This window comes from Coffea arabica, chromosome 10c, assembly GCF_036785885.1.
Source record: "Coffea arabica cultivar ET-39 chromosome 10c, Coffea Arabica ET-39 HiFi, whole genome shotgun sequence".
Taxonomy (NCBI): domain Eukaryota; kingdom Viridiplantae; phylum Streptophyta; class Magnoliopsida; order Gentianales; family Rubiaceae; genus Coffea; species Coffea arabica.
Window position 1 is genome coordinate 19,725,005 of NC_092329.1, and position 72,089 is coordinate 19,797,093.

The following is a 72,089-nucleotide window of genomic DNA, read 5'->3' on the forward strand; positions in this document are numbered from 1 at the left end:
TTTGGCTCGGAAATAAGATTTTCACCTCCTAGTTGTATGCCTTAGATTTCTGAAATGGACCATAAATTGAGCGTTTTGGTTAGAGTAATTCTCGAGAAATTTCACTAGCTTCACATTTGAAACTTAGAGCTTTTAACTTCAATATTACTACGAAATACGTGATATTTTTGGTGGATTTTGACTTTATTAGTTTAAAAAACGTGAACGTTCACTTATATTCTAAAACTTAGGTATAGGATTAGAAGTTTTAAAATATGAAAACATTTTAATTCCTTTTCTCGATTTTTGTGCAAAAAAATTAAGTGTAGTACTTCTTTTTTGAAATCAAAAGTTCTTACCATGACTTGACTCGAAAATGGCTTTTGACTTCTCCTTGAATATTATTTTAGTGGTTAAGTGAGAAAGTTTCTCTTTTAAGTTGACCTGAGCTTGAGACTCTTGAGTGAGGGTAGCAAGGGGATTTTGTTTTCTCTTATTGGCCTTGGTCAAATACCTAGATAACTGTGATTGTGCATGTCTCAGGTGATCACGTGGACAACAGGGAGCTCGTTTGACCTCTTACTTTTTGCTCTCATTTTGCTTTTGACTTTTGGTGAGTGTCAAGTGCATGTTTCATGTTACCTTGATTGAAATGATATTTGTATAAGTGCTATGTGATTCTTGTGATTTGTGAACTTGTCGACAAGGGTGTACTTTATCGCTTTCGTCCTCTTCCTCTTAAATAATTGCTACTTGTTATAAAAATGTGTGTGACTTGCACTTGTACTCGAATATACTTTTAACTCGTGAGCACTAAGCAGCAACATGTACCACACCCATTCGGGTGGGAGGTGCCTCTCATCCCGATTCAGTGTTATGATCGATTCTAAGTCTATTGGAGGGTTGTCTCATTGACCAATTGTACTTGTGGGGACACCCCAACCCATTTGCTAATCTTGTAACTCGAGTTGGCAAGGGTTTGGTCGAGAAGTTTGGTGAATTTTGAAAAATTTTATAGTTTGATCTTTTGAAATCTTACTTAGCATACTCGAATAGTATTGCTACCTCGTGCTTATTTGGTTCCAGATCCAAGTTAGTGATATGGTGGATGGAGAAAGTAAGTGGAGCTCTACGGATATGTTGCTACTTGAGTTGACGGAGGGTCAACCAAAAATGGCTAGAACCGGCCGAGACGTGGGAATAACTCTTGAGAGTTTCTGTATCCTTTTTACTTGTGTTTTACTTCATACTTGCTCATTTATATGAAATTCATGTTAAGTCGCTTTTAAGTGTGTTAATTGATGTAGTTCGTGCTACTTGCTTGTTTGATTGATTTTCTTGGTCTCAATGAGCGTTAGCTTACCCTAATTTGTTTTCCTTAACAGGTTTTGGAAGTGGAAGTTGGAAACTCTAGACTAGTGATTTTTGGTTGAAGTTAGTAATCCTTTTGTATGACATTTGAGACAATTGAAGTGCAAACTTTGTTATATTTGGGGTTATGGATTGTCATTGTAAATGGTAGCCTTAGAAGAATTTGACTTGTATATTTGAAGTAATCCTTTAATCCTAAATCCTTGGTTGACTTGTGGATCTCTATTAATCTTGAATGAGTGCATGAGTTCTGACGAGAATTGGGTAGGCATCCCATTGATACCCTAGGGCTCGCCATAGGGAGAGGTGGGGACGTTACAGTAGTGGGCCTAGATTGTTGACTAGTTTGCATAAATCATTTAAATAACTTCACCACACCACTTTAGGCAAAGTTTGGGCAGCTTGGCAGGGACAATTTAGGAAGTGCAGACGGTTATCTCTTCTTTTTGTGTACTATTGAAAAATACTCAAGTTCTCAAAAAGTGACAAACTTTTCGGGACGGAGGGAGTATTAATTAATAATGGTTACTATCTAGAAGATTGTTTAGATTCATTGTATGTTATCTTGTTGTAAACTTATATATAAACTCATACCATTATAATATTGTGTGTAAAATATAGAGAAAATATTTCCTCAAACTCTTTCTTCTTAATATCTACAACCACTACAAGATGCCAGATTGATCGTTCTTTCCAAAAGTTACACCATTTAGTTCAAGGTCTCGTGTAAATTAAAATTATGTCTCAAAGACCTATAAATCTTAATGTAGATGGGGCAAAACAACAATTCAATTGTCGTAGGGGTACAAATGAGTCGAGTCGGGTAGAAATTTAGGCTAATCGAGTTGAGTCTTAATTTGGTTTTATCAAATTCGAACTTGAATTTGAACTCAACAAGCTCTCAATATAAAGTTTAAACTTGAACCTGACTCAAATTCGAGTCGAGCTCGAGCTTAAATTAATGAATAAAATAATAATTTTTCTTAACAAATAATAAAATATTAGGAATATATGTAATTTTACTATCAAAATAAAAAATAAAGAATATATATAATTGAGCCGGCTTGTGAGCTAATGAATTGAGTATTTTTGAGCTCAAGTTCAACTTGGTTAGCTTGAACTCGACTCGAGTTTGAGTCAAACTCGAACTCGAATTGCTTAGTTTGCAACCTTATTTTAGTAGTTTCCAATAATTTCTCACAAATAAAATACAAATTGTTCAAATATCTAATCAAGATTAGCAATGTCATACATAGAATGTCATTGATAAAGAAAGGTTCTCTGTGTTACAATCAAAGTTTATAAATCATAAGTCAAAGTGCAAGAAGCTATCACTTGTAACATTCGGACATGTATGACTTAGAAAATTCAATTCAAAAGCATCATATTCCTATTGAATGTTGACTTATGTAACACTGTAAAGTATCTCAATAGAACTTAATAATCTTGGGTTAGGCCTCCTCTCAGGAGGAAGAATAGCGATCAATTGTTTAGCTGGTATAATATTGATATAACAGTATTAAATATACTGGTTGACTGACATAATATAAATCAAAGACAAAAGATTTTTTTGCCTAAACAAATAAAAAAAAATCCCTAGGAAAGCATTTGAGACCATCCACTTTGAGTAGGTGGAACTCTTACCATTACAATATAAGGATACATTTGATTTCTACATACCTTATGCTATTCAAGTGGGTACAAGTTAGCAAGCAATTAATTCAATTTGCACCCAATTCCTCTATGTAGATTTGACCCTAAACCTTTAATTGCAACTATTGAGTACCAAATATTATTACTTTTCTACGTCACATTGCTCAAATCGTTCAAGTGTCAATAAAGTTTGATATTCACTTTTGAATGAATAGACTTCACGTCGTTAAAAATGGGTAGATTATTTTGTTAAAAAGATGCAAGCTATAGGGTACTTCCATAAAAATTTTATCTAATAAAATAAAATTTTAATTAATTTAAAAAATATGCCAAATATTAATAGTACAAAACAATATAGTGCTAAAACTATTAAATTAGCGAATAAATTCAAATAAATCATATGTTCTAATCAACCGTTATTAGATCACAATATTTCAGCTGTTAAAGAGATTCTATTCCTATTCTATTCCTAGCTGTTCACTGCAAAGTTGAATTCAATTCAAAGGCCCAAATCTGAATTCAGATCATGCGCCTATTAGAGACCCATGTTTGACAATAGACGGTGGCGTCAAAATAAAAAACCAAGATTCTGATTCCTTGCCACGTCCCCACCTTATTATATTCCTTCTTATTTTAATTGCCCCATTGTAGCACGTCACTTCTCTACACCCTCAAAAATATATTAAAAAAAAATCTTATTACATAAATCTCTCTCTCTCTCTCTCACAAAAACCGAATCGCCCTTGTCTTTCCTCCAGAAAACGCGACTCTTTCGAAAGCGAAGTAGTGTGAAAAAAAAAGGGATCCAAAAGAAACACCGAAATTGTATTTTACTCCCCAAAAAAACCCTAACCCTAGCCGCGACACCCTCAATCTGCACGGGCACGCTAAATTTCTGACTCTCTTTGGGCCGAAACTCGGACAGGGTATATAGGTAGGAGTGGGATTGAACGGTAATTTGATAATTGAGTCGGAATTTTGGAGTTTTTTTGGGAGAATTTTGGAGGAGGATTAGGATAGGGGTTAGGGTTAGGGTTTGCAAGGAGGTTAGGAGAAGGAGGAAGGGGAAGAGGAGGAGGACGAGGAGGGTGATGGAATGCTGCAAGCGTGGTGTTGGAAGTGGTTGGTGGAGGCAATGACTGGTGGAGGCGGCGGAGGTGGAGCAGGAGGAGGAGGAGGGGGAGGAGGGCAGCCGAGGAGGAAGTTGAATATGGGCAACGAAGGGAAACCTTGGCCTGTTTCAGTGAAGGCACCTATCTCGGTTGAAATTACGGATAAGCCCTTGAGCCCTGAGGAACTTGGGGCACCCTTGACACCGCCACTGAGGAACTCCTTTTCGTCAATGGATTTCTTCAGCCAAGCTCGCAAAGCGCTTTGCCTGCGGGGCCCTTTTGACGGGGACGATGTTGGTTCTACTCAGACTCCTTCTACCAGTGCTAGTGCTAGTGCTAGTGTGGCTTCCACTACTTTCCTGCCAAGTGCGTTGGCGCAGTTGTTGTCAAAGCATTCTGATAGTAGGAAGAGGCATAAGCGGTCGCATTCAGGCACGGAGCATAAAGCGCGGCCTGAAAAGGCTCGTGGTACAAATATTTGGGTGGAAACGGAGGAGTACTTTCGTGATTTGACCGTGGAGGATATAGATAAGCTCTGTGAGGTCTCGACTCTGGGTTTGTCAAATAGTGATAAGTGCTTTTCCATACCTGCATTGGACAATGAGGGGAATGTTTGCAATTTGTGCAGCATAGGTGATATGTACAATGTAGAGATTGCCAGCGTCCAAAGTAGTGGGGGTTCTGATGGACGGCTTCCTATAAGGGATGAAGATAGTGACATTAAAGAAACTGGAAGGGAGGAGGATGGTGGAATTAAGAACAAAAATGAGCTGCAGCTTATGGATGTGGACATTGTAGGAGAAGGAAATGAAGCAGGTAAGGCAGAGGAAGAAGATGAAGAAGTAGGAGGTGGAGGAGGAGGAGAAGAAGAAGAAGGAGGAGGAGAGAAAAGTAAGAAGGATAATGGTTTTAAGTTTGATACCGGTTCAAATGGTTTGGAATGGTTATTAGGTTCTAGAAGTAAGATCTATTTGACTTCAGAGCGGCCTTCGAAGAAACGGAAGCTCTTGGGTGGGGATGCAGGGTTGGAGAAAGTTCTTGTTTGTCATCCTGTGGAAGGTTTTTCTTCTTTGTGTCACTACTGTAGTAAAGGTGACATGGGTGACCAGCTGAACCGGTTGATCATTTGCAGCTCTTGTGGTGTTTCTGTTCATCAAAGATGCTATGGGATGCAGGATGATGTGGATGGGACTTGGTTGTGTTCTTGGTGTAAACAGAAGAAAGATGGTCAGAGTGGTGACAGACCATGCTTGCTTTGTCCCAAGCAGGGTGGTGCACTGAAGCTTGCTCAAAAGACAGAAAATCAGGGTCTGCAGGTGGAATATGCTCATTTGTTTTGTTGCCAGTGGATGCCTGAGGTTTATGTGGAGAATATTAGGACGATGGAGCCGATAATGAATATTGATGGTATAAATGATACTCAGAGAAAGCTAGTTTGTTATCTTTGCAAGGTGAAGTTTGGTGCCTGTGTACGTTGCAGCTATGGTATGTATTGTTGCTTGCTTATAGTACATTCTATTGATTATTGGATGGTACAACAAACTGAAGGTTATATATATATATATATATATGTGTATATATATATATTTTTTCTGAGTGGTAAGGGATGCCGTGTAAGTTGAACTAATACGAATGTACCAGATTGCGAGGACAGTTTGATTATAAGTGCTTGCTTATATGTACTTCCTACACTGTTGAGCTCTGGGTTATATGGTCTGATAAAATGGTGAAAACCCTTTTATATCTATATAGATATCTTGGCTAGTGCTCAATTTGTCTTTTTATTGCACGTTTGGCTTGAAATATATCATGCAAATGGAGTGTAGTTTTTTTCTTTTGGGTAGTTACAGTGACTCAAGTAGATTATTTTCTTGATGATTATTACCTGTAGATCATTTTCTTGATGATTACTCCCTGATGATTATTCCCTTGTTCATCTTGGATTGATGGATGTTAAATGGTTGATTAACTGCTTGTCTGGTGATGTTGCTCTTGTTTGTGGTTGTCACAAAGTATTTTTTAGCACCATGTTTGTTCTGTTTTTCTTTTTTTTTTTTGGGGGGGGGGTTGGAGAGGGTTATACATGCATGTATATTGGTCTGTATGCCATCTTCTTTATCACCAAGGATCTTTAAATGTTACATAACCTTTTGTCCCAAAAGTATAATTCTATTGAATTTGTACCTGCTAGCTCTTCTGAGAAAAAGGAAGAAGGGCGCTTTTCTCCCTGAAGATCCTGTAATTGCTCACCAAATTTAGTTGATAAAATCATATTTTCCTCTTTCAGCTAGAGTACTCTTTTGTCCCCAATTTTTTATTGAGCTTTTATAGACTGTTTTGAGAGCTATAAGGTTTATAGACAGCCATTCAGTTATCGACGACTTAGATGCTGTGTTGTCAAGAGTGTGAAATAGAGATTTCATAACTTTCTAGGAAATTGTTGCAATCAGTGTACCTGAGAATAGCATATTGTTGTTAGTTGGTTTATTATCCAAAAAGAAAGAGAAGCAATACAAGCGTGCATTTTAAGTTTGATAACAAGTTAGCTGAAGGTTGAGTTAGCTGTAATTAACACAGGAGGAAGATCTCTAGGAGCTTTTTTCCTTGATTAACTAAATTAAATTGATTCCTCTTGTGAATGTGGTATACAAAATTGATTATGGACAATTTTTGTGCTGTAGTCTTGCTATATGTCAAATGCTGAAATTTCTTGTGTGATTTTCTTTTTCTCATCATTCATGTGGAAGGAAGAGAACAAATGTTGATAAAGGGCTGGGTTTTCATTATAAATTGTTTCATGTATTCATATTGTCCCTTGTGAATTTCAGTTTTGCCTTTCCTTTCTTGGAGTCCATTGAGCTATTGATGTACAAGTGATGTACTGTATCTGGACCTTTGATATCTGTGAGGATCCTGGTCTTTTTCACTTGCTAGATTAATTAATGGTATGAGGAACTTACATGCAAAAGGTAGTCGAATTTGTCAAAAGCAAACTATTCAAAACAGTGTAGAGATTCAAAATTCAAAAATTTTTGTTTTCTATTATTGTGTTGTTCAGTGAGTGCATATTTTGATGTGTCATTTCTTGATTTTCTCTTCTTTTCTTCTTACATGCTTGTATAATTGTTGTTAACAACCATTATTTTTAACAGATTTTGATGTTCTTTTTTGTTTTGGACTTGAAAAGGAATTTGATGGTAGGGTAATTTAACTTTTGAGAACTTATTAGTAGATAACCACTACCAAATGGCATTCCTGATCAATGTTACTATATAAAGTATGATATTGAAGTTGTTATTAATTTCTGTCCAAATTAAAAAAAAATGCTTGGATCATTCTTGTTGGTGCATGAGCAACTTGTGTTGAAAACTGCCTTATGTTCAGTATGTTCCACGGAAGTGTCTGTTCCTTGCTTCCATAAGGCCCCAAAGATGCAAGCTTGGGCTATTTTAAGGTTTCCTATATACATATTTTTTAAATACGACTTCTGATATATTTGTTGATACGAAATAAGCGGGGTATATTTTCATAGGAGATCATTTTTGTACTGGATTGATGTTAGGCCAGAAGATAAATAAGTTGCACATGTTTAAGTTGCTATTACAGTGAAAGGTCCTAAAGATTCTTTTTTTCTTGACGATATGCTTGATATTTTTTTAAATTTTTGGCATAAAATAAGGGCTTCTTAGAAGGAAAAAAAGGATAAGGGCTTCTATAGCACACGCATGGTTGTAATTGCACAAGACAGGTGGTGGGTGGTTTTAACTTTTTCAACTATTATGATGTTCCAAACAAATATTCTTTGCAGAATTAGTATTTTGGCATGTGATTGCGGCAGTATCTCTCTGATATTTTTGAACTCTGCTATCTATTCAGTAAATTGCACTTTTTTGCCCCCTTTTGCATCACAAAATAACACATGTAATAGAAAGAATAATATCAAATCCCCAATGTCTCAATGTGCTCACAAAAATCATTTTGGCTGAAAAGAGCAAGTTATTATCATTTTGTTAAAGGTTAATTAAGACAGATGACAGCTTGAATTAGTTCAATATGGTGCAGCTGAAAAAATAGTCAGGTTGTATTCTGTGGATAAACTAATCCGGTAAGTTAGGTGAACGTGAGAATCTTATATTGAGCTATTGCCTTATAATGCATGTCCTGTATTAGAAGTTGTTTTAACCTTAAAAATGTTTTGCGAGCTTATGATCTCATGCTGTATGGAAGTGAGGTAAATAACACCCCCTGTGGTTTTTATTATCTGAAACTAGCGACCAATATGAAGCACAGCAAAGTGCACAAATCTAACCAATGCTCAGAAGTGCAAAAGAGAAACCTTTTAATTCTTTTCCTTCCCTTTTTCCCACTCCAATTTTCTTAAAGCCATTGTTTTTTTCTTTTCCTTATCATTTATTAGTAAATAGTGTAATTAGTTTGCGACTTTTAAGGGATTAGAAGTCTATATTACTTGATAATAACTATGGTAAATCCTTAATGTTTCTTGACTTAATTGATGAGGATGAGTAGGATTTTAATTTTGATGCATTTTTGAATGCTTTGGCTGCTTGGAACCTTCAAAGTTGGATATATTAGTTGTTCACTTTCTTGTAGATATGCATTTGTTTTTTGTTATGGAATTGTAGTTTGTACTTTTAATCTTTGATGCATTTGTTTGCGCTGTTTTTTTTGCTAGAAATGTTTATTATTGTGCTTCTTTTGTACTTTAAATGTTTAAATTTGCAAAAGTGTAAGCTGTGAGTGAATATACATACAATTGCACTTACACTCATACAGCATAGCTGCACTTGCAGGCCTACCTCAATCTGGTGCACTATGTGTCTTATTACCATGGCTGCTGTAATTTATCTAGTTAGGGAAGTTTACCTATGCCTCAAAGGCACTTTCTCTATATGCAGAGGAAATCAAACACCATAGTAGTTTTAAAGACGGTTTAGCAATCCCAAGGCTATAATCTGAAGACTTGAGATATTTGATCTGTGCAGTCTTTGAAGCAGATTGCCCCCCCCCAACCCAAACAAAAGAAAAGGTGCTATAGTTATCTGATTTTGTTATTGCATACTGGGGTAAATTTCATTCTTTAGGGGTAGTAGGTAAAGCAGTGAGAGCTGGTAGTCTTTTTGTTCTGTTCTGCACAGCTTGTCTCTCTATGATATGGGCCAAGTATTCTAATTGTAGTTTATGATTCACAGTTCTGAAAGAATTGTGATGATGCTGGATGACTTAGAGGTAGATAGTTTCTCAATAGAGGCAACAGAAAAGTAGCATATCAGGGTCTAGTAGGACTATGATGTGTAAAAGAGTTGTGAAATATTGTTGGTATCACGTGTGATGGTTGGTAGGAATTGTTTTTATCTGTAGGAAGAAAGAATGTTGACAGAGTGACATCAGGCTTTCCTGAGTATGTTGGCGGCTGGTAAGAATTGCTTTCTGCACTGTGATTTGAGCATTTAACATCTACAACTTGAGAATGCGAGTTAATGGTATATCAGCCAAGGTCTTCAAAACTATATGGTGTTGAATGGACTGATGAGAACAGAATTGAGAACAGTGGGAAATCTATATTAAGTATTAAGATGAGAAAAACATAGCTTTTTTTGGGGGCAGGGGGTTGCTAAATTTCTCAAAGGAATGAAAGGTCAAGCTCTAATGAACTCAAATATGGGCAAAGGAACCTCGTGAAATGAAATAAGAAGTGATAATTCGTATGATATACTAAATACTTATTCTTTGGCATTCACTGTTGTAGTTTATAAATGTAGTCGTTCATTCTTCTCTAACCTGACACATCAAAACTACATTTTGGGTACAATTATATAAGATATATTTAAAACTAAACCAAACTTTCGCAGTTTATAAACAGTCATTCATTCTTCTCTAACCTACACATCAAAATTAAGTTTTGAGCACAATTAGTCATGATATGTCTAGAATTAAATTAAAATTTCTGTGAGTTTTCTTCACTGCACGACCTCAAAAAAAAAAAAAGAGCCAGTAGGAATGGTTACTAAATGGAGTAGAATGTAATATAATACACAATGCCGACAAACTGGAGAAATGTACTTTCACACTGAAGTACATGAGGAGGCTTCTTACGACAATTAGAAAACTTGATCCAGATTATTTTACTCATGACCTTTTCTTTAATGTTCTGGAGGCCATAGTTTTTCCCTATTAATGCCCACTGCATCATTTGAATGTGGGATTATGGACTAGTTGACAACTTCTTGCCTCTAATGTAAACTTGCTACTGAATAGCTTTTAGTAGAGGCTGGTTTGACTTGGTTTTTCTTTGGTGGGGGACCCATTCTGCTGGGGTGAGTTGTTCCTTTAGGAGGCAAGATGTTGGCTTGAGGGCCATTGTATATTATAGAGTTATATCTTCATCGAGCTCTGTTCATGTATCATTTTGTTGACTCACTTCAGTTATAGGTGCGGCTTCCAACTGGAACTTTGTTTATTTAGTTTGGGTTTTCAACTTTCATGTTTGTTTACTTGGTGCTGTTGCAAGATTCTCTTGATTTGTACATCCTATTTGACTTACATTTGGGCATCGATCCTTTGACTTGGCTCTCCCCTTCTGTGTATGCGTGTGTTTGATTGTGCTTTGCTGTTGGAAGTTTCACCTCTGACATGTTTATTGAATTGCATCCAAATTTTATTGACTGTTCTCAATTGTGTTTAATAGGAGCTTGTAGAACTTCTTTCCATCCTTTATGTGCTAGAGAGGCAAAGCACAGAATGGAGATTTGGGGAAGACGTGGATGTGATGAAGTATGTTTATTCTTTCATCTATTTAAATTAAAAGGGGGGGGGGGTTATTTCCATATTTCTGTCAGGTCTGATCATGTTCATCTGTTGATGGTGTAAATTTGATTTGAAGTGATTTTTACCCTTTTTTTGTGCCATTGACTTTCTTTCAGGTTGAGTTGCGAGCATTTTGTTCAAAACATTCAGAAGTTGATAATGGCACCAGTGGTCAGTGCACAGGAGACATGTTGGTGCCTGTTGGTCCTGATTCAAAGAATCAGGCTGTGAAGCCATCAGCTGACAGAATTCACAAATTTGGCAGAAGGAATGGGGATAAGGTTGCTGTCAATATCGAAATAGATGATTTGAGTGTGAATGCGGATAAGATGAACAATGGTGTGTTACATGTGGATGGATTGTCAGATAACAGGTCAAATTCTGAAGTTCAGTCACAATTGGTTGATTTGCAGCAGCATTTTAATAATGGTACATCAGGAGTGGAAGCCACCAATGATGATGATGTATCTGAAACTATGAATCTCAACATGATGGTGAGGAAGGTACCGAGTATTGTTCATCATTTGAAGTCTTTATGTGGAGGTTTTTATTTTTTCTGCAGACATGTAATTATTATTTGCTTGTTTCTTTTTTCAGTTAATTGATCAAGGGAAAGTTGATATGAAAGATTTGGCTGAAGAATTTGGGGTATCTCCTGATTCATTGGCCCCAGTCCTCAAGGTAAACTTTAATTCTCTTGGGACTTGTTATCTTGCAAATTTTTTCCTGGGGTTAGTTCACTTTATGAGCTGGGTACTATCAGAGCTGAATAAAGCCTTGCTTTGTTGTCACCTTTGTGTGGTTTATCTCTTATTCTATGAGCAGAGTAAATTGGTACTGTTTTTGAGCAATCTCCTTATATTTCAACTAGTTTTCAGTTTTAGTTACTTTTTAACCTGATGGTTTGTTTGTACAGGAAAATCTGGCAGTCCCCGGCTTGAATGGTAAAATAGTTACGTGGCTTAAGCATCATGGTAATGTTGGCAGCTTACACAAAACAGTGAAAGTTAAGATCAAATCCAGTACATCATCAATGGATGAAGATCACATGAGTGTTCCTGTCGATTCAAATGCTGTAACAGTGTCTAGAACCAAAATACCGAATGTTGACCCAATCAAGTGCATACCACCTCGAAGGAGAACTAAAAGCGACATCAGGATTTTGAACAATGATAAAGTTATGTGCACATCGCGAGAAATGATTGGTGATGATATGGTCTTGGATGAGATGGGATGTGGTTTGCCCAATGGGGATGGCTGTCCAAGTAAGGGGTCTTCTGCTGGCTCTGAGAAGGTGATTACATCAATACTTGCTTGTCTTTGGATTGGACAATCAGTGAACTTTGTCTTTTGTTGAGTTCATTAGATGTATTTGGCTTGTTAGTGAGACTTTCTTTAGAGCTGTTAATGATAGAAAAGATCACTAAGAGTCATTCAGTTCCTATAAAATTTTAGCTATAAAGTTTCTGTAGTTCAGATAAATATTCGTTTTATCTGGGGTGCCAATACCCGATGACTGATGATAGCATTTTTTTTGTTTTGCTTTGGCCCTCAGTCAAATGATAACTTAAGCTACCAAAGGGCACGAGATGTTCATTATCCAGGGCACATTAGCCTGACTTACTACTACTAATCTAATCCAAGTCTTGTTACCTGATGTATTTGGGGTATGCATCCCATAATGTTCTATTATGCACTTGTATCGTGCTTCCTGCCTTTGCTAGTTTTATTTCAATTTGGAAATTTTGTTTGGAAGTTGTTTATATTGTTTGTTTTCATTCTTATATCTGTTTTTCACAATATTAGTTATTGCTTGTTAGTGTACGTCTGTGTTGTTAATTTTCCCACTTCTTGATAATGTTATAGTTCTGTTTAATGAGCATCCATGTTCTTGATGTTAAAGAATTGAGCACTTTGATATGGTTTGAGTTGATATCTGATGATAACAAGTGTCCTGTACTTCTTCTGGTCCTTTTCTGGAACTGAAGTTCTGCTACTGCTTTTGTACAATGTCTTTGAAGTTCTGCTATTGATTTCGTACAATGTTTAAATAATTTATATTTTCTTTTAGCAGAATATCAATGAGGGATTGGAATGTGAGGATATTTCTGCAACAATTCTCCCTGAAGACGAAGGTGTGATTGTAATCTATCATCTAGCTGCTGCATGTAGTTAATAGTTATAGTCTAATCCAAGTTGTGGGATGTAAATTTTGCATGAAGTCTTCTGGTTTGAAAGATTCTGTTGCTCTTGTTACTTCAAAATTGCTACACCTTGTCATTATCTATGTTCGTTGAACCTTGAAACTCTTCTTCTTGAGAAGCAAATATGCGATGCACGTCTCACTTAGGCCTGAGAAAAGCATATTCTGTTACAGTGCTCAGTCTAGAGTGAAACTCTGTAAAATCAGGTAGATTTTGATATTTTCCCAGCCTAATCTTGTGTCTGATACTTTATTCTTAGTTTGTCCATTCTTTCTTGAAAGGAATGGTTGTTTTCTTGGCAATCCAATTTCTGGGGCCCCTGAAGAAGGGGTGGGGATGAGGGTCGATTGAGGATTTAGCTGCTGTCACTGTAGGAGGTTTTCCTTTTTGTTCACCTGTTGAACCTAGTCTCTTCTTCTGATTTCTGGTTCCTCTGTAGTCATACCCCTTGTTTGAGATGTGCTTTCATTTAAATTCATAATGTGGAAAAACAATCTGGTTGAGCATGATTATATTGTTCACTGCAAATTACGAGGTTCTGCAATTATCATGAAGTGGATGTTTAGCAACCCTTTCTGTTTTAATGTGTTCTGTAGAATGTGCATAGAGATGCCTAACATGTCCCTTTTTATGTTCCTGTTGTCAAACACTTTTTTTTGGGGGGCAAAAGGGGGGGGGGGTTGGGGTGCTAGTGGAGGGAAATGGTGAGAGTAGTATAGCGAGACAGCCCTGAGAATTCTTAATTCACTTATCATTTTGTTTATCAAATCCAGATGTTTTGCTGTGTTTAAGTCATAGCACCAAAAGTCCCAACTAATTTTCAAATTTTCAAACCGTGTTTTCCTTGCTCATACTTTTTTATTCTGTTTGACAGGTGAGCCATCAGATGCTGTAGCCATTGGCATGTACCAGAATGGTCCATCAAAGGTGGATGCTGCATCTGAACATAATACTGCTGCAAAGTATGATAAAAAGAATGCAAAATCATTAGTTGCTTTAGATTGCGTTCCTAATCTAATGTAAGTTCTACTCCTATAATTGCATGTAGTTCCTATAATAGTGGCCAATTTTGCTTAAGAGGCCTTTATACTTTGGAGTTTTGTTGACGTTTCATTTGCCAAAAATGTCTTGCTGCATGGAGCCCTTCCAAACTTTTTCTTTGTTTTTGTGCTTTGGCAGAAATTCTGAATCTTACACTCACCCACTTATACAGCATAAGCTAATTGCGATGAATAATAGAGTTGATTATGGAGGTAATTTTGCTGCCTATTTTTAACTTTTACCTCAAAAAAAGGTGGGGATTTACTAGCATTCTTAAGCAGGTTCAAGAGAGAGAGAATTTTCGCAGTTTGGAGCATCTTCAAGTTCAGGCATTTGCTGCCATCGACATGGTCAACAAGCAGCTCCTACTGATTGGATGACTAAACTTAGCGTGGGAAATCGTGAACAATTGGTAAAGGCAAGGAAAATGGGTCTGCTGGAATTGTCTCCATCCGATGAAGTTGAAGGAGAACTCATCTTTTTTCAGCAGAGGCTATTGTCCTGTGCTATTAGTAGAAAGCATTTTATTGGTGAGTACGGCTTCTATTTTAGTTATTTGCTTTTCCTTCATTTGTCATTTTATTTTTAGGTTATCTTGGGCTGTAAAGTTTTCTTTTTTGGTTGGGTATTGATGAAGATCTTAGCTGGTGATTCTAATGTCAGTATTTGTTTTGCTTTCTTCTTGTTGATATCTAATTCCATTATTTGTTGGTTTTGTCTCTGCAGATGATTTAATTTCTAAGGTTGCAAAGAATCTTCAAGAAGAAATTGATGCTGCTAGGAAAAAGAAATGGGATGCCGTTTTGCTTAGCCAGTATCTTTATGATCTTAGAGAAGCAAAAAAGCAAGGAAGAAAGGAGCGACGGCACAAAGAAGCTCAGGCTGTCTTGGCTGCTGCAACAGCTGCAGCTGCGGCTTCGTCTAGGATTTCATCATTGAGGAAGGATGCCATTGAAGAATCGGCACATGCAGAGGTTTGTTCTGCACATAATAGGGTTAAGTAATGATTTTTATTAATTACTTTCTTGCCTCGCTTGTTTTTGTTCCTTGTCATTTCTCTATTTATATGTATTCCTAATCTGCTTCTTGGACAATTCTTTTCGTCTTTATTTTTTATTTTTTTCTTTGCTTTCATTTCTTCCTCCTTTGTGCAGGATCTGTCAAAGGGTAACTTTTCTAATGGACGGCCAGGGATCTACTCGCAGCAAAATCCTCGAGTCAAGGAAACAATTTCAAGATCAGCTGCTGCACGTCTCTCATCTGAAAAGAACTCTGATCCTTTCTCTTTGGCATCAGATTTTGCCGTTGAACACCCCAGAACTTGTGAAATTTGTGGAAGATGTGAGACAATTTTGAATCCAATCTTAGTCTGTTCAAGTTGCAAGGTGAATTTCTCTGAAAAATGTCTTATGGACCTTAGTATATGTGTGCAAGTTGTAAAGTTCCCACACATTCCTCATTTTCTTTGCTAACAGGTTGCAGTTCATTTGGATTGTTTTCGAGGTGTTAAAAGTTCAACTGGTCCGTGGTATTGTGAATTATGTGAAGATCTATTGTCCTCTAGAGGCTCTGGATTGCCAACTGCGAGTGCCTGGGAGAAACCCTATTTTGTGGCTGAATGCGGTTTATGTGGTGGAACTGCTGGTGCTTTTAGAAGGTCAACCAATGGTCAATGGATCCATGCTTTTTGTGCTGAAGTAAATTTTCTTATCTCTTATAACTGGACATTACGTTGGTTGTTAATATTCACTACTATGGATTTATGTTTTACTTCTCTTGATGTTTGTAGTGGGTATTAGAATCAACATTCAGAAGAGGACAAGTCAATCCAGTTGACGGCATGGTGTGTACATTTGTCTACTATTTTTATGGATCGAATTTGCATTTAGCTTATAATGTTTAAAAGTGCATGTTTATTAGCTGGTTAAGTACAAGACATTTGTAGTGTTATTGATTGATTTCCATGCTACCATTGCCAGGAGAGTCTCTCCAAGGGAGGTGAAGTATGTGTTATTTGCTCTAGGAAGCAAGGTGTCTGCATTAAGGTGGGCTGATATGTTTCATCATGATTTTCTGCTTATTCTTCGAATCTGTTTATTCTAACTATTCAGTGATTATCTGCAGTGTAATTATGGCAACTGTCAGAGCACATTTCATGCCTCTTGTGCTCGAAGCACTGGCTTCTATATGAATAGTAAAACTATTGGTGGAAAGCTACAGCACAAGGCTTATTGTGCAAAGCATAGCCAGGAACAAAAAGCAAAGGTTGAACAAATTTGCGTTAGAGAGCATCAATGCTCTATAATCTTTTTGTTTTGTTAGTTTTGAATTTGGCTTTATGTCTTCTTGCAGGCTGACACACAAAAACATGGTATGGAGGAGTTCAAGAGTCTTAAGCAAGTCAGGGTAATTGATAGACAAGTTTTTTGTGTGTATCATGAATGGTCATAATTGCAAGCTTCTTAGCATAACTAAATATATCCTTGGCTGAAGATCATTTATGGATGTATACGGTAATTATACCTCGTACACATAGGGAAAAAGATTAAGCTGTATGTAGTTGGTGAATTGAAATGTTAAGAGATCTTGAGCCTTTTTCTTTCAATTTACATATCATTTTCAAAGTTGCATATTGTTGCATATCATTTGGTGAGTATAATCTTCATTTTGAAGTACTTAATAATGTAGTATCATAGAGATGGTCTTACCAAGGACCAAAGGGCTTGTAAGTGTTCTTGCTCACAAGTGTATGCTTGTACTTTTAATGGGTTATTTAATCTTGATATTTAGATAAATTGATCTCAATTTATGTTTTCCATGAACTTTTCAAATGTTTCAATGAGTGGTGGCCTAAACTTTTACACTTTCTGATTCTTGTACAGGTGGAACTGGAGAGATTACGTCTTCTTTGTGAGCGAATCATAAAGCGAGAGAAACTGAAAGTAAGCACCTTGTAGTTTTCTCCTCCTAACATTGGAAGTGCACTTTCTTTATGCATCATGTACGTTTGAGATAAAAAAATTATAACAGCACTTCTTCTGTCTTGTAATCATGGTTCCATAAAAAATTAGCTCCTGCTCCTCATTCATCCTCCTTGGTCTTTTTGTTTTCATTTTTTAATTTTTGTTTTGCTTATATTTTGATGTTATAGTATCAATATGCAGTTCCTTGGATATGTTCTCCATTTTCCACTCAATGTTACATCTTTTTTTGTGTAAAACAAAGACACAAGATAGTAGTTTTGGTGAGTATTGGAAGTGGGAAATTTCCTCTGTTGTTAATCTTCTCCTAGATAAGTATGCTGTGTTGGAGAAGAATGTGCAGATTTTACTTGTGCGGGTTTTGATGGAGACTCTCTGTCCATGGGAACCAGCTGAGAGGACGTGGTTGGTGGAGGGAAATACGTGCCGAAGTTGTTTCTTTGCTTTTCCCTCTTTCCTTTCTTTGCTTAATATCATCGGTGAGGCTGGAGTAGTTTTTGCACGAGCTTCTCCCTAATTTGAGCCTTTTTAGTTTACTGTGTTTTATGCTATGCTATCTCGCCATCGTTCTCCATCTTTCTAGGTTTCCTGGAGCGTGGATGTGGTTGTTGGAAGTGCATCCTCATTCTACAGTACAAAATTGTTGGAAGGGTTTAGATATCTATACTATAATAAAAAGGACAGCACCTTTTTATATGGGATGATACTTTTGAATTGTAGTTTCAATTTGTTCTTACCTATTCTTATGGCGATTTGCTATAACTGCCTCTTTTGTGGGAAAAGCACGTACACATAAACCCTAAATTTACCTCTAAAATGTAATATTAGTATTAATGATTTAATTTGTACAAATAACTGAAATTTGATTCTATTGCACTCACACATAGTGTGCCTTTGGTGACTTATTTTTATAAGGAAGCTTTTTGTGGTCTCAGCCTTCCTATTTTCCCCCTTTTTTGTTTTTGTTTTTCTTTTATGTGGATTCCACAGTATGATGCTCACACTGTCTCTCAGACAGACGCACACACACACACACACACACACAGATGCTGGCCTGGTGGTTGTTCCCTTTAGTGGGGGGGTGGTTTGCTGCAGATGTTAACAATGCACATATTTGCCTTGCTCAAGATCCTAACATCCTAATGATCGTTATTTGTCTCATTCTTTAGATGATTTTTCTGTCTTTGCAGCGTGAATTGGTTGTTTGTTCTCAAGACATTATTGCTTCAAATAGAGAGAGTGCTGTTTTGTGTGCTCTCACTCGCCATCCTGCATACCATCCTGATGTTAGTTCAGAATCAGCTACAACCTCCACTCGAGGTTATACAGATGGCAACAGATCAGGCAGTGATACAATTCAGAGATCCGATGATGTAACAGTAGACAGTACCATTGCTGGTAAAAGGCATATCAAGTTTCCAGTTTCTATGGAAAACGATCAAAAGACTGATGATAGTTCTGTTTCCCAACACTTTGTCTCGCAAAAACCCGTTGATCGGGTGTCTTTTTCTGGGAAAAAAGTACCTCATAGACCTGGTGTTGCATTGAGGATTCTTTCTGAGGATGCTGAAAAGCGGTCTAGATACAGAAAGGTAAAACTTCTGTTCCATGTGGTTGACTTTCTTGTTGGCTTTAGTGTTGTAATTTCCAACATTAGCATTTAAAAGTTGTTTTGAGACTGAGATGTTGACTTGTAGTGAAAATTTACAGCATCCTGAAACTTTTGAAAAGGAGCTAGTGATGACGTCAGATCAAGCATCTATGAAGAATCAGCTGTTGCCTAAAGGATTTGTTTATGTTCCTATTCGATGTCTTTCAAAAGAGAAAGAGACACTTCCAGATGCATGTGCTCAAGAACCATTGGAACATGATGGTTAGGACAATATAATGAAAATTTTGAATACCCTGATTTAGCCACATCCATCTTGGATGTAGTCTTTTGCAAGCTGATTTTACCAGAAGGATGATGGCTTATTAGATGCCCTGATGAGGCCGAAGTGGGTACATTATTGCTGCCAGTCGGTCCTGCTACTGCCCAGACGGGGATGGTGGGTTCTTCCCATCCCTTGTGTCAAGTGCTTAAATTGGTTGGGTTGTTTGTGTGTTTCTTGGCAGAAGGGATTGAAGAAGCTGGAGCTTGTAATTGTTTGTAATGCCTACTCATGGGCTTTGTAAAGTTTGTGTACATATTCTTACCATGTAAACAGTCAAAGCAATGGTGCAACCTCAAGTTGATTAGTGGATTAATTTATTTGTCAAGATGATGGTGTCACACATTTTATTGTTTTTAACTGCAGGTCCACTATCCTTTTAAGAAGAGGCTTAGTCCTTGTGATTGTTCTTGATGGTTGACATCCTGCTTTACATTTATCTTGGATTTTAGGCTGTGGTAGCTTTAATGGCTGGCATTTAAGTGGGGCTCAGTTTATTTATTTATTTATTTATTTTTTAGATCTCTCTCTCTCTCTCTCTCGCAATAAGATGGGATCTTCATGGAATCTCATTTAAGTTGTTTGAATGCTGACCGTCAAGTGTAAGAGATTTCAGAGATTTCAAAGCTTTTCTCTTTTCGTAGTGAAAGTGACACGTGTGAGGACGGAACCATCAGTTGCACCTGATCCTGAAGGAGAAATACAAGGATGGGAAATGTAAGTTTTCTTTTTTATGTCAAGTTGTAATGGTCGTCAATTCTTATTTCATTGCTTTTGGATTTTATCTTTTAGTCAGATGGTGGATAAAATTCTAGAACTGTTAATTTTGGTTTGTAGAAATTAGAAGATGAAATTTGTTTTTATGTGCACTTTCAATTTGGTCACATTTTTAAGCGTAAATTGGACTCTGAAGGGAATCTCTCCAAGGCCTTTCAATTTGTTGTAATTTTTGAACCCTGGCCCTTCCAAGTGGAAAAGCCTGTCTCTCTATTTTTTATGGTCTTATTTCTGTGTTTCATGGTACTGGTTGATTTGTTTTTAACTCGTACCTGTGTTTGGAGCACATGGTCAAAATGATGTTATGGATGTGCTTAGCATGCAGTTGTGCTTTCATTTCGCTCCATCTTGCTATGCTGGTGTTTGCACAAGTAGCTTAATGTATGAAGCGATTGGTTTAATTGGCACCATCATGTGTAATCCTTCTTGATTTGGAGATTGTAGATTTTGGTAACACTTTGAAAATTGTTATTTCCATGGTCAAGTTAATTTCATATTCTCTACTGGTTCAGTGTTTGGTTGCTTAACTATCTTCTTAGTCACAGGGAAGTACTGAATGATGGGATATGTCTTCCAGCTATTTAAGAACTCGAATGGGAGGGGCCTGTTTAGAAAGGTCTACTTGTCAAATCTGCAAGAACTGGAACTCCTGAAATGTCCAGATGTACGAGGTTAACTCAAGTTGCAGCTGATGCAGGATTCTCCGTTCTTTGGTAGTTTAGTAGTAAAACATGCAATTTACGCTGCTTTTAAAGTTCCCATAGAATTAATTTTAAGGGTTGAGCAAGTGAACTTGGGTAGTGGTATGTTTTTCTCAATTCCCTAATATTGGATCCAGGTATGCATTACCATCGTTTAATGATGTAATTTCATTGGTTGCTCAAAACTTTATTCCTTCGAGCTTCCCTGTGCAACCAATGTGAGTATGATCTGCCCTCGAATGATTATTGTGATCCGTCCTATCTTTTCTTGGATATAGGGGTTAATGAATACCCAGATGACAAGGGGGGCGGAGTGCAGCTGGCACACAGCCCGTGGTATTTTATGGTTTAAGGGTAGACTTGGGGTTCTTGGCCTTGAAAAGCAAATAGAATCAGCATTAATAAAAACTCATGCAGATGATGATGTATATCATTTTTCTTAGACAAACAAAGTGGATGGCTTCTGTGGAAAGGAAAAATAACATCCTTGAAATTTGATTTCTATGCTTGCTTGAAAAAGAACATTCAGTGAAATTGTTACAATTATCATTAGCTGATAGAGGCATTAGGCAGTTAAATGTAAGATCCTTGGTTCGACTATTAATAAAAAAAAAAGACGACAGAAATTTAATTCAATTTTGGCCAGAAACCTTTTCCTCGTGTTTCCATGACGTGTATCTTTTTTTGGGTTAAAATTAAAATTTGAATTTTATGAAAGCAGTGTTTCACTTCTGGGATTGAACCTTCTCCTCAGCATTTAACTTCACTGAATGACACGGATATATTTGTTCTTAATCCCATATGCGCTTCTGGCCTCTCAAGACAAGCTTTATTAACCATCCCCCCCCCCCCCCCCCCCCCACTCCCTGCAAGACCCACCACCACCCACCCTTCCCCTATCCCCTTTTGTTCCTTGTACTTGACAAAAAGTTAATTGAAGCTAAAATTGCTCCTTTTATTCGAGCTTTTTATCTTATTGAATGGCGTGTAGTTTCTTGTAGTTATGATTGTTAAAATGAAATGAATATGGAAAATAGGGGAACCCTTTGTTCATGTGGATGTTTCTAAATTAATGTGGGATTCCTGAATTTGGAAAGAATCCTGAGTTCTCCAATAATGTAAATGAGCTAGAGGAGAACTTGTATTGTGCTCTCTTTTGTGCCGATTAACACTCGTGCTTTCACTTGTGAGGCCAATTAAGCATTTTTGGGTATGTAACTGGTGTTCAGGGAAAGTTAGTTTTGAGTGGGGGAAACAATTGAATGGTGCGTAGTTTCTTGTGGTTATGAATGTTAAAATGAAATGAATATGGAAATTAGGGAAACCATTTGTTCATGTAGATGTTTCTTAATTCATGTGGGATTTCTGAATCTGGAAAGGGTCCAAACTTCAACAATGTAAATGAGCTAGCGGAGAACTTGTATTGTGCTTCCTTTTGTGCCGATTGACACTCGTGCTTTCACTTTTGAGGCCGGTTAAGTATTCTTTTGGTATGTAACCGGTGTTCAAGGAAAGTTAATTTTGAGTAGGGGAAAAATATTGTTCTGTAATTGTATGCCGTTTAATTCGTGTACTATTAACTGAAGAGCAGTAAAGAGTGTTTTGCATATGGATCATTTAATAGCTACAAACAACATGCTAAGAGCTTAACGTCCATGTTTATTAGTCGCTTAGTAATTCTAATTAACAAAAGCAGATTTTAACAAGATAATTGGCTAGTGATATTGTCAGCGCATTTATTTTCCAACCATAGCAATTTTTATCAAAATGTCAAAATTACCATTAAGAAGTCAAACACTAAAATTCGACCGAAACCTATCCTGAAATTATGATTTTTCTAATCTCTTTTTAATAACTTAGGAGAGCATTCAAACTTTAAAAGTTCAGCGGTGAACAAAATTTTATTACTCAAAACCAAATATGTATGAACTCTTTCTACTTTTTCCTATAATATTTTATTGTAGAAAGGATTATCAAGCATTGAATCAGATTAAAATCATAGACAAATTAAGGCCAAGAACCATGTGCTGTGTCCCTCTCAATATTTCCTCAATCTCCACAGATCCAAATTCACCATCATAAAATACCCAGAAAGATAAAACATCACTATCTTCACACACACACACACATATATATTCAATGTCGTTTTTCTCCAGCCACCAACAATCAGGATCTTCCAATGCCAAATGATGCACCAGTCCTTTGATCTAGCGTGCTGCCATTATTTCTGCCCTCTTATCAGTGGCCGTGATAATCATCAATATCAGTGTATTCATTGGCTACATCGCTATCCGACCTATGGTCTCAAATGACTGTTACGAGCGCTCGACTGATTCAACTATTAAGATCAAGCCGAAATTCAATTCCATTTCATGATAACCTCCATAAGTCCTCTCCAAACCAACATTGATTACGCGAAATATTTTTGTTAAAAATCAAATCTGAATGACGACGTGATAAATAAAATCTGAAATACCCAAAATCTTTTTAGACCTATAAATGTATACAAAGAGAGTTTCATTAAAGACCATTTCCATATCGACATTGTGGATTCAGTTCTAAGAAACTGGCTAAGAGTTGCACCATATTTGATCAGAAAATTCCCAAAGATCTGTAAGAAGAATCTGGTTAAAAATATCGAAATGGAACGAACCCCTCAGAAGATTCTTTCTGCATCCACCATGGCTTTAGAACCTTGTGTTTTTGAGGGCTAGAATATGGAATCTCCACAATTGGATAAAGATGCTGACATTGAGACACTTAAGAATAAGGTTAAACAATTAAGGAAGCAGTTACACAAGTCCAAGAGAGGTGAATGCCAGCTGACATACAACTATAGGTGGCAAATCAACCCATTTAATTAAATTTATTCATACCCCTCCATGAATAGATGGGTATGGGTATCTTAAGTTTTTGCATATGGGTATAAATGAGTTACCCAATAATACCTATTTATTAAATAGGTATTATTGGGTAACCCATCAAACCCAATTTACCCATACTCGCCCATGAATAGATGGGTATGGGTATCTTAAGTTTTTGCATATCTCTTCTCTTCCCCCGCCCTTTTTTTTCATATTTTTCATTTTTTTATGATGTTAGCTACTTTTGTTTCATTATTATTATTATTTGTTGGTTTTATTTTCTCTTAATTTGTTAACTTACTCATTTTTTAGCATTATCAATTTATGATAAGTTTAGCCTCTTTTCCTACCTTACCAGAATGAAAATTTCAATTTATACATGAAAAATATATTAGGGAATCAAAATTTTTGGATTAAGTTTATATGTTAATTTTTATAGTACTTAATTTAAATTTTTATATTCTTATTATTTAATTATTAAATAGTATGTAATTTTACGACATAGAGTACGGATAGAAAAAAAATTGATAATTAGGCTTATTGAACATTATAAGTAAATATTTAAAACTAATGATGGGTGCAAAGTGTGATATAAATTGATAATTTAGTTTGCAAAAATGAATTTAAATGAGTTTATAAAAAGTTAAAATAAATGAATTATAAATGGGTAATTAGGTTACCCAATTCATTTTTTGACTTATCCATTTATACTCATTTAATTAAATAGATTAATTCACTTATATCCATTACCCATTTTACCCAACTCAAACCTGGTCAAGTCACTCATTTTGACACCTCTACATACAACTGAGGAGGTCTAAATCTCGGTAGTGCAAGCTTTGGGGCTAGAGGTGCAAGAAGGCAAGCATACAGAGGGGACAGAGAGTTTCACCATGACTTTGAAAGATCTACTGGGTTGTCTTGGGCGGATGAGGTGGAGCTTGAGGATAACCAACACCATCAGGGAACTACATCAAAACAGATATCTTTGACACTGAATACCTTGCTTGCTATGGCATCTGATGCAGATGAAGCAGCTAAGGCTTGTGACAATCCACTAAGTCGGGACAAAGGTAACGGTAAAATTGTGGAGCAGGGTGCCCACCAAGTGTTTGATAACCAAGTGTTTGATGGTTATCCAACAACTGGAAAATCAACACGATAGTCAACTAATCAGCTTGAAAAAGTAGATTTCTCTTAGGCTAAGACTTCTACTCTTGGAACGAATATTAGACAGTGGGCAAACTTATTCAAGTTTGGACCAAATATGCTAAAAGAGAAAATGGAGCTGCAATATTTTCAACTGGAATGTAACGAAGGAGAGGTCCAAGTAAACCCTCTAAACACCATCTTTGAAGAGGTTGATGCACGCTGGAAGGAATGCTTAGTGGGATACTTTATTGATGAAACTCTCCCCTATAGGGTTGTCAATTCTATTTCCCATAGGATTTGGGATAAATTGGGTCTTATAGAGGTGTTAGCCATTGGAAATGGGTTCTTCTTATTCAGGTTTGAAAGTAAAGAAAAATGTATGCAGGTGATGGAGATGGGACCTTAGTTTTTTGCTGCAAGACCATTGATTCTTCAAAAATGGCACTCCAAACTGAAATTGACAAAGGAGAAACATGAAAAGATTCCTGTTTGGGTAAAATTCTATAACATACCAATGCAAATGTGGTTTGCTCAAGGTTTTAGTTATGTTGCCAGTGCAATAGGTAGGCCATTGCATTTTGATTCCATTACTGAAAACTTCAAGAGGGCTTGCCTTTGCTCAGATCTACGTGGAAATAGATGCAGAACCTTTGGTGGGCTCTTTTGATCTTAAAATTAATGAAGTCAATTTGTTAAGATCCGAGCTGAATATCAGCGGAAGCCTATGCAATGCAACTCCTGCAAAACTTTTGGTCACTCCTTTCCCCAATGTAGAGACTTCTAGGATCAACAGAAACAAACCCCTATTTTGATGAGTTCACATTCTAAGGATATGGAAAAGACTCAAAATTCAAGTGCAACTTCAGCCGATGCTATGTTGTCTGAAATAGAATTGGTTGTCCATAAAATTGTTGATGGGACTGCGATGTCTTTTTATACCAAAGTTCCTAAAGTAGAGTTGGATGAACATGACATAGCTGTTGAACCGCAACAAAATCAACCCAAGGATTCTTCATATGATAATTCCATTATGGAGCTAAATGCTGTTGATGTGGAAGTTATCGAGGAACTTGAAATGTTTTGTGCTGATTCGGATGAGATCATAGCTAACTTCAAGAAGAGAAATGCAAAGAAGAAGAAGAAGAAAAATAAGCATTCGCCAGAAGATGGTGCAAGGGACATCCCCTGCCAAGGGTAATCAATATTAAACCTTATCCCAACTTTTTGTCTATGTATATTGGATGCTAGAATGTTAGAGGATTGAATAAATCTATCAAACAAAAGAAAGTTAGGCCTTTTTTTGGAAGATAATAATATTAGGTTAGGAGCCTTTTTGGAAATAAAAGTGAAAGTTGTGAATAAAGATAAGATCTCAATGGCAATTGCTCCCTCTTGAAGGTATCTTTATAACTACAGTTGGTCTTCTCCTGGTAAAATTTGGGTGTATTGGGACCCAAACTTTTTGAATGTCTTTTGTATTGGCTCCTTGGACCAAGTCATGCATTGTAAGATAAACTCAATGAATAATGACTTTAGCTACATTATATCTTTTGTCTATGGAGACAATGACTCACAAACAAGAAAGAGCTTTGGAAGGACATAGTAGGCTTTGCTAGACTGATGCACTCTACTCCATGGATAATAGTAGGAGATTTCAATGCTATCAGGTTTGGATATGAAAGATGCAGGGGTTCCATTGATTGGCCACAGTACATGAATGATTTTAATAACTATTGTATTGAAACTAATTTAGAGGATTTGAACTACACAGGGATGTAGTTTACATGGTGTAATAACTGGCAAGATGAGAATATTATTTATAAGAAAATTGAAAGAGTATCAGCTAATGAGAGCTCGTGCAGGCATTTTCCCTTCTCTAAAGCTTGTTTTTCACTTAATCATGCTAAAATCCTTGTGAAAATCCTTCCAAAATGCCAAGAGTCAAGAAGCCCTTTAAATTCTTTAATTTTTGGATTGAAAATGAGAAGCTTATGTTTTTAGTATCAAGAACATGGAATATTGATGTTCAAGGTACTCCCGTGTTTTGTATCTATCAGAAATTGAAAATGATGAAGTAGGAGTTGAAGAAGTTCAACAAAAAGGAATATGGTGACTTATCTAACAAAGTGTTGGAGGCAAAAAATGAACTAGAGGCCATTCAAAGTTAGATTGATAACCATCTCAGGGACAAATAATTGCTTTCCAAAGAAAAATTGTTGGTAAAGAAGTATAGAGAACTTCATGGTAAAAATCTCGAAGTATAAAGAAGTTACTTATATGGTAACTTCTATAAGAAAAAATCTCGAGCTTCATGGCTGAATCTTGGAGATTAGAATACAAGTTTCATCTTCAAAAGGGTTAACCAAAGAAATCAATGTAATAGAATAATATCAATTGCTAGGAAAGATGGGACACGAGTAGAAGATTATGATGAGTTGGAAAGGGAAGTTATATTCTACTTTCAGTAATTGCTCGATCCACCACAGATGCATATTGATGAAGCTCCTGTTGATTTGTCTCTTTTTGTTGCTAAAGTCCTCAACCAAGGCCAACAGAGCTACTTGATGCGGGAGGTTACTGCTGAAGAAATTCAGTATAGCTTGTTCTCTATTGCTTATGGAAAGGCTCTTGAGCCTTATGGTTTCAATGGTAAGTTTTTCAATCATGCTTGGCGTATTATTGGGGAAGAGGTAACAAAAGCTATTATCTCTTTCTTTAGGGATGGTAAACTCCTAAAGGAAATTAACTTTACTATCATAACTTTGGTTCCTAAGGTCCAGAACCCTTTCTTTTTATTTGATTATAGGTCGATCTCTTGTTGTAACACTTTGTATAAGTGTATTACAAAGATTATTGCAAATAGAATCAAAGAGGCTTTGCCTTAGTTGATCAGTCTCTCACAATCTGCTTTTGTTCTTGGGAGGAAAATTGTTGACAATGTATTGCTTGCATAAGAACTATTGAGAAACTACCACAGCGATGCAGCTAGTCCATTGTGTACAATTAAAGTTGATTTGCATAAAGCATATGACACTGTAAAATGAAGTTCCTAGTTCCAAATCCTAGAGGTGAGTGGTTAAGAATGAAGTTCCAAATCAAGAAGGTTAAGAAGATGGATACTAATAGATGGCTATAAAGGGTTTGGTTATTACCAGAGAACATTTTCTCAAGTTGAAATTTTAGTGGTAGCTGTGCTACTTCTTTTGTATTCAGTGCACAAAGTGTCTCAGACTACCGTGAGATTAAGCATCATATGTAAGTAGTGTAAGTTAGAATTGTTGATTTGAAACATATCTTGTATGTTAGTTTGGTTCTTAGGTACTAATAAATTCTTACTTACCCAAAAATGAATGTATACAACTCATACATATATTTTTAAAAATCCGAACAGAAGAAGATGATAGATATAAGGAGATGAAAAATAGAGAAAAAGAAGAGGAAGTGGTTATAAAGGGAGAAAGCAAACAAATAGAAACCGTAAACTGCAATTATGGAGTCCGCTAGAGAACCAGAGATGAGAAGAAATTGGCAAGGTAGAGTGATTAACTACTTACTACTTAATAGGGCACCATGACAATTAATGGACTTACTAGTTGATGTGCCCCTGCGCTTTGCGCGAGGTTGCGCAGACAATGTTTCTGCAATGGGGTTAGTTTGTTAGTTTTGCTGGAACTCATGAATAACTTGTATTTACATTGCAGAAGATACTGCATTGGCAAAAATAGTATTTACATGCCTAGCCTTGACAAAAGTACTGTATCTATGGCCAGGATAGTGTTGATAAAAAATTCTATCTATATTGTGGTTATATATATATATATATATATATATATAACCATTACTTGGACAAAAGATTCTATCTACATTGTGGTAGAACTTTATGCTTCCACATTTACTTAGTTTTTGCTTGTTTTGCGGAGGTGTTGTTGGTTGGTGATGTCTTTCTCTTTGGGCTTTGATTGATTGGCTGTGTTCCTTCTATGGTTGGCAAGCTTGGCTCATATGAACTAAAGGCAGAAAAAGTAGTTGCATCAGATGTGTCTCTGGATTGAGTTGGATTTTTTACATGTTGAAGAGGATGGTTTGTCTTGAAGTTGTTGAGCTTCTTCGTACTACATAGTTCGTGCTTTAGATGATGATCCTTCCTCTTCAAGTGATGTCTCGGTAACCGGAAAGCACGCAATTATAGTATACTTTGCAGCTGGTGTTTCCCAGTGGATGAGTGAATTCCTCACTTGAAGGCAAAAGATGTGATCTGCTAGTCTTCCGTTCATACTTGCAATATCTAGTTTTTCATTTTGCTATAATATATCTTTGTATTAGTGAGTTTTATTCATTCCATTAGCGAAACAACTATGGATATTGTTGTATATAAGCATAGTCTTGCTTTTTGCTCCTTGAGCATTATGTCATTTGTATTGATTTATAAAATATGTTGAGCATTTTGATCTTCAATTATTGCAGTGAAGATGCCAGATATGTCAGACACATGAACCAGGAATCTTAACCCGTATTGTCAATGGTGTACAATTTGGTTATGTATTTATATTAGATATTTGATATTATAATCATTAGATGATAATAGGTAGTTATCTGGGTTGTGGTCTTAGAAATGTTATGTTATAGTGGCGATAGGTGAACTAGAAGTTTGCAAGTGCACCAGTTAATTTTCTGTAGTTTTGTGTTGGGCAAGTGAGACAGTATAGGTACCGCTGCAAATATATTATTCTCAGAGTTGCTCAGATCCATACAGGCTTTGGCTATTAATTGAATAGAAGTTGTGTAATTTTCCTGTTCATTAGAAGTATTTGTCAATATAAAGTTGATAATAGAATGTGCACAGAACTTTTTGTGTACCAGATATGGGGTGTTGGGGATCTCATTGACTTGGCGAATCTTTTCTTCTAGAGGAGGCTTGATTGTCTAGTGAAATTCGTCATAGAGAGTTCCAGGCATTACTCCTTGAATATATGTCATATTTGCATGTATCCTGTGATATAGAAAATGAAAAATATGATTATACAATTGCAAATAAATGGATCATTTTGAATATTGCATTTTTTATGGAATGAGTTAAAGGGAAAGAGAAAATATGATGTACCAATCTTTCAATAGCATTGCTTGTGGAATTTTTGGATTAAGGATGATAGAAGTTTTTGCCTAAGTCTCTAGAGACATGATTGTAATATGAAATATTTGCAAAATTAAGTTTTGAATTTTGGTCAAAGTAAAAGTAGGTCTATAATTGCTAATATCTGGTAGTTACCACGATATGAGCTAACTTTGCCTCTAACATTGATGGGGATTGGATTGTTGTTCAAAATGCTCAGTAGATATGGAGCTTCTACGTCCAGAAATTCTTGCCACATGGTGAAGATCATTGGTTTTTGCTTGTGTAAGACATGTAGGACATAGTTATGTCATTATAAGTTAGTGTAACTGGTTCCTTGGTGTTGCCTAAGTTGGATACTTACTCTTCATGTAAGACAACAAATTCTTGAATTGATGTATTTCCTATTCATTGCGATATAATTCGATGAGGGAGAGCCCCAACTGCTATGCATAGTATAGCTGTAAAAGTTGTAGTTAGTCTCAGTAAATAATAAGATATTAATAATGTATTATATTTGATAGTAAAGATTGGAAAGTACTTATTGAATCTCTTTCATTGTTGATATACTTATAAAAATCTGCAAATGGAGTCAAAGAGTAGCACTCATCAACTGCGTATCGATCTTGCTGGTTGACAGGCTGGATAAAAGTGTTTCTACGCAGAGTTAATTGGTACTTTGACGTAGCAACTTTGTAGTTACCATTTGTTATCTCTTCAACCTCTGCATTTGCTATATAGTATGTATCATAAAGATGCAAGATTTCATTGATTGCTTCTATTTCTTGTGTAAGCAATCGCTTGAATTGTATTTTTCGACAATATTGGAATAATTTAATGTTTCCTATTAGCATAGATAAATTAAATTATAAAGGGTTGATGAATGAATTTATTTTAGAACTATAATTACCTCACTGTCCATGAAGGCATATCGTTGGAATGTTATGTAGTCATCTTTGCTTCTCCGGATTGGTGTTTTTTTCTATAAATATTAACTTTGTAACCCGTCTGTTGTTGTGGAGATTATTTGACTGAAGGAATGCAAAGGCTTTCAATTTCATTGCAATGGGGAAAAAAGAAAGTTATAAAGTATGTGTAACTATTTATTGGGGTAAATATTGAAGCTGAATATGTGGCCAACAAATCACCGAATAGGAAGATAAATAAAACTCAGTACCTAAACCAAGCAAAGTTTTATGTTCACTATTTCGCATATTATTGTAATTGAACATCTTAATAGGTGTATAAAACCACAAGAGACAACAAAATTCTTAGCTGAACAACTATAAAGGTAGATGATGTACAATTAATAATCAAATTCTATGTCTAACATATATAAGAGAATAGAATACATAAACAACTATTTACTTGCAAAAATATGAAAGCAAATAATATAGTATTGCTAATACTAGTGTGCGTCAAAATAGGAAGAAAGTCAATGTTAGGAAACAGCGATTCATGAAAGTATTTCTTCATAAACAACATTTTTGGTAATATTTGTACTTGTTAGTGGTAAGTATGGTGGCCTAATGAGAATTTTAATATTATTAGCTGTTGTTGCTCTTGATGGAGCAACATATAATTGGCCATGAGAGAAGATTGGTTCTTTTAAGTATAATCCAACATAGTCAAGTGTCTGTCCTTGAGCTTTGTTGATTGTCATGGCGAAGTATAATCAGAGCAAAAATTGAGTTTTTTTAAATGGGACAGAAGCAAACTAATCATCTGAGACTTGTAGAGGAATTCTGGGAACGAAAACCATTTTGCCTGCAAAAGAACCGAATGCTATTTCTACTCGAATTACATTATTGGTGAACTGCTTGCAAATCAAACATGTTCATTAGATAAGCCTTCAGTGAGATTAATATTTCACAAGAGCATGACTGGGGCATTTTCCTTCAATATGAGTTCATGCAAGGGTAGTCTGTGACAGCCCCACCTTCCCCTAAGGCGAACCAGAGGGGTTAGCGGACTGCCTGCCCAGCTCTCGCCAGGACTAACGGTACAGTTTATGTCAATCTATAACGTTCCGAACATTGCAATGCCCGCAAATAAGCCAAAATCACAAAATAAAAAAAACGAAAGTCGTGGCACTCCGAAATCCAACCAAACATCATCCAAACATATATATACATTGGAAATCAGCATTTACAAGCCAAATGGCGTACAAGTTATCTCATAAGATCATACAAGTGCATTTAGGCCAATACAAGCCATCCATTAAGGGAAACCATACACTTAGGGTTAACACCCTCAAGGAGCTAATCAAAATACATGTACAAGAGCTCAACTTGCATTCAACTATCATGACCTTTCCAAAAGTGCTCATTTGCCTGTAAGGAAAACAAATAACACGGAATGAGCTAAAGCCCAGTGGTATACCACCCAATAAGCGATCAAAGTCACATAAGCATGAACTTTCATTTGAAGTACGCAAATAAGCGATAAAGCAAAACGGTAAAAGGATACGGTTGGCTCTCAAGAGCCCAATTCCACGCTTGTAATCTTGATCCAACCCCATTGACCCTCCGTCAATGTTAAAAGTACCAAACCGTAGACCACACTTTACTTCCATTCCTTCCACCTATCATACCCCAACCGGGCCCGCACTCCATTCAGTAATATTTTGGTAATACTCGAGTTTACCGGAACCAAGGGTCTCATTACCACAAGGTTCCCCAGTACAGTCCCCGTGGCAATTCAATCTTAACGACCAAGCCCTTGCCGGCTCGATCCAATTGACTACCAAACGGGGTTGAGCTCCGTAATGCAATAAGGCCGTTGGACATCATCCAAACGACATCAATTCAGTTTCCATGAAATGGAATTCATCAACCAATATATCAAGTTCAGTAATGCAATAAAACGGTAGCCATTCAGTGACAATATCAAAAGAGGTGAGGGCGGTCAAGTACACCCTCACCTTAATCAATTCCAATATGCAAGTAAGCCTTCAAGGCATCACATAAACATTTAACAAAGCCACATAGTAACAATTTAGTGAGTGGTATACTCACCAAGCAAGTAAGTGGTATTTCATGTACCACGATCACCAAGCCGTCGTGCACTACCTTCAAGCCCTAGAACATATAACACATACAATGAGACTCGATAACGAGTCATATAGCAACGCTAAACACAACCCCAGTAGGGTTTCATATACATAAAGGAGCATAATAGCAAACCAGAATTTAGAAAATGGCCTTAGTCTTGGCCCCAAATAGAAAACTGTTTTACACTCATTATGCGGTAATGGTACAACTCTCACTACAAATATCGGTTGGGGGTGTAAGACCCACCGTTTCGAAGCTATGGAACAGGGCTACAATAATGTAGAAGACCACTCAATCCAGTTCCTAGCTTAACTAGGTCGAAAATGCCAAATACTATACCAGAATTACCAAAACAGGTTTGCAAAACACAGAAAACTGTAATCGGTATATCTCAGTCCATACAAGTCAAAATTCCGAAATTCCAAAGGCATATGTTAGCTAAGACCCTCAGCTACAATTCATCAGAAGACACCAAATCCAAAATCCATACCAATTCCAGTCAAAATGGCCAATTACTATCGCAGTTTTCGCATTCTGTCCAAATCAGAACAGCTACAGTAATTTCATCATATCTCATTCCACATTAATCCAAATGACCTGAAATTTTACAGGAATCTACATCACATCAATACCAACAACTTTCATGTTTTGAGCAAAGTCTAATTCGGCCTCTAACCCAGTGATCTAAAACCGGACAGATTTGGGGTTCAAGAACCCTAACTTTTCCAATTTCACACCAAATCCAAAATTGATTGCATTTAACCACATTTCACATCCACTAGAGCCATTTCCAACCATTACAATTCATCATACAAGCCCCCAACATCAAGATCATATTAAACCAGAAAAATTCCCAATAAAATAAAAACTTCACCAAAACAAACCAAATCAAGAAACAAATCATATATTTCAACTCTCATGCCTCCATTAAGCACTAATTAAGCATCATTAGAGGTAGTAGGGTGTTTCAAGCTTCACTTACCAAGAAACAAGAGAGAGAGGGATATTGGACACCTTTGATCTTCAAACAAACCTCACCAATACACTTATTAACACTAGAAGCAAAGTTCCTATGGAGTGAAATGGATGGAAACAATTGATTTTGGTTGATTTGCACCAAGTGGAAGCTTAAAATTTGAAGAGCTTTCTTCCTTGTGGAGCTTGGGATGGCCGGCCAAGAGGGAAGAGAGAAGAGTGAGTTTTTTGTAATTTTTTGAGATATTTAACCTTTGGTCAAGAAAGTCAAATTTGTGAATAGTATTTCTTAAAAGGTAACCAATAAGAAAGTGACATGTGTCACCTCCATAAATGCATTCCTATCTTTCTTTTCTCTCTCACATCAATCACATCACACACACCACTTATCTCTTAACACCCGATAAATTTTTAACAGTATCCGAAACTTAACCTTATTGGCCGAATTTTTCCGAACTTATCGCACTAGTGGGTCCCACGTCCACCATTTACTCTTAATTTTCTAAAATTTCTCCAATGCTAGAAAAATCATCTTAAAACTATAACTGCTCATAAAATCCTCTCAGAAAATATTTCTAAGCCAGAAAATGCAAAAACAAGCAATTAAGGAGGAATAAACCCTAGGAAAAATATTAGGATTTTACGGGCTCTCACATAGTCCATTGGTTTTAGTGAGTGCAACAAATTTGATCCTGGAAATCAAATGAAGTTTCTAAGACCTTACTCTCTCAGTTCCAGGAAACTTTTGAATCAGTCTATGATTGATTTCATGAACAAAATCATTCCTGGTCAGTAGAATAGCTCTGTTTAGTATCACTGAAGGATCTGTAGTAGCACAATCAATCTGCAGAAATACAAAGTTGAATAATGTGTTGATCGAAGTATCATCATCAACAAATGGAATGTTCATTGAATTTGGTATTTGAATTTGATCTACATCAACTGTTTCTTCAGTTCCATTCCCAACTCTGAGCAAGAATTTGGAAACCTCTGGATCATATTTTGCTGTAGGTGTATCTTTTGAAATTTCTTCTAAAATGGTGACATTGTAAGAGATGTTTTTATGATTTCATCTCTTGTACCATGTGTAATAATTGGTAGTGTATGGTGAAAATCACCATTGAAAACAACAACCTTTCGACCAAATAAAGCAGGATTAGTCATGATACCTTGCAACATTTTGCTTAACACTTTGATTGAATTTCTTTTCACCATTGTTGCCTCATCCCATATATTGAGTTTTACATCTCTAATCAATTGAGTAAGTGTAATTTGTTTACTAACATTGCAAGATATGTTTTTATTATCGTGAATAAGAATTTTGAACCTTGAATGGATAGTACGACCGCCTGGCAAAATAGATGCTGCTACACCTGATGTAGTAGTAGCTAAAGTTGTGAGGACCTGAAAATTTTCTTATTTTATCTCATATTACTGGCTTATCTAAATGTTTATTCACCTGTTTTCTCTGAACAATTTATTTCAACCCTCTTAAATTCATTTTTATGGAACCATGTCTTATTTATACTTTTAAAATGTCTCGCTAACAAATTTAAATTTTTCGAAGGCTCGTTTATTAAGGAATAACAAATACACACCTTCGAGATGATAGTCGATTTGAGAGTACAATGATTTTGGAGAATTAAGGATGATCAATAGGGGACTAAGAAGAGTTAATTGAGAGATTATGTGATAGCCCCACCTCCCCCTAAGGCGAACCAAAGGGTTCGACGGACCGCCTGGCCAACTCTCGCCAGAACTCATTCACTCACTACAATTCTCAAATAAATTACAATACACATCTCAAATATTACATCAAATTCTCCATGAATTTACATATCATAATGAAGCAAATACTAATTCCCAAGCGTAGAATGTACACATACATTCGTTCAATTCCAAACTTTCAAACAATCCCAACTATTACACAAGATGAATCTAAAACTCCAACTGTACAGGAGATAATCCATCCAGTCACACAAAGAACTTAATATAAGTGCTTCCTTTGTCTCGAGCCCTGTGGGAAGAAAATATGTTTTGGGGTGAGCTAGAAGCTCAGCGAGTGACTAGTAAAATCGGTAATCAACCAGTTTCACAATAAGGCGTTTAAATGAGATTATGAATCAATAATGCATTTCACAATAATGCATTTAGATGATGGCATTTCACAATAATGCATTTAGATGATGGCATGAATCAGTGATCAAATGAAAGTTTATTGCTCTTGTGAGCCAGTGAAATCACCGTACTTAGAACTCCAACGCTCAAACAGATCCAGGAAGTCAAACAGTACAAGGGAGCCATCAATGCTCCAGGTAAATAGTGGTGGAGACGTTGGTTCTAAGCACATGAATTCCAAGTACTCATTTGAGCCAAAACATTTCATGGTACACATGCAAGCACTTATGATATGCAATCGAGTAAACAATGCACGAAACAGTTCATAAGTAACTTTGGAAATAGTTTGGAGATCACTCACCAACCACAGCTTATGAACCTCATCCATCATAAACAGTGCCTTGTTCAAGTCCAAGCCCTAGATCACAAATATCAGGTCAAGCAAAGGAAATTCTAAAATCATCAAGTTCCTATCACCTTTTGGCATTTTAATCACAATTGAAGCTACACTTATCGGTTTGAAACAAATCTTAAGGCATTTCGAAGCTAAGACATATACAACATTTCTTATGAAGACCTCCAAAGCCAAATCATATATATTCATGGTCAAAAACCGAAATCTTAGAGAAAATGGAAACTGTCCGCAAAACAGGGCTAAAGGGCAGTCAAGGGTATTTCAGTCAATTCATAAGCTACAGTACTCCAATCGATCTGAAATTTTGCAGGTAGATAGCTAACTCATATACCTACCACTTTCATGTTTTGAGTAAAGGCTGATTTGGTCTCTCTCAAGGACAAACATGTAGTACAAAAACAGGGCAGATTACTAACCCTAAGCTGGAATTGCACATAAGCTGGAAAATTCCTTTAAGCAACTTAAACTAACTTATAAAACCTCAATATATCCCATACCAAAGATATCCAACCATGGCCAGCCATAACTCATCACATGAGGACAGAAAAATTAACCATAAAAACTGAAATTCACCATAAAGTACTTCAACCCATGAAATACTCTCATAAACGACATATTTTGCAACTCTAAAACACAACTATGCTAGTATTACTAGTAAAGAAGGATTTCTAGCAAAGATTACCTTGAAACCTCAAGAAAATGGTAGCTTAGAACTTGCACCTCCAAAATCACTCCACCAACTCCTTCCAACTTCCTTGGTAAGCACTTGTATGGAGTAGTTTCCAAAACTAACGGTTGAAACTCAAGATTTGAGCAAAAATGGAAGTTGAAGTTGAGGAAACTCTCTTGGTTTTTCCTTTCAAAGTGGCTGGCCAAGCAAGGGGAAGAAATGAAGAAATATCAGCCAAGAAACAAGATAAGAATGAAGGAAAACAGCCAGTCAAAGTTGGCTGCTGGAGGTGACACGTCACAATCCGGCCAGAATCTGGCGGGATTTCTGGCCGGATTCAAGGCAATGGCGAATTCAAATTTTTTTCCAAAATCCCTTCCAGTCCGGCCAAGAATCCGGTTGGATTCGCTCAGAACACTATTCACCAGAAATTTTTCTTCCTTCTTCTTTCGGGGCATCATAGATTAGATGTGATTAAGTTAAATAAAGTTTTTATTATGCATACGTCAATAATTTCTTGAAAGTCATACTACACGACAAATTGGAGACTTGAGAAATTAATACTAGACTCATGTGAGGACTCGCAAATTTACTTATTTTAAATTCCTATTACTAGCTTATTTAAATATTTAATTGCCCGTTTGCTCCCAATATTATATTTCAACCTTTTTAGATCCAATTACATGGAACTATGACTTGCATATATTTTTAAAATGACTTGTTACAAAATTTAATTTTGGAAGCTCGTCTAGTGAGAATAGTGGACACGCGTTTGGAGGCAATAATTGATTTGAGGGTATAGTGAGTTTGGAGATTGAAGACTCATACATTAGTCTTAAAATAGGTATTTTTATGTTTAAGTACTCAAGTATTAGTTAGTAATACTATCGTTATAAGAATTCCTTAGAAATTTCGTTCTATCGCGCACAAATCGGGAGTACGCGTTTTCACGCGCGCGATTAATCAAGGGACTTTAGACCTTTATTTTTAGACTATTAAGAGTGAATAATAATAGTATCAATGGAAGTGCATTAGAGGTTAATTGAGGAATTAATACTCGACTCATGTAAAGACTCACAAATTTATCTATTTTAACTCCAAATTCTAGCTCATTTAATTATTTACTTGGTCATTTACTCCGAATATTATTTTCTAATCTCTTGAGACCCAATTACATTGATCTATAACTTCATTATATTTTTAAAGTGACTCGTATCAAAAATTAATTTTTAGAAACTCGATTAAAGAAAATAGTGAAAACGTGTTTGAAAATTTTAACCGATTGAGAGTGCAATAGGCTTGAAATATTGGAGACTTATACAATGGACCTAAATTAGGTATTTTAATGTTTAAATACTCAAGCGATAGTTTTTAGTATTATCGTTATAAGAATTTCTCGGAAGTTTCGCATTATCGCGCTCAAATTGGAGATACGCGTTTTCACACGCGTGATTTTAATTGAGGGACTTTAGACCCTTATTTTGGGACAATTAAGAGTGAATAATATATATATGTACATAAGTACATTAGAGGTTTAGTGCACTAGTGAAACAAATGCGAGAGGAATCGAGCACCAAACGCGCGCGAGTGCGCGCGTGTAGAAGAGTTGACTTTTGCATCAACATGGGCCACACGTTTGAAGCTTCTCAAGGAAGCTAAAAATTGATCAAATTTCCCTCTCTCTTCCCTCTCATTTCAGCTGGCCAAGGAGAGCAACAAGAACACCAAGTTCTTTCAAAATTCTCTTCACCAAAATCATCATCAAACTTCACTCAAATCCTACCAAATTTTCACAGCAGTTAGCTCTACACTAGAGGATCATCTTGAGCTATAAAAAAGGGAAGCTTTCACGGTTTTTCTTGGCAAAAGGGGAGACCGAAATTTCTGGTTTTTGCACACCAAAGAGGTAAGTGATAATCAACTCATAGAATCTTGTCTTTTGGAAGTCATATAGCATGATTAAGCTCTAGCATGCCTTTGGTTAGCATGTTTATGGTGTAAAATGAAATGGGTGGGCTCTATGAACTCCCACCTTTGTCTTGGGGACTGATCTCATGCTTGATGATGGATCTAATGTTGATTTAGTGCTCAAATGGTAGATTAATGTTGCATAACTAGAAGAAACTTCAAGGAGTGCATGGAGTAAAAAAAAAAATTCAGATTCTGCCCCTGCTTTGAACATACCCTTTTCTGCAGAATTTTGAGGGTTTAATGGCTTGTATATGATGTTTATATGTTGTATAGATGGTGTACAAAATTTCATTGACAAATATTGAGGTTTGGTTGGTCAAATGAATTATTTTTGTGAAGGTAGCAGACCTGGAAACTGTTCCCGTAATACTCAGGCAGCTCTCTTGTTTTGTTCATAACTCAGTGCCCCGACGTCGAAATCGAATGTCGTTAGTGGCGTTTGAAACTACACATTCTCAGATTTCCATTGGTACCAAATGCACATTCTGGTTTCACTTGAGTGAGCCACACCATTCGATTGAAAATCACTGTCCTGTTTCGTTTCTCTCCAGGAGACAGGACAGGACTTGTATGTTGATGCTCAAAAACGAGCTGTTTGTGAATGGAATTTGAAAATGGTTTCTTTTAAGAAATTCTATCCTTATGAAAGAGCTTTCCAACACCACCAATCATTCTCAATTCTGAGTTGAATTGAGTGATTTATGATCAAAATACGAAACCTGCCCTGTTCTGGGAAACCCTGAAATTCTGGGCAGATTCAATATTGACTTGATGTGAACCTGTCAATTGGATTTCTTAGAGTTAAACACTTACCAAATGTACCATGAATGTTCCTTAGACTTTACCTAAAGAAATGAACCATGTTTGAAGGATTTTCTGGGACAAATGTTTGGAAATGAAGAACAAAAAGCTCAAGGCAGTTTTGCCTTTGGAATTTTTTCGAAACTTTAGTTGGTTAGTTGACTATCTTCCTGAAGGTATTTTTTCATGAAATTTGATAGAGGGATATTGTTTATATAGAAGTGTTATATTGCCAAAGTTAGTACCAATCCAAGTCCGTTTGGATACCTAACCAAAGTCCCAAAGTTAGAAGCTCAAATCTGGAAATTTGGTCACCAGTTTTGAATTTTTCCCAAACTTTGAGCTACCGTATCTCGGTGCTCGAAACTCCGATTCTTGATCCGCTTGTTCTGTTATAAAGCTTACTTGTAACTCTAATTGAGTTACAAATTTTAGAGGCTCGTAACGTGTGAATTTTGCCAAATTTCCAAAGTTAGCGAAAAACCAACCCCAACACAACCTTAAGTACTCTGAAACAGTAACTTTGAGCCCATTTTTGAATATCTTCCATTTAGAATCATGGAAAAGTGTCTTCTTAGAACTTTTAGTACTTTCAAATTGGTTTCCAACGGTACCAAGTTTTCCAATTTTTGATATGTAGAATGTGAGATATGATTTTTCAAAATATCGTATCAAAACTGAAAATTTTCCGAATTCCAAAGGAAGGGAGTTTTCAAGCACTCCTTATTCCTTCGATATTACTTGAATGTTTTATACTTGATTTCCCAAAATGAAAACTCGATTGCTCTTGTACTTTAAGAAACTCTCATTGAACCTCGATTTACGAGTAATGGAGGTTTGTATTCTTGAAATTTCCTTAGATTGTACTAACATACAATCTTCCTTGATAATTGGGGCACGTGAATGATAATACATTATTATTTGCTCAAGCACACACGAGGACCTTCAAGAGGATCCTACAGTGAACACTTGAACTTCCAGAAAATATTTCTTCTTGATTTGCTCGGTGAGTGTCAAGTGTGTGCTTATTTGAACTCGATACATGTTTACTTGTCATAAATGCTGGGATTTTGGAAACTTGAGGCGAGGGTGTACTTTATTGCACTCGTTCTCTCCGATATGAACATCTTGAATTTGAACACTTGTACATCTTGCTTGCTTGAACATGTTACATGCTTGGATGGCTTGGATATGGTATGCTATGATTGCATACGTCGTTGGAGTGAATCTCCTCGACACATATATGTGCTTGGGGGACGCCCAAACCTCAATGGCCATCCTTGGGCTCAAGCTGGCATGGGTTTGGTCGGATTCCTCAGTAAACCATGAGGAAACATGAAAGCTTGATCTAGTAAGAGATCTCGCTTGGCATATTCGATGTAGCATTGCCCAAACTTATGACAGGCGGGCTCGAAATAGGGGTATGTAAGGTGAAAGGGGACGTGATAAGCGAAATTCTACGGACTGAACCTCCCCGATTGACGGAATGTCAAGTCGTGGTGGTTCCTGAACGTGCGAGTGGAATATAACTCCTGAGAGTTCCAGTATCCTTGAATTGTTTCTGTTTACTTTTCCGGTGAATTGTTATTTATCGAACCTTTATTGCTCGACTTGTATACTTGGCTTGCTATTTGAACAATGTGCTTGCATGTGTGTTCTTGGCCTCACGAGCGTTTTGCTCACCCTGTAGATTTGTTTTCCTTAACAGGATTGAACCCGGAGAAGTGTTGGAGAAACCCTCCTGATGTACTTTGTCTTAGGGTTTCCATTATATTTTGGCTATGCCCTGGGTTTTGGGTTGTACTTTTGGAATTGAAATGTAATATTTGGGCATGATGTATAATTGAGATTTAAGTTGTATTTTGAACACCCGATGTACGAGTTGGATAATAGATGACTATTGTTAAGTTGAACGCTTCCGCATTATTTGTATTTATGTTACTCTTCTTGTGACGTTTAGATTAGTAATAAGCTCGAATGGAATTGCTTGAGTCCTGGCGAGAGTTAGGCAGGCGTTCCGCGGATACCCTTTGGTTCGCCTTAGGCAGAAGTGGGGGCGTCACTGTTGGTATCAGAGTTTAGGCTTTAGATCTCTGTAGTGTATGCCAGGCTTGAAGTTTAGGATGCCGGACTGTAGAACTGGTTGAAAAGTTAAGTGACCACTAGTGGGAATGAAAATTAGAACCTAGGTTTGAATTAATGGATGATTGGGGTTCTCGATCTTGTAAGGGACATGTGAGATAGTATGATATGATCAAATCCAGTATATTTAGTACATTTGGTCCCATTTAAGTTTTTAATTTTAATTGTAAGTTACGGAAGGTAACGGTGGCATTGAACCGTCTTAGGGACGCATTATGGTGACCATGGCCGTGAAGGGCCTAGGGAGGGCTCGTTGGAGGTATAATCCAACTCGCCGAACTAGGACTTTATTTGATTTCCAAAGGACTTACTCGTGCCCAAATAATGGAGTGTTTATAGTAGCCGATCATCGGAAGTGGCTATTCGAGGAAAATAGGGTGATTCGGGGGGATAATCGAGATTTGAGGGCAATTGCGGATGTCTAGACTACTAGAAATTCCTGAAGTGGAGATTGTGATACTTAGGAGCAAGGAAGACAAATGCTCCTTGTGAGAAGCTTTAAACAGCTAAGAATCAACTTGTTAGAGTAGTGTCCGAAATTAAAGACAGGATGGATAAGTCGACGGTTGGGTGTGTTGCCTTGATTGAACAAGTAGAGAATGACAAGATATTCGATAAGGGACATTAGATTAAAACTCCCAGTGCTGGAAATGAAAATGATCCTACGGAGGTAATTAAGACATTTGACTCCGCCAATCACTAAGCTAGTGATTTAAACTATTTTAAAAGTTTTTATCAAAGATAGATGGGGTGGCGCTCGCTTAAAGGCCATTGAATTTTGTATCTTGTTTCACTATGTTTCCTATCTTTTGAGGCAATTAAACGTTATTCATGGCATGCTTGACTTTACTGCTTCATGATTGGGTTGTACCCATCTACGATTATTTTGGTGTCTTCCCTTTTGTTCTTGTAATTGTTTGGCGTGATAAAGGTATCACTTTTCAAACTCCGTTTATGTGCACTCACTTTATGTCATGCTTTTAGACATGTTAAATTTATGGGTGGTCAAAAGAGTGAAAAAGGATCGAGGGCGAGGGGTTAACCAACCCCAAACTCAAGGGGACGATTATAGAGCGACTGCTGGACTGAACCAAAACCCTAGAAATAAAGGAAAACAATCGCATAGTTATTGCTATTAACCAGATGATTGATGCCCTAGCACGATTAGTGGAGCACTAAAGGTTTAAACCAATCAACCAACCTAAGAACCAAGAAAGGTGTGAGGAATTGAACAATTCTTGAAGTTCATCCATCTAAACTCATGGAAAACCTAATCTCGAAATAGTGAGATTGATTTGAGAGGATACAATAAGGCATTAGTGAGAATAAGAGGTTACGATCTCTTCTCGAATGATATTGTAGATAAGTATTGAAGAGTGAACTAAGACATGGAATCTTTATATTAAGGAATAAAGTCCCCTTACCTTGTTGAGATTGTAATTACTGATAGTAATCTCATGGAGACTTAAGAGCTCGCCCGTGTTAAGCAGAGAATGGTTAAGGTTTGTATTTTGAGGTAACCTATAAGCAAAAGAATGAAAGAGTACTATGGCTCGAGCTTCCATTATGAATAGCTACTTATTCTGATCCTTTGATCTACTTGACAAGCTAGCATTTGACTTAAGTCAACTGGTAAGATGACAACCTTGGAAGAAATGCGTAAGGAAATGGATATTCTTCGAAATGAGGTAGAATTTCAAAGAAAATTGGCTGACTACTGGGAAGGATGGTGGGAACAAGAATATACAGAGAAAACTGAGTTGCTATGTCAGAACGTAGAACTGGAGAAGAAACACAAGGGAATTCTCAAGCTAGTCAGACCGTCACTTCTCATGTAACTTGTGGATACTGTCGCAAGATTAACCACACTGAAGCCGGGTGCTGGAGAAAGCAAGGAAAATGTTTTAAGTGCAGTAGTGCCGAGCATAAGCTTTCGAATTGCCCTAGTATCCCTAACAAAAAGAGGAAATAATTAGCAGCCAGCTAGGTCCGCTACTAAGCAATCAAGTGCTAGATGGAAGTAATTAGTACTAATAGTTATGAAGAGGGTTCTAGTAGTGGAAGTTTTACGACTGAGGATGTTTTTGACTACACTCGAGGGATAGGGATTGTAGTTTACCCTGGACTAGACTAGCACTTTTGGAAATTTAATCTTTAAAAAACAAGGGAGGGGGGGGAAAGTTTTTTGTTGTTTGTATCTTGACAATTTGACACATTTTGTTATAATCTTGTTGTTTCCCTTTTTCCTCTTGGGAAGATTTGATAAACCTATTCCAACTTGATGTAATTACTGTGATCTTGTATAAAATGTGAAAAGTTATCTTGCTTTTAATCGATTGCATGGCTTATGTGTACGGTTGCACTTTGTCCTCACCTCTAGATTGATAATAAGACATGAACGATAATAAACATGATCGAGATTATACTTGAGAGCGTAGGCAAACTTGAGGTTATGGAGATAACTAGGGATCAGGACCGAATTGAGAACTTAATTTTGAAGTGGGATCCAATGCTTGAGCACCAATTCGAGATATTAAAATCGGGAGATTGAGTTGGTGAAGGGAAATATTTGATAGGTTCAATAAGCCCAACAAATAAGGACTGGATATCATACTTGGAATGGAAACTGGAGGCTATATATATATAGCTTATTGAGACTTGAACGATGTAGCTACTGAGCACAAATACTTAGTAGCCTCACATAAGCGGGAATTTTGACCAATGGCAAGGAGTCGTGATATTATTCAAGTTGAATTTAAATTAAAGCTAGTATCAGTTGAGGATTGTAACAGCCCCACCTTCCCCTAAGGCGAACCAAAGGGGTTAGCGGACTGCCTGCCCAGCTCTCGCCAGGACTAACGGTGCAGTACAAAGCGATCTATCACGTTTTGAAACTTATAATGCGCGCAACAAGGCAAAAGGGCAAAATAACCCAAAATAAAAGAAACGAAATCCAGAGTCGGCCACGAATAGTAACCGACCCGTCCGAAACCCAACCAAACCTCGAAAACATATACAACATAACATTAACCATTTACAAGCCACAATGGCCTTTAAAAGTGATACAAAAGTCACTACATATGTGGGTTGCCAAAACAAAAGTGAAAACGGCCCTAATGAAACATTTAGGGTCCCATTTTATATACAATACAAAAGAGGCATTCATCTAGTTCATTCGGCAACCATTTAACCAAAATTCATTCCAAAAGAGTCATATTCCTGTAAGGAAAACAAAAGAAACGGGGTGAGCTATATGCCCAGTGAGAATACAACCACCATAGCAGCTAAGATCACATAAGCACAACCGTTCAGTTCAAGTATGCAAATAAGCAATAAATCACATCAGTGAAAGGATACGGACGGCTCTCAAGAGCCCATTTCCACGCTTATGTCTTGATCCAACCTCATTGACCCTCCGTCAATGTTAAATAATAACCAACCGTAGACAACTCTTTACTTCCATTCATTCCACCCAACATTCCCCAACCGGGCCCGCACTCCAATTCAGTAGCTTTTGGTAATACTCGAGTATACCGGAACCAAGGGTCTCAATACCACAAGGTTCCCCAGTACAGTCCCCGTGGCAATTCAATCTTCACGACCAAGCCCTCGCCGGCTCGATCCAATTGACTACCAAACGGGGTTGAGCTCAGTAATACAGTAAGGTCGTTGGACATCGTCCAAACAACACCAAATCAGTTTCCATAAAATGAATTGCAATAACTCATATATCAAGTTCAGTAAGACAGTGAAACAGTGGACAATCAGTGATACTATCAAAAGGGGTGAGGGCGGTCAAGTACACCCTCACCTTAATCAATTCCAATATCCAAGTAAGCCTTCAAGGCATCACATATACATTTAGCAAAGCCACATAATAACATTTAAGTGAGTAGTATACTCACCAATCAATTAAGTGCTATTTCATGCACTTCCGTCAGGAGAATGTCGTGAACCACCGTCACGCCCTAGAACACGTAAACAAATGCAATGAGACTCGATAACGAGTCACATAACAATGCTGAACACAACCCCAATAGGGTTTCATATGCATATACAAGCATTATAGCAAACCAGAAATTCAAACAATGGCATTAGCCTTGGCCCCCAATAGAAAACTGTTTTGCCCTTATTATGCGGTAATGGCGTCAAATTCACTACGGTTATCGGATGGGGGTGTAAGACCCACCGTTTCGAAGCTATGGAACAGGGATACAATAATGTAGAAGACCACTCAATCCAGTTCCTAACACAACTTAGTCAAAAGTGCCAAATACTAAACCAGAATCACCAAAACAGGTTTGCAAAACACAGAAAACTGTAATCAGTATATCTCAGTCCATACAAGTCCAAATGCCGAAATTCCAAAGGCATATGTTAGCTAAGACATTTAGATATATTTCATCAGAAGACACCAACTTCAAAATCCAAACCAATTCCAGTCAAAAGGGCCAATTACTAACGCAGTTTTCGCATTCTGATCAAAACAGAACAGCTACAGTAAAAACGGCATAACTCACTCTACACTCATCCAAATGACCTGAAATTTTACAGACACCTCAAACACATCAATACCTACAACTTTCATGTTTTAAGCAAAGTCCAATTCGTCCTCTAACCCTATGATCCAAAACCGGACAGAATTGGGGTTTTATGAACCCTAACTTTTCAATTTTCACACCAAATCCAAAATTGGTTGCATTTTCTTATCCAATACACCTCATAGAGTCATTATCAGCCATAACCATTCATCATACAAGGCCACAACCTTCCATTCATATTAAACCAGAAAAATTCCCAATAAAATAAAAACTTCACCAAAACTCATCAAATCAAGAAATAAATCATATATTTCATCACTCAAGCCACCATTAAGCATCATATAACCATCATTAAGTATAGGGAAGAGGTTGAAGCATCACTCACCTAATAACAAGAGAGAGGAAGATGATGGACACCTTAACTCTTCCAAAAAGCTTCAATAAACCAACCAATATCACCAAAAGGAAGATTGTATGGAGTAAAACTAACTTAAACTTTTGTTTGTGGAAGATTGAAGCATATGGAAGCTTGAAGTTGAAGATTTTTCCTTCTTCTTTGAGCTAAGAGGGCCGGCCATAAGAGGTAAGAGAATGGTGATTTTTGAGCAATTTTTAGATATTTAATCCTTTGGTCAAAAAAGTCAAAAATATGAATAGTAACTCTTAAAGTCCAACCAATAAGAGGATGACATGTGGCATCTCCATAAATGCATTCCTATCTTTCTTTTCTCTCTCACATCAATCATTTCACACACTCTACTTATCTCTTAACACCCGTTAAATTTTACACAGTATCCGAAACTTAACCTTATTGGCCGAATTTTTTCGAACTTTTCGTACTAATGGGTCCCACATCCAATATATATTCTTAATTTTCTAAAAATTCACCAATGCTAGAAAAATCATCTTAAAACTATAATTGCGCATAAAATCCACCAAGAAAATATTTCTAAGCCAGAAAATGCAGAAAACATGCAATTTAAGGGACTAAAACCCTAGGAAAAATTTAGGGTTTTTACGGGTCCTCACACTCTCTCCCCCTTAAAAGAATTTCGTTCTCGAAATTCCCTATCATTGACTACTCTGGGATTAAATTGAGCATTATACTTGGCTAACAGATCTGTGCCCATTCACTGGCCAGGTTCAGTAAATTCTTACCTTTCACGTCCTCTAATGGGTCAAAGATTTGATGTTGTTCTAAGGAGTACACCCGAGAGGACACTTTTGATCCATCCTTGTCTCCCTTCAACTGGTCAGGGTGGGTTGTAGCTGGTGGCAGAGTTCCTTCCCGCTCGCGCAGGCGAGTTGGACAGTTAGCAATTTGGTGTTCGGCACTCCCACAGAGCAAGCATTTTCCTCCTTTCCTCCAGCAATTGTCCTCCGAGTGGTTTAGTTTCCCGCAATACCCGCAGGGTCCACGTGCTGCAGAAGCTAAGCCTCCTCTTGACGGCCTCTCTGGTGACACTCCCGGCATCCTCACTCCTCCCGTTCCTCGTTCAAACTTGGGAGGGATACTTTCATCCTCCAGTCCCGAATTGTTTCCAGGAAATCCTCTCTTTTTTGTCTGGAAAATTTTCACCTGGAGCCTAGCATTCTCTACTCGTTGGGCTTTTTCCATTGCCTCGCTAAACGTGGTGATTTGAGCCGCCGCGAGGTCTTTCTGGATCTCAACGTTCAAACCCTGAATGAAGCGCCTGACCCGTCTTTGCTCAGTCATGATTAGCTCAGGCGCGAATTTGGACAGGCGGGTAAATTGACTCTCGTACTCCGCCACAGTCTGAGCCCCTTGCCGGAGCCGGATAAACTCGTCCTCCTTCCTCTCCTGGACTAGAGGAGGGAAAAACTTGGCATTAAATTCCCGGATGAAGTTCACCCACGTCCTCGGTGTCTGCTCCCGTTCCCATTTCTGCCTAATTACGTTCCACCAGGAACGGGCTGCCCCCTCAAGCTGGAACACGGCAAAAGTCACCTGCCGTTCGTCAGAGTAGTGTAAGGCTGCAAATATGTCAACCATCTTTTCAAGCCACCTCTCGGCAACGTCCGGGTCGGGTCCCCCAACAAACTTTGGCGGAGCGAACTTTTGAAAACGTTCGAGAGCTCTATCTTCGCTCTCGATATGATGGCCAGGGTTTCCGGGGTTTCCAGGGTTAAGGTTTGGGTTCTGGGCTTGTTGCTGCACTACTTGTGCTAGCAGGTTTGTCATTTGCTGCATAGCAGCAGCTATTTGCACATTAGGGTTTACTTGCGGTTCCAAATTGGGTCCAGTAGAGGTTTCCCCCGTACCCCTAACCGGTGTGGGTTGCCTACCCCTGCGTCCACGGCCTCGACCACTTCGGGTGCCTTCCATCAAATCTAAGTCAATCTAGGTCATCAAATAAATACACTGTTAAAGGGCACCTAACCCTCCTTTCCGTAGCACCAGACAGTAACAAGGAAACAAGAATAAACAACTCAAACATTTACCGCGAAGAGTATTTAAACACATAACACATATGCATAGATCACATAACCAGGTTAAGCAATCATACGGAACAGTCAGTCAAGTACATACGAAGTCATTCCATGAACCAAAAGGTCATCCAAAAGTACTTTGAACAACTAGGTCACAAGTGCAAAAGAACTCACGAAAAGCTTTTTCCCTTCTAGGGTTTCGTCCAAATATTTATATCTTAATCAAGGTCGATCACGCTTAACCACACCCGAACAAACCACACGAAGTTCCATAGAATCGCCTTTCTGGTTCACCAAATCATTACAAACCTAGGTCTTCATATCTTTCGTATCCGGGCGCAAGAATCTCGTTTAAGATAATTCACATCTCGAGCCGGCCGGTCCCAAGGGTAAACCATCCTTATTTAAGATTCCTACCCGACATACATACCTAACTTCCTCGAGTCCCATAATAATGATTCATACACTTATCACATGCCCGGTTATAACTTACGCTCAAACGAGCACTTAGACATATTCATGAAATTAGGACCACAACACCACTTGGCCCAGTCTCACTCCGCGCAGAGACCACGCGACGTGGCTCTGATACCACTTGTAACAGCCCCACCTTTCCCTAAGGCGAACCAAAGGGGTTAGCGGACTGCCTGCCCAACTCTCGCCAGGACTAACGGTGCAGTACAAAGCGATCTATCACGTTTTGAAACTTATAATGCGCGCAACAAGGCAAAAGGGCAAAATAACCCAAAATAAAAGAAACGAAATCCAGAGTCGGCCACGAATAGTAACCGACCCGTCCGAAACCCAACCAAACCTCGAAAACATATACAACATAACATTAACCATTTAGAAGCCACAATGGCCTTTAAAAGTGATACAAAAGTCACTACATATGTGGGTTGCCAAAACAAAAGTGAAAACGGCCCTAATGAAACATTTAGGGTCCCATTTTATATACAATACAAAAGAGGCATTCATCTAGTTCATTCGGCAACCATTTAACCAAAATTCATTCCAAAAGAGTCATATTTCTGTAAGGAAAACAAAAGAAACGGGGTGAGCTATATGCCCAGTGAGAATACAACCACCATAGCAGCTAAGATCACATAAGCACAACCGTTCAGTTCAAGTATGCAAATAAGCAATAAATCACATCAGTGAAAGGATACGGACGGCTCTCAAGAGCCCATTTCCACGCTTATGTCTTGATCCAACCTCATTGACCCTCCGTCAATGTTAAATAATAACCAACCGTAGACAACTCTTTACTTCCATTCATTCCACCCAACATTCCCCAACCGGGCCCGCACTCCAATTCAGTAGCTTTTGGTAATACTCGAGTATACCGGAACCAAGGGTCTCAATACCACAAGGTTCCCCAGTACAGTCCCCGTGGCAATTCAATCTTCACGACCAAGCCCTCGCCGGCTCGATCCAATTGACTACCAAACGGGGTTGAGCTCAGTAATACAGTAAGGTCGTTGGACATCGTCCAAACAACACCAAATCAGTTTCCATAAAATGAATTGCAATAACTCATATATCAAGTTCAGTAAGACAGTGAAACAGTGGACAATCAGTGATACTATCAAAAGGGGTGAGGGCGGTCAAGTACACCCTCACCTTAATCAATTCCAATATCCAAGTAAGCCTTCAAGGCATCACATATACATTTAGCAAAGCCACATAATAACATTTAAGTGAGTAGTATACTCACCAATCAATTAAGTGCTATTTCATGCACTTCCGTCAGGAGAATGTCGTGAACCACCGTCACGCCCTAGAACACGTAAACAAATGCAATGAGACTCGATAACGAGTCACATAACAATGCTGAACACAACCCCAATAGGGTTTCATATGCATATACAAGCATTATAGCAAACCAGAAATTCAAACAATGGCATTAGCCTTGGCCCCCAATAGAAAACTGTTTTGCCCTTATTATGCGGTAATGGCGTCAAATTCACTACGGTTATCGGATGGGGGTGTAAGACCCACCGTTTCGAAGCTATGGAACAGGGATACAATAATGTAGAAGACCACTCAATCCAGTTCCTAACACAACTTAGTCAAAAGTGCCAAATACTAAACCAGAATCACCAAAACAGGTTTGCAAAACACAGAAAACTGTAATCAGTATATCTCAGTCCATACAAGTCCAAATGCCGAAATTCCAAAGGCATATGTTAGATAAGACATTCAGCTACATTTCATCAGAAGACACCAACTTCAAAATCCAAACCAATTCCAGTCAAAAGGGCCAATTACTAACGCAGTTTTCGCATTCGGATCAAAACAGAACAGCTACAGTAAAAACGGCATAACTCACTCTACACTCATCCAAATGACCTGAAATTTTACAGGCACCTCAAACACATCAATACCTACAACTTTCATGTTTTGAATAAAGTCCAATTCGGCCTCTAACCCTATGATCCAAAACCGGACAGAATTGGGGTTTTATGAACCCTAACTTTTCAATTTTCACACCAAATCCAAAATTGGTTGCATTTTCTTATCCAATACACCTCATAGAGTCATTATCAGCCATAACCATTCATCATACAAGGCCACAACCTTCCATTCATATTAAACCAGAAAAATTCCCAATAAAATAAAAACTTCACCAAAACTCATCAAATCAAGAAATAAATCATATATTTCATCACTCAAGCCACCATTAAGCATCATATAACCATCATTAAGTATAGGGAAGAGGTTGAAGCATCACTCACCTAATAACAAGAGAGAGGAAGATGATGGACACCTTAACTCTTTCAAAAAGCTTCAATAAACCAACCAATATCACCAAAAGGAAAGATTGTATGGAGCAAAACTAACTTAAACTTTTGTTTGTGGAAGATTGAAGCATATGGAAGCTTGAAGTTGAAGATTTTTCCTTCTTCTTTGAGCTAAGAGGGCCGGCCATAAGAGGTAAGAAAATGGTGATTTTTGAGCAATTTTTAGATATTTAATCCTTTGATCAAAAAAGTCAAAAATGTGAATAGTAACTCTTAAAGTCCAACCAATAAGAGGATGACATGTGGCATCTCCATAAATGCATTCCTATCTTTCTTTTCTCTCTCACATCAATCATTTCACACACTCTACTTATCTCTTAACACCCGATAAATTTTACACAGTATCCGAAACTTAACCTTATTGGCCGAATTTTTCCGAACTTTTCGCACTAATGGGTCCCACATCCAATATATATTCTTAATTTTCTAAAAATTCACCAATGCTAGAAAAATCATCTTAAAACTATAATTGCGCATAAAATCCACCAAGAAAATATTTCTAAGCCAGAAAATGCAGAAAACATGCAATTTAAGGGACTAAAACCCTAGGAAAAATTTAGGGTTTTTACGGGTCCTCACAAGGATCCTAGAAACTGATGTGTTTAAAATCCCTTCTAATTCAAGATAGGGACACTTTAAACTTTCAATTACGCCGTTGGGTTGACCAATGCACTAGTAGCAATTATGACCTAAATGCATCGGGGTTTTAAATCGTAATTGGAGTAATTTGTGGTGGTATTTATTGATGATATATTGGTATACTCTAAAGTTTGAGGAGATCATGAAAGATACTTGGTGATGTTTTACAAACCTCAAGAATGCACCAACTTTCGTTAAGTTCGACAAATATGAGTTCTATTGGAAGGAAATAGCCTTTCTAGGTTATACAATATCTAAGGAAGGAATTGTTGTTGACTCAACTACAGTGGAAGTTGATTAAGAGGAAATGACTAGAAAATCCTACCGAAATTTGGAGTCCTTGGAGGTAGTCGAACCTTTCCTTTGGTTTGATCAAGAAATTTTCTAAGAGTGCAAGACTTGGCAAGTTATTTGGAATTCTAAATATGAGGAAGAATTTTAAAAAGTGAAAAGTGTTTGCCGATGCACCTGTGTTAGTCTTACTGAGCGGAGGAAGTAGTTTTATGGTTTATATAGATGCTTCAAAGGATGATTTAGAATGTATATTAATAATACATGAGAAGGTGATTATATATGCCTCTAGAGAGTTAAATATCACGAGAGAAAGTAGCCAACTCATGATTTTGAGTTTGTGGCTATAAAATTCACATTAAAGAAGTAGAGACATTTCCTATATAAGGTAGACATGAAGACGATTAAGCTGCCATATGACTTGGAAGATTAAAACGCATAATGAAGATCAAAATTTGATTGTGAATTGGGTGGATAGAAAGTATGAGATACGAATTGGAAAGTGTAAGTTATTGATTAATCTGCTAAGCCTGACTATTGAGAGGTGTGATATTTTTCTAAGTGTGAATTTCGAGGACGAAATTCCTTTTAAGGAGGGGAGGATGTGAGGACTAGAAAATTTTCTTATTTATTTAATATTACAAGTTTACTTAAATATTTATTTACTCATTTCTCCGAATTATTTATTTTGACCATTTGAAATCCATTTATATGGAACAACGCCTCTTTTATATTTTTTAAAGCGTTTTGTTGGAAAATTTACTTTTTGAAATTCATTTAATTCGGAACAATGAGTGCACGTCTTTCGAGGATATACTTGAATCGGGAGTGTATTAATATTGGAGATTTAAAAATTTATCAATGGTAGATTAAGAAAGGTTAATTGAGGAATTAGTACTCGACTATGTAAAGACTCACAAATTTATCTATTTTAACTCCAAATTCTAGCTCATTTAATTATTTACTTGGTCATTTACTCCGAATATTATTTTCTAATCTCTTGAAACCTAATTACATTGATCTATGACTTCATTATATTTTTAAAGTGACTTGTATCAAAAATTAATTTTTAGAAGCTCGATTAATGAAAATAGTGTAAACGTGTTTGAAAATTTAAACCGATTAAGAGTGCAATAAGTTTGGAATATTGGAGACTTATACAATGGACCTAAATTAGGTATTTTAATGTTTAAATACTCAAGCGATAGTTATTAGGATTATCGTTATAAGAATTTCTCGGAAGTTTCGCGTTATCGCGCTCAAATTGGAGATACGCGTTTTTACACGCGTGATTTTAATTGAGGTACTTTAGACCCTTATTTTGGGACAATTAAGAGTGAATAATATATATATGTACATAAGTACATTAGAGGTTTAGTGCACTAGTGAAACAAACGCGAGAGGAATCGAGCACGAAACGCGCGCGAGTGCGCGCATGTAGAAGAGTTGACTTTTGCATCAACATGGGCCACACGTTGAAGCTTCTCAAGGAAGCTAAAAATTGATCAAATTTCCCTCTCTCTTCCCTCTCATTTCAGCCGGCCAAGGAGAGCAACAAGAACACCAAGTTCTTTCAAAATTCTCTTCACCAAAATCATCATCAAACTTCACTCAAATCCTACCAAATTTTCACAGCAGTTAGCTCTACACTAGAGGATCATCTTGAGCTATAAAAAAGGGAAGCTTTCACGGTTTTTCTTGGCAAAAGGGGAGACCGAAATTTCTGGTTTTTGCACACCAAAGAGGTAAGTGATAATCAACTCATAGAATCTTGTCTTTTGGAAGTCATATAGCATGATTAAGCTCTAGCATGCCTTTGGTTAGCATGTTTATGGTGTAAAATGAAATGGGTGGGCTCTATGAACTCCCACCTTTGTCTTGGGGACTGATCTCATGCTTGATGATGGATCTAATGTTGATTTAGTGCTCAAATGGTAGATTAATGTTGCATAACTAGAAGAAACTTCAAGGAGTGCATGGAGTAAAAAAAAAATTCAGATTCTGCCCCTGCTTTGAACATACCCTTTTCTGCAGAATTTTGAGGGTTTAATGGCTTGTATATGATGTTTATATGTTGTATAGATGGTGTACAAAATTTCATTGACAAATATTGAGGTTTGGTTGGTCAAATGAATTATTTTTGTGAAGGTAGCAGACCTGGAAACTGTTCCCGTAATACTCAGGCAGCTCTCTTGTTTTGTTCATAACTCGGTGCCCCAACGTCGAAATCGAATGTCGTTAGTGGCGTTTGAAACTACACATTCTCAGATTTCCATTGGTACCAAATGCACATTCTGGTTGCACTTGAGTGAGCCACACCATTCGATTGAAAATCACTGTCCTGTTTCGTTTCTCTCCAGGAGACAGGACAGGACTTGTATGTTGATGCTCAAAAACGAGCTGTTTGTGAATGGAATTTGAAAATGGTTTCTTTTAAGAAATTCTATCCTTATGAAAGAGATTTCCAACACCACCAATCATTTTCAATTCTGAGTTGAATTGAGTGATTTATGATCAAAATACGAAACCTGCCCTGTTCTGGGAAACCCTGAAATTCTGGGCAGATTCAATATTGACTTGATGTGAACCTGTCAATTGGATTTCTTAGAGTTAAACACTTACCAAATATACCATGAATGTTCCTTAGACTTTACCTAAAGAAATGAACCATGTTTGAAGGATTTTCTGGGACAAATGTTTGGAAATGAAGAACAAAAAGCTCAAAGGCAGTTTTGCCTTTGGAATTTTTTTGAAACTTTAGTTGGTTAGTTGACTACCTTTCCGAAGGTATTTTTCCATGAAATTTGATAGAGGGATAACCTTTATATAGGAGTGTTATACTGCCAAAGTTAGTACCAACCCAAGTCCGTTTCGATACCTAACCAAAGTCCCAAAGTTGGAAGCTCAAATCTGGAAATTTGTTCCCCAGTTTTGAATTTTTCCCAAACTTTGAGCTACCGTATCTCGGTGCTCGAAACTCCGATTCTTGATCCGCTTATTCTGTTATAAAGCTTACTTGCAACTCTAATTGAGTTACAAATTTTAGAGGCTCGTAACGTGTGAATTTTGCCGAATTTCCAAAGTTAGCGAAAAACCAACCCCAACACAACCTTAAGTACTCTGAAACAGTAACTTTGAGCCCATATTTGAATATTTTCCATTTAGAATCATGGAAAAGTGTCTTCTATGAACTTTTAATACTTTCAAAGTGGTTTCCAACGGTACCAAGTTTTCCAATTTTTGATATGTAGAATGTGAGATACGATTTTTCAAAATATCGTATCAAAACTGAAAATTTTCCGAATTCCAAAGGAAGGAAGTTTTCAAGCACTCCTTATTCCTTCGATATTACTTGAATGTTTTATGCTTGATTTCCCAAAATAAAAACTCGATTGCTCTTGTACTTTAAGAAACTCTAATTGAACCTCGATTTACGAGTAATGGAGGTTCGTTTTCATGAAATTTTCTTAGATTGTACTAACATACAATCTTCCTTGATAATTGGGGCACGTGAATGATAATACATTATTATTTGCTCAAGCGCACACGTGGACCTTCAAGAGGATCCTACAGTGAACACTTGAACTTCCAGAAAATATTTCTTCTTGATTTGCTTGGTGAGTGTCTAGTGTGTGCTTATTTGAACTCGATACATGTTTACTTGTCATAAATGCTGGGATTTTGGAAACTTGAGACGAGGGTATACTTTATCGCACTCGTTCTCTCCGATATGAACATCTTGAATTTGAACACTTGCACATCTTGCTTGCTTGAACATGTTACATGCTTGGATGGCTTGGATATGGTATGCTATGATTGCATACGTCGTTGGAGTGAATCTCCTCGACACATATATGTGCTTGGGGGACGCCCAAACCTCAATGGCCATCCTTGGGCTCGAGCCGGCATGGGCTTGGTCGGGTTCCTCGGTAAACCATAAGAAAACATGAAAACTTGATCTAGTAAGAGATCTCGCTTGGCATACTCGATGTAGTATTGCCCAAACATATGATAGGCTGGCCCGAAACAGGGGTATGTAAGGTGAAAGGGGACATGATAAGCGAAGTTCTACGGACTGAACCTACTCGATTGACGGAGTGTCAAGTCGTGGTGGTTCCTGAACGTGCGAGTTGAATATAGCTCCTGAGTGCTCCAGTATCCTTGAATTGTTTCTGTTTACTTTTCCGGTGAATTGTTATTTATCGAACCTTTATTGCACGACTTGTATACTTGGCTTGCTATTTGAACAATGTGCTTGTATGTGTGTTCTTGGCCTCACGAGCATTTTGCTCACCCTGTAGATTTGTTTTTCTTAACTAGATTGAACCCGGAGAAGTGTTGGAGAAACCCTCCTGATGTACTTTTGTCTTAGGGTTTCCATTATATTTTGGCTATGCCCTGGGTTTTGGGTTGTACTTTTGGAATTGAAATGTAATAGTTGGGCATGATGTATAATTGGGATTTAAGTTGTATTTTGAACACCCGATGTACGGGTTGGATAATAGATGACTATTGTTAAGTTGAACGCTTCCGCATTATTTGTATTTATGTTATTCTTCTTGTGACGTTTAGATTAGTGATAAGCTCGAATGGAATTGCTTGAACCCCGGTGAGAGTTGGGTAGACGTCCCGCGGATACCCTTTGGTTTGCCTTAGGGAGAAGTGGGGGTGTCACATATATTGTATAGGTTGTGTGGAAATTTTTGACCAAAAATCACTTGATTTGGTTGGCCAAAAGTTGAAATTTCGAAATTTCTTTACAACTAGAAAATGTGTCCACAGTTGTTCTGGCAGCAATTTTGAATTGACTATAACTCTTTGCTCTGATGTCAAAATCGAGTGCCATTTGAGGCATTAGAAGCTACATACTTCCAGTTTTCCAATGGTATAAAATGCATCCCCTGATTCCACTCGAGTGAACCGTACCAGCCTTTCAAAGTCACCTGCCCTGTTTTTCGACTGTGTTGAAAAATCTGTTATGAGCTGCAACTTGATGCTCGAATATAAGCTAGTTATGGACAGAATTTTAAAATGATTTCTTCTGTGAAATTGTAGCCTTATTAATTTAGTTTTCAACGCCACCAACCATGCTCAATTCCAACTTGAATTGGGTGAGTTGTGGCCGAATTGCGAAACTATCTCAGTGATGGAAAACCCTCTTTTTGGCTAGTTGAATGCCTTAATTTGAATTGGGAATTGTTATTTCGAAATTCTTGGTGGTGACCACCTACCAAAAGTATGTTGGATGTTTCTTAGACCTTGCCTTCATAAATGAACCATGTTTGAGATGATTTCATTGATCCAAAAGTTAGAAAAGGGAAAACGGAAGTACAAGGCAGATTTGCCTTGGAAATTCTTGGAACTTTAATGGCTTTGTTAACTGACTTCCCGTACGAATTTTTATATGAAATTTGACAGAGGAATATCCCTTATATGGTAGGGTAATACTACCAAATTTGGTGCCATTTCAAGTCCATTTCGATGCCCGACTAAAGTCCCAAAATTCAAGTTTCAAATCTTGAAAATCTTTGTTCTGTGAAAATTTTCAGCAACTTCGAGCTGCTATATCTTGATGCTCAAAACTCTGATTCTTGTTCCATTTGTTGTGTTTTAAACTTTGATTGTAACTCTAATTGAGTTCCAAATTTCAGAGGCTAGTTCGCATTTTGTGAATTTTGCTGAATTGCCAAAGTTGACCAAAAACTAACCTCGAAACTGTCTTGGTATTCCAAAACAGCAACTTTGAGCCAGGTTTTGAATGTCATCCATTTTGAATCATAGAAAAATGTCTTCTAGGAACTTTTAGAACTTTGGAAATAGTTTCTAACGGTACCAAGGTTTCCAATTTTGGCCCTACATAGAGTGAGATACGGTTTTTCAAAGATTGCTTGTCAAATCTGAAATTTCCAAACTTAAAGGAAATCTAGTCCTTTGCACTCTCTATTTTCCTTCGAGATTGCTTGACCGTTTTACACTCCATTCAAGATGAAAATCAGATTTTTCCTTGTATATTTAAACCCATTTTTGAGTCTCGATTTATGAGTAATTAACCCTCATTTTCGTGATATCTTCTTAGATTGTATACTAGTACAATCTTCTTCGATAATTAGGGGTTTTAAGTGATAGTGTGTAATAGTTATTATTAATTGCTCAGGCACTCATGAGGACCTTCGAGAGGATCCCACGGTGGATGCCTGGACCCTCAAGTATGCTTTACTTCTTCAATTATTTGGTGAGTGTCAAGTGTATGTGAACTTAATACATGCTTAACTGTCATTAATGATTGAAAATTTTGAAAATGGAGTTGAGTGTGTACTTTTCCGCACTCGTTCTCATTTGAAATGGAATGAATCGTGATTGAATTGATTGAAATGGAATGAATGGAAGAAATGTATTGGATGAATTGAATGATTGAATTGTAATGAAGGAAGGATTGAATTGTATGGAATGATTGAATGAATGAATTGGTATGCTATGGCTGCATACGTCGTTGGAGTGAATCTCCTCGACTCATAAATATTAAGTCGGGAACACCCAATTTTCATTGGCCAACCTTGAACTCGAGTCGGCATGGGCTTGGTCGGGCTCCTTGGTGAACCATAAGAAAATATAAGCTTGACCTATTGAGAGGTCTTACTTGGCATACTTGAGTAGTATTGCCTCAAACAAATGAAAGGCGGGCCTGGTACAGGTGTATGTAACGGTGAACGGGGACATGATAAGTGAAGTTCTACGGACTATAGCCTACCCAATTGACGGAGTGTCAATTCATGGAGGTTCTTGATCGTGCAAGTGGAAAATAGCTCCTGAGAGCTCCTATATCCTTGAATTGTTTCTGTTTACTTTTCTAGCTTGAATTGTTATTTACGTGAATATTATTGCTTTACTTGTCAATTGGGATTGTTACTTGAACAACGTGCTTGCATGTGTGTTTTCTTGGCCTCACGAGTAATTGCTCACCCTGTAGATTTGTTTTCCTTTACAGGAACGGACTCGGAGTCAAACTCGAAGAAACCCTTGGGGGTGTACTTTTGGTATTAGGATTTCGAATGTAATCGACTAGACTTTTGGCAGTTGTATATTTTGGAAACTTAATGTATTGTGGAACTCATGGTGTAAGTTTGAATGTTATTTATGGGAGCGATTTCTCTTTCTTACTTTACCTTGTCGTGATGGCTAGTATTGTATTAAGCTTGAACGGGAATTGTCTTGAGTCTTGGCGAGAGCTGGGCAGGCGTTCAGCGGATACCCTTTGGTTCACCTTAGGAAGAAGTGGGGGCGTCACAAAAGGTACTTTTTGTGAGGCCCCAGTCCGTTCTATGTTAATATATTCATTAGTTGGGCGGTAACGTTTGGTTTCGGGAGTATTTCGAAAACCCTAAGTAGGGATTTAAGATTTAAACCCTAGTTATGTATTGGTTACAAGTTCGAGTGGTGATTAAAGTTAGTAAGGTTAATGTGTGTCTTAGTGTGGGTAAGAATAGGTTTAATCCATTTTGTATAGATTAATTAAGTTTAAGAAGGTTAGAAACCCTAAGTGAGCAAAATCCCTAATGTTATGATTTATTAGAAGTTTTAAGTGGGTTTAAACCTAATTTTGCCCTTGACAAAAAGGTTATTGTTTAACTACTTTTATGTGGGATAAAGTATGCTTAAGTGTAAGTGATTAAGATGAGAAAGTGATTAGTGAAATAATTAAGCATGATTATATGTTTTAGATTAGATTAAGTTATGACTTATGGAGTAAATTGAAAGGTTATCAAATGTTTGAGGGAAAATGTATATGAAAGAGAAAGTTGAAGTGCAAGGGTGAAAACAACAAATAAAGCATTTATGTGATTGGCTAGCCATAAGAAATATCTTCCAAAGCTTTGACTAATATGTTGTCTTACAACTATAAGAGAGACAAGAGAAATAAAACAAAACAAAAACTAAGAGAATAAGAGAGAGTGAGAGCCGTGAGAAGAGAAAGAAAAAAAGAAAAGGAAAGCTTGCTTTGGTGCATCATTTTTGCTCTTCAATCTTGAGTTTGGATCTTGGAGAAACAACTTGAGCACTTGATTGTTGTGGGTGATCATCTACAAAGCTTGAATCAAAGGTAAGAAAGTCTATTTGAAGACTTAAGTTGATTATTGTTTGATGAACTAGTGGTTATTTTGGCATAGGACCTTAGTTGTGCTTGATTGTGGTACCTCTTATGCCTATCACTTGTTTTTATGGAGTACTTTGGTTAATTTTTGGTGATTTATGCTGCTGGAAATTTCGGTCAAGAGAAAGAGAATTAGGGCTTTTTATTGTAATGCTTTCCTTACTTGTTTTAGTTGAGAAGTGGACTTGTAGTGGTGGTGTTTGATGAATTGCCTCATGTGATTGGTTGGTTACTTGAAAAAAATCTGATTTGGGTTAAGAAACCCTAGACTCTATTAGACTAATTTAGCTTAGCTTATGGTTAGTGAGATAGAGTTTGGTTAGTGAGAGGTTGGATTAAGTTCATTGGTGCAAATGAAATTTGGTTAGGGATTGTGGTTGATGATTGTTAAATTTGGACTGTTTTGGGAAGGGAATTTCGGACCAATTAAGAACTAAGTTACATAAGGTTATTTGGTATCAAAATGGATGGAAATCTGGTATAAAAATCGTAGGAACGGACCGTGCGACTTCGGCGTGCGATAACGGCAAAACTGGGAAAACCGGACAGTTTAACGACTGAACTTCGGCTTCATTTTTCTTAATGCTATGTATGGATTTAGGAATTCCTCAAAACATGGAAGTCGTAGCCCCTTGAGTCCTGAGTATGCCTGCAAAATTTCAGGTCAATCGGATTAGCGTAGCCTGAGTTATCGACGAAATGCTCAAGCCTGTTTTGACCCTCTGGTTCTGCGCGTTTTCTGATTTTGTTTCTGCCCATGACTTTTCGATTTTTATAGAGTTCGATCTGGGTGCCGACTCCTTCATAAGAAGTTTAGATCTTGATCTCAGCTTCGAAACGGTATAAAGTACGTCGAAAACCGAGTTCCGTAGCTCCGGTTATGATCAAAACAATATCGCTCGTCAGAACTGCCTTGTATTTGGACAGTTCTGACGGGTACTTTGGCACTCGAATTTTGTTTTGTTCTGAATAGATTCAGGTCTTGTCCAAAACATGAAAGTTTTAACCTTATGTCTCAGCTTTCTAATGCCTTTGGAATTTCTTAATTTCGATTTCTGAGACGTGAGTTACGGCCTTGCAAACAGGGCCTGTTTGGTAACACGCAATGAAACAGCTGGAACTGTTTCATGCAATTTTCACCTATACCCATTGAGATCTGGGTTGCGATGTCTTCATGAACATTGTAGCCCTTCCTCTTAGCTTCGTAACGGTACCTCATGTACCTTGATCCGATATTCCTAGCCTAATTTTTGACCAAAACGGTTTGAGATGGCCGACTTGGCCATTTCCGTTTGCCGTTCCGCGCGGACGTGTGCGGCCGTTTTGCCGTTCCCGCACTTGCGCGTGCCAATTTTGCCGTTTTGCTTGTTTTAAGTACGTTAGTTGCCGTTTATGATATATTGTGTGTGACAGCCCCACCTCCCCCTAAGGCGAACCAGAGGGTTCGGCGGACCGCCTGCCCAGCTCTCGCCGGGACTCAGTCGCTCACTACAGTTCTCAACCCAATTACAATATAAATCTCAAAATTACATCAAATCCTCCAATGATTACATATTACAAATGCAGCGGAAACTGATTCCAATCGTGGAACGTATACTTACATCCATATCAATTTCACATATTTACACAAGACCAACTCATACATAAAATAGATCCAAACTTAAACTGTACACGATATAAGCCATCCAGTCACGTGAATAAGCACTCCAAGCTTTCCTTCGCCTTGAGCCCTGTGGGGGGAGAAATAAAACATTTTTGGGGTGAGCTAGAAGCTCAGCGAGTAACCATTAAAATCAGTAATCAATTCAGTTTCACAGTCGTTCATTTCAGTGATGTCATGATTTCAAGATCAAATGTACACTTATTGCTCTCGTGAGCCAGCGAAATCGTTGTACTTAAACACCCAACGCTCCAAACAAACATTTAACAGTAAACAGTCAGTGGGGAGCCATTTGCTCCAGATGAACAGTACACAGAGGTGGAGACGTTGGTGTTCAGCACACGAATTCCAAGCACTCATTTAAGCCAAAACATGTCATGGGCCACATGCAAGCACTCATGATATGCAAACAAGTAAATAGTGCAAGAAACGGTTCATAAGTAACTTTGGAAACAGTTTAGGGTCACTCACCTCCACGGCTCAGAAACCATCCATCATATAACATTGCCTTGCTCAAATCCAAGCCTTAGATCACAAACCCAATGCAAACAAGTCCCTTCAAAGTTCGGACAGCACTTCCCCTACATTTGCTAACTTTTCCAGCCATCATGGCTTCATTATTACTTCAGCCAGTCCCAAAGTCACACAAATAAGTTCATCTAATATCCATTCAGCAAGCTCCAAGTAGTACAAAGACAAGTCAAGCTAGGGAAAAGTCCGGAAATGAAGGTTAAGCTCAAAACCAGAAAAACAGTTTTGACGTCATTTTGCGGTAATGGTGTCAATTTCACTATGATTATCGGATGGGGGTGTAAGACCCACCGTTTCGAAGCTATGAAACAGGGATACAACAATGTAGAAGGCCACTCAATCCAAATCCTAGCACAACTAGGTCAAATATGCCAAAAATACCAAACCAGAACCACTAAAACAGGTTCACAAATCCCACTATGCTGTAATTGGTATAACTCGGTCTGTACAGGTCCAAATGCATTGATTCCAAAGGCATATGGAAGCTAAGACATCCAGCTACATTTCATCAGAAGACACCAACATCCAAATCCAAAGCAATTCCAGTCAAAATGGCCAATTACAAGTGCAGTTTTCGCATTCTGATCAACCCAGAACAGCAACAGTAAAAACACCATATCTCACTCTACACTAATCCAAATGACCTGAAATTTTGCAGGCACTTCAAACTCATCAATACCTACAACTTTCATGTTTTGAGCAAAGTCCAATTCAGCCTCTAACCCTATGATCCAAAACCGGACAGAATTAGGGGTTTATGAACCCTAACTTTCCATTTTCCATCCAAATCCAAAATTGATTGCATTTATCAACAATTCACACCTACTAGAGTCATTTTAAACCATTACCATTCATCATACAAGGCCACAACATCCCATTCATATTAAACCAGAAAATTCATCATAAAATGAAAAACTTCACCAAATCACTTCAAATCAAGAAATAATTCACATAATCCATCACTTTAGCTACTACTAAGCATCACTTAAGCATCATTAGGTGTAGTAGGATGTTCAACCATCACTTACCTAGGAAACAAGAGAAAGGAAGATGTTGGACACCTTAGCTCTTCAAACAAACTTCACCACAACACTCACTAGTACCAAATGAAAGGATTTTATGGAGTAGAATCTAATTTAGGCAATTGTTTTGGTTGATTTGAGCTAATTGGGAGCTTGAAAATTGAAGAAGCTTTCTTCCTTCTTGAGCTAAGAGGGCCGGCCAACAAGAGGTGAAAAATGGTGATTTTTGGGCAATTTTTGAAGATATTTATCAAATGGGTCAAAAGTCAAAAAGGCGAATAGTAACTCTTAAGCCAAAACCAATGTAGTGGTGACACTTGTCACCTTCATAAATGCAATCTTATCTTTCTCTTTCCTCTCACATCAATCAAATCTCACTCTCGACTTATCTCTTAACACCCGATAAATTTTACACAGTATCCGAAACTTAACCTTATTGGCCGAATTTTTCCGAACTTTTCGCACTAGTGGGTCCCACGTCCATTATATATTCTTAATTTTCCAAAAACTCTCCAAGGCTAGAAAAACCATCTAAAAACTATAATTACTCATAAAAATTCCTCAGAAAATTTCCTAAACCAGGAAATGCAGAAAACATGCTATTAAAGGAAATAAAACCCTCGGAAAAGATTAGGGTTTTTTTACGGGTTCTCAAACTCTTTTTTTCCGGGGCGTCACAATCTCCCCTCCTTAAAAGAATGTCGTCCTCGACATTCCACTTGTACTAATCAGGTCGAGATATCCCGCAAGAATCACTAATATTTCAAGCCAAGCCCACAGTCCGGCATCCTAAACTTCAAGCCTAGGATACACTACAGAGATCTGAAACCTAAGCTCTGATACCAACTGTGACGGCCCCACCTCCCCCTAAGGCGAACCAGAGGGTTCGGCGGACCGCCTGCCCAGCTCTCGCCGGGACTCAGTCGCTCACTACAGTTCTCAACCCAATTACAATATAAATCTCAAAATTACATCAAATCCTCCAATGATTACATATTACAAATGCAGCGGAAACTGATTCCAATCGTGGAACGTATACTTACATCCATATCAATTTCACATATTTACACAAGACCAACTCATACATAAAATAGATCCAAACTTAAACTGTACACGATATAAGCCATCCAGTCACGTGAATAAGCACTCCAAGCTTTCCTTCGCCTTGAGCCCTGTGGGGGGAGAAATAAAACATTTTTGGGGTGAGCTAGAAGCTCAGCGAGTAACCATTAAAATCAGTAATCAATTCAGTTTCACAGTCGTTCATTTCAGTGATGTCATGATTTCAAGATCAAATGTACACTTATTGCTCTCGTGAGCCAGCGAAATCGTTGTACTTAAACACCCAACGCTCCAAACAAACATTTAACAGTAAACAGTCAGTGGGGAGCCATTTGCTCCAGATGAACAGTACACAGAGGTGGAGACGTTGGTGTTCAGCACACGAATTCCAAGCACTCATTTAAGCCAAAACATGTCATGGGCCACATGCAAGCACTCATGATATGCAAACAAGTAAATAGTGCAAGAAACGGTTCATAAGTAACTTTGGAAACAGTTTAGGGTCACTCACCTCCACGGCTCAGAAACCATCCATCATATAACATTGCCTTGCTCAAATCCAAGCCTTAGATCACAAACCCAATGCAAACAAGTCCCTTCAAAGTTCGGACAGCACTTCCCCTACATTTGCTAACTTTTCCAGCCATCATGGCTTCATTATTACTTCAGCCAGTCCCAAAGTCACACAAATAAGTTCATCTAATATCCATTCAGCAAGCTCCAAGTAGTACAAAGACAAGTCAAGCTAGGGAAAAGTCCGGAAATGAAGGTTAAGCTCAAAACCAGAAAAACAGTTTTGACGTCATTTTGCGGTAATGGTGTCAATTTCACTATGATTATCGGATGGGGGTGTAAGACCCACCGTTTCGAAGCTATGAAACAGGGATACAACAATGTAGAAGGCCACTCAATCCAAATCCTAGCACAACTAGGTCAAATATGCCAAAAATACCAAACCAGAACCACTAAAACAGGTTCACAAATCCCACTATGCTGTAATTGGTATAACTCGGTCTGTACAGGTCCAAATGCATTGATTCCAAAGGCATATGGAAGCTAAGACATCCAGCTACATTTCATCAGAAGACACCAACATCCAAATCCAAAGCAATTCCAGTCAAAATGGCCAATTACAAGTGCAGTTTTCGCATTCTGATCAACCCAGAACAGCAACAGTAAAAACACCATATCTCACTCTACACTAATCCAAATGACCTGAAATTTTGCAGGCACTTCAAACTCATCAATACCTACAACTTTCATGTTTTGAGCAAAGTCCAATTCAGCCTCTAACCCTATGATCCAAAACCGGACAGAATTAGGGGTTTATGAACCCTAACTTTCCATTTTCCATCCAAATCCAAAATTGATTGCATTTATCAACAATTCACACCTACTAGAGTCATTTTAAACCATTACCATTCATCATACAAGGCCACAACATCCCATTCATATTAAACCAGAAAATTCATCATAAAATGAAAAACTTCACCAAATCACTTCAAATCAAGAAATAATTCACATAATCCATCACTTTAGCTACTACTAAGCATCACTTAAGCATCATTAGGTGTAGTAGGATGTTCAACCATCACTTACCTAGGAAACAAGAGAAAGGAAGATGTTGGACACCTTAGCTCTTCAAACAAACTTCACCACAACACTCACTAGTACCAAATGAAAGGATTTTATGGAGTAGAATCTAATTTAGGCAATTGTTTTGGTTGATTTGAGCTAATTGGGAGCTTGAAAATTGAAGAAGCTTTCTTCCTTCTTGAGCTAAGAGGGCCGGCCAACAAGAGGTGAAAAATGGTGATTTTTGGGCAATTTTTGAAGATATTTATCAAATGGGTCAAAAGTCAAAAAGGCGAATAGTAACTCTTAAGCCAAAACCAATGTAGTGGTGACACTTGTCACCTTCATAAATGCAATCTTATCTTTCTCTTTCCTCTCACATCAATCAAATCTCACTCTCGACTTATCTCTTAACACCCGATAAATTTTACACAGTATCCGAAACTTAACCTTATTGGCCGAATTTTTCCGAACTTTTCGCACTAGTGGGTCCCACGTCCATTATATATTCTTAATTTTCCAAAAACTCTCCAAGGCTAGAAAAACCATCTAAAAACTATAATTACTCATAAAAATTCCTCAGAAAATTTCCTAAACCAGGAAATGCAGAAAACATGCTATTAAAGGAAATAAAACCCTCGGAAAAGATTAGGGTTTTTTTACGGGTTCTCAAACTCTTTTTTTCCGGGGCGTCACAATCTCCCCTCCTTAAAAGAATGTCGTCCTCGACATTCCACTTGTACTAATCAGGTCGAGATATCCCGCAAGAATCACTAATATTTCAAGCCAAGCCCACAGTCCGGCATCCTAAACTTCAAGCCTAGGATACACTACAGAGATCTGAAACCTAAGCTCTGATACCAACTGTGACGGCCCCACCTCCCCCTAAGGCGAACCAGAGGGTTCGGCGGACCGCCTGCCCAGCTCTCGCCGGGACTCAGTCGCTCACTACAGTTCTCAACCCAATTACAATATAAATCTCAAAATTACATCAAATCCTCCAATGATTACATATTACAAATGCAGCGGAAACTGATTCCAATCGTGGAACGTATACTTACATCCATATCAATTTCACATATTTACACAAGACCAACTCATACATAAAATAGATCCAAACTTAAACTGTACACGATATAAGCCATCCAGTCACGTGAATAAGCACTCCAAGCTTTCCTTCGCCTTGAGCCCTGTGGGGGGAGAAATAAAACATTTTTGGGGTGAGCTAGAAGCTCAGCGAGTAACCATTAAAATCAGTAATCAATTCAGTTTCACAGTCGTTCATTTCAGTGATGTCATGATTTCAAGATCAAATGTACACTTATTGCTCTCGTGAGCCAGCGAAATCGTTGTACTTAAACACCCAACGCTCCAAACAAACATTTAACAGTAAACAGTCAGTGGGGAGCCATTTGCTCCAGATGAACAGTACACAGAGGTGGAGACGTTGGTGTTCAGCACACGAATTCCAAGCACTCATTTAAGCCAAAACATGTCATGGGCCACATGCAAGCACTCATGATATGCAAACAAGTAAATAGTGCAAGAAACGGTTCATAAGTAACTTTGGAAACAGTTTAGGGTCACTCACCTCCACGGCTCAGAAACCATCCATCATATAACATTGCCTTGCTCAAATCCAAGCCTTAGATCACAAACCCAATGCAAACAAGTCCCTTCAAAGTTCGGACAGCACTTCCCCTACATTTGCTAACTTTTCCAGCCATCATGGCTTCATTATTACTTCAGCCAGTCCCAAAGTCACACAAATAAGTTCATCTAATATCCATTCAGCAAGCTCCAAGTAGTACAAAGACAAGTCAAGCTAGGGAAAAGTCCGGAAATGAAGGTTAAGCTCAAAACCAGAAAAACAGTTTTGACGTCATTTTGCGGTAATGGTGTCAATTTCACTATGATTATCGGATGGGGGTGTAAGACCCACCGTTTCGAAGCTATGAAACAGGGATACAACAATGTAGAAGGCCACTCAATCCAAATCCTAGCACAACTAGGTCAAATATGCCAGAAATACCAAACCAGAACCACTAAAACAGGTTCACAAATCCCACTATGCTGTAATTGGTATAACTCGGTCTGTACAGGTCCAAATGCATTGATTCCAAAGGCATATGGAAGCTAAGACATCCAGCTACATTTCATCAGAAGACACCAACATCCAAATCCAAAGAAATTCCAGTCAAAATGGCCAATTACAAGTGCAGTTTTCGCATTCTGATCAACCCAGAACAGCAACAGTAAAAACACCATATCTCACTCTACACTAATCCAAATGACCTGAAATTTTGCAGGCACTTCAAACTCATCAATACCTACAACTTTCATGTTTTGAGCAAAGTCCAATTCAGCCTCTAACCCTATGATCCAAAACCGGACAGAATTAGGGGTTTATGAACCCTAACTTTCCATTTTCCATCCAAATCCAAAATTGATTGCATTTATCAACAATTCACACCTACTAGAGTCATTTTAAACCATTACCATTCATCATACAAGGCCACAACATCCCATTCATATTAAACCAGAAAATTCATCATAAAATGAAAAACTTCACCAAATCACTTCAAATCAAGAAATAATTCACATAATCCATCACTTTAGCTACTACTAAGCATCACTTAAGCATCATTAGGTGTAGTAGGATGTTCAACCATCACTTACCTAGGAAACAAGAGAAAGGAAGATGTTGGACACCTTAGCTCTTCAAACAAACTTCACCACAACACTCACTAGTACCAAATGAAAGGATTTTATGGAGTAGAATCTAATTTAGGCAATTGTTTTGGTTGATTTGAGCTAAATGGGAGCTTGAAAATTGAAGAAGCTTTCTTCCTTCTTGAGCTAAGAGGGCCGGCCAACAAGAGGTGAAAAATGGTGATTTTTGGGCAATTTTTGAAGATATTTATCAAATGGGTCAAAAGTCAAAAAGGCGAATAGTAACTCTTAAGCCAAAACCAATGTAGTGGTGACACTTGTCACCTTCATAAATGCAATATTATCTTTCTCTTTCCTCTCACATCAATCAAATCTCACTCTCGACTTATCTCTTAACACCCGATAAATTTTACACAGTATCCGAAACTTAACCTTATTGGCCGAATTTTTCCGAACTTTTCGCACTAGTGGGTCCCACGTCCATTATATATTCTTAATTTTCCAAAAACTCTCCAAGGCTAGAAAAACCATCTAAAAACTATAATTACTCATAAAAATTCCTCAGAAAATTTCCTAAACCAGGAAATGCAGAAAACATGCTATTAAAGGAAATAAAACCCTCGGAAAAGATTAGGGTTTTTTTACGGGTTCTCAAACTCTTTTTTTTCGGGGCGTCACAGTACTTACTTGTAAAAATGCATTGAAAATTTAATATTTTCAAGGACAGTATAAAATATAGTCAAAGAAATAACATAATGCTGAGAAAATATGAAAATTTTTGGGTCCTCACATATTTGTACTCTTAGTTGTGTAGATTTCGTATAAGCTTTTCTAGTGTGAGAAAATTACTTCAATAGTGTAGATTTGTGAGGGTTATCCGAGTGATAGTAAAACTTTCTAATTTGACTGAGTATGACTTGGGGCAAGGAGGAAGTGATCCTTCCTTTGTACATAAATATTGGTTGTAACTGATCAACTTGAAAAAGATTACTCTATAGAGTGATATTCAAACTCAAGAGGAGTTTGGAACTTGGTTCGCTATTCTATCTCTTTCATTTACTACCTTTCAATATAAATTGTTCATCTCTTCGACTCACGAGCATTTGTGCTTTCTCATTATTTGTTCCATTTTGTGGTCATATAGAAAAGAGGGTAAATTTCATATTTAACCAAAAAATGTCTCATAATTTGGTTAGTTTTTAATTTACCTAATTCACTCCTCTCTTAGGTTGTCTTTGATTCTTATAGATAATTGGTCAGTGGGATAATTGTGACGCCCCCACTTCTCCCAAGGGCGAACCCAAGGATATTGGCGGGACGCCTGCCCAATTCTCGCCAGGAATCGATACAATTCCAGTTCCAATTCAAGCTTAACGTAGAATCATCAATAATAATATACGGAGTAAAGAAAAGAAGTCACTTCCATACAAAGTGTTCAATCTTACACCACAAGATTCAAAATACATTCACTTTCTCAAAAATACACAACTTCCAAATTGTCTAGTCAAATACATTCAAATCCCTAATTAAAAGTTCATCCAAATGACTTCTTCGAGTGTCACTCCATATCGGTTCCTGTTAAGGAAAACAAATCTATGGGGTGAGCGATTGCTCGTGAGGTCAAGAAACACACATGCAAGCACGTAATCCTAATAGCAATCACTTTTAGCAAATAAAATAATAGTATTCAAATAATTAACAATTAGAGTGAGAAAAGTAAACAGAAATAATTCAAGGATACGAAAGCTCTCAGGAGCTAGGTTCCACTTGTTTTGCCAATGCTCGATCAATTACCTCCTCGCGATGACACTCCGTCAATCGGGTTGGTATTAAGTCCATAGAAATTTCACTTACACTATCCCCGTTCACCGTTACTCCCCCTGCTCCGAGCCCGCACTTCTTTTATATAAGACGATACTACTCGAGTATGCCAAGTGAGATCTCTCCAATAGATCAAATTTATACACTTTTCTCATGGCTCACCAAGCTTCTCGACCAAGTTCATGCCAGCTCGAGTCGCAAGGTCAGCCGATGAGATTTGGGCATCCCCCCAACAATATCACTAGTATTCGAGAAGATTCACTTCAACGACATATGCGGCCATAGCATACAATTCAATTCAATTCGATTCAATTCAATCAATTCGATTCATTTCAATCAATTCAATTACAATTCATTTAAATGAGAACAAGTGCGATAAAGTACACACTCGACTCAACAGTTATAAGCCATTCAATCCATAAAACAATTCACATAATATCAAAAAGTCATGCACTTGACACTCACCAATTAAAGTAAGGGAGTGAGTGCTCAAACAAGTGTTTAGGTATCCGCTTCAAGTTCCTCTTGAATGTCCCCTTGAGCACTTGAGTAAATAACAATTGGCTATAACACACTATAACTTATAAATCCTTTATTAATAAGGGAGATTGTACACTTGTACAATCTAAGAAAATGTCATGAAATAGAGCTTTGTTTGCTCAAAATTCCAGGTTCAAAAGTGGTATTTAATAACACAAGGAAAAAAAACTGATTTACTTCATGAAATCAAGTCTAAAATGGTCAATCAATATCAAAGGATAGGGAAGAGTCTCCAAAAACTCATTTCCCAACAAGTTCGAAAATTCAGATTTAAGGGACAATCTTTGAAAAATCGTATCTTGCACTCAATAGGTCCATAATTGGAAAATTTTATACCACTGGAAACTAGTTTCAAAGTACTAAAAGTTTCTAGAAAATACTTTTCCAAGATTCTAAATCGAAGACATTCAAATTTCAGCATAAAGTGGATGACTTATACTTACAAGACAGTTTCTGCTTTAGTTTTCGGTAAATTTTGGAAATT

General features: G+C 37.5%; 2 protein-coding genes across 10 annotated transcripts; both read left to right on the forward strand.

Annotated features, from left to right (window-relative positions):
• The first annotated feature begins 3,737 nt into the window (after positions 1-3,737).
• On the forward strand, positions 3,738-19,425 carry LOC113702837 (uncharacterized). 6 transcript variants are annotated; one of them, XM_072069318.1, is made up of 19 exons: positions 3,738-5,600; positions 10,822-10,907; positions 11,057-11,443; positions 11,538-11,621; positions 11,857-12,234; positions 13,015-13,075; positions 14,019-14,163; positions 14,324-14,397; positions 14,467-14,715; positions 14,912-15,159; positions 15,340-15,570; positions 15,661-15,882; positions 15,975-16,028; positions 16,165-16,230; positions 16,310-16,450; positions 16,538-16,591; positions 17,068-17,127; positions 18,357-18,758; positions 18,877-19,425. In XM_072069318.1, exons 1-19 carry the CDS (start codon positions 4,100-4,102, stop codon positions 19,042-19,044), a joined length of 4,611 nt encoding a protein of 1,536 aa, XP_071925419.1. In that variant the 5' UTR covers positions 3,738-4,099; the 3' UTR covers positions 19,045-19,425. The 6 variants fall into 6 exon arrangements, with proteins under 6 accessions (XP_071925419.1, XP_071925420.1, XP_071925421.1 ...); XM_072069319.1 differs by having other exon boundaries at positions 3,784-5,600; positions 11,057-11,434; XM_072069320.1 differs by having other exon boundaries at positions 3,965-5,600; positions 13,012-13,075; positions 18,864-19,425.
• A 4,746-nt stretch (positions 19,426-24,171) lies between these two features.
• Positions 24,172-29,046, forward strand: LOC113703248 (uncharacterized). 4 transcript variants are annotated; one of them, XR_011822605.1, is made up of 3 exons: positions 24,251-25,785; positions 27,127-27,240; positions 28,512-28,998. XR_011822605.1 is itself a non-coding variant. In XM_027224549.2 (2 exons), the coding sequence occupies exons 1-2, from the start codon at positions 25,403-25,405 to the stop codon at positions 27,173-27,175; spliced, it is 432 nt and encodes a 143-aa protein (XP_027080350.1). In that variant the 5' UTR covers positions 24,251-25,402; the 3' UTR covers positions 27,176-28,998. The 4 variants fall into 4 exon arrangements, 1 of the variants encoding a protein (XP_027080350.1); XR_011822606.1 differs by having other exon boundaries at positions 28,584-28,998; XR_011822607.1 differs by having other exon boundaries at positions 24,172-25,785; positions 27,078-29,046.
• The last annotated feature ends 43,043 nt before the right edge of the window (positions 29,047-72,089 follow it).

Excerpts from the sequence above, each read along its gene's own strand:
- LOC113702837 (XM_072069316.1), top strand. The coding sequence starts at position 4,100 with ATGCTGCAAGCGTGGTGTTGGAAGTGGTTGGTGGAGGCAATGACTGGT. Across the intron at positions 12,235-13,011 it reads CTTCTGCTGGCTCTGAGAAG|CAGAATATCAATGAGGGATT; the intron begins GTGATTACATCA and ends ATTTTCTTTTAG. Across the intron at positions 15,571-15,660 it reads TAGTCTGTTCAAGTTGCAAG|GTTGCAGTTCATTTGGATTG; the intron begins GTGAATTTCTCT and ends CTTTGCTAACAG.
- LOC113703248 (XM_027224549.2), top strand. The coding sequence starts at position 25,403 with ATGAGTTCACATTCTAAGGATATGGAAAAGACTCAAAATTCAAGTGCA. Across the intron at positions 25,786-27,126 it reads AGGGACATCCCCTGCCAAGG|TCCTCAACCAAGGCCAACAG; the intron begins GTAATCAATATT and ends TTGTTGCTAAAG.